This window comes from Zingiber officinale, chromosome 8A, assembly GCF_018446385.1.
Source record: "Zingiber officinale cultivar Zhangliang chromosome 8A, Zo_v1.1, whole genome shotgun sequence".
NCBI classification, from domain to species: Eukaryota; Viridiplantae; Streptophyta; class Magnoliopsida; order Zingiberales; family Zingiberaceae; genus Zingiber; species Zingiber officinale.
The window spans coordinates 128,118,985-128,179,932 of NC_056000.1; the positions used below are offsets into that span (position 1 = coordinate 128,118,985).

The 60,948-nt window shown below is 38.2% G+C and overlaps 1 protein-coding gene across 3 annotated transcripts; it reads right to left on the bottom strand.

Moving 5' to 3' along the window:
• Positions 1 to 13,577: 13,577 nt before the first annotated feature.
• On the bottom strand, positions 13,578 to 60,067 carry LOC122010201 (insulin-degrading enzyme-like 1, peroxisomal). Of its 3 annotated transcripts, none has more exons than XM_042566654.1 (25): positions 59,677 to 60,067; positions 58,891 to 58,958; positions 56,405 to 56,496; positions 54,051 to 54,124; positions 53,921 to 53,964; positions 48,200 to 48,251; positions 44,573 to 44,695; positions 44,395 to 44,507; positions 44,099 to 44,261; positions 41,805 to 41,897; positions 41,580 to 41,665; positions 40,790 to 40,876; positions 39,781 to 39,884; positions 38,621 to 38,723; positions 38,415 to 38,510; positions 38,148 to 38,337; positions 36,551 to 36,612; positions 35,325 to 35,429; positions 21,015 to 21,216; positions 20,726 to 20,934; positions 16,380 to 16,504; positions 16,252 to 16,303; positions 16,087 to 16,173; positions 14,142 to 14,264; positions 13,578 to 14,064 (listed from the first exon to the last, which is right to left on the bottom strand). In XM_042566654.1, exons 1-25 carry the CDS (start codon positions 59,873 to 59,875, stop codon positions 13,813 to 13,815), a joined length of 2,904 nt encoding a protein of 967 aa, XP_042422588.1. In that variant the 5' UTR covers positions 59,876 to 60,067; the 3' UTR covers positions 13,578 to 13,812. The 3 variants fall into 3 exon arrangements, with proteins under 3 accessions (XP_042422588.1, XP_042422587.1, XP_042422589.1); XM_042566653.1 differs by having other exon boundaries at positions 38,148 to 38,340; XM_042566655.1 differs by lacking the exons at positions 58,891 to 58,958; positions 59,677 to 60,067 and having other exon boundaries at positions 38,148 to 38,340; positions 54,051 to 55,031.
• Positions 60,068 to 60,948: the final 881 nt, after the last annotated feature.

Below are 60,948 nucleotides of genomic sequence, written 5' to 3' on the forward strand. Positions count from 1 at the left end.
TGTAGATAACATAGTGTGTGGTGTCACACACAGAAGATCGTGTTATCGGTTCTTTATAAATTAAAAACAGTAGCTCACGACCAAGATGGAAAGGAACAAACCATTGGAAGGTCGTAGTGTAATTAGGTATTAGTTTATCTTAATTATATAATTACACTAGTACACTTAGAGTGTATTGAGCAGGACCATTTAGGGGTCGTTTCTTTTATACTGACTTTATAAATGAATAAAGACCTCAGTTATTATGGAAGTGTATGCTCTTAATCCTAATATAATAACAAGCACATATATTTGATATTTATTTCTTTAATTTATCAATGGGTGAGATTTAGTTCGATAAATCAAAAAGCCCGATAAGTTGGGAAATGATATCACTTATAGTGTGTGTTGTTGATTATAGAAGGAAACTGTGTCCTAGTGATCTAGGTTGATAATGCCCCCAAGAGGAGCTCATAAGGATTGTCATGTTAAATCCTGCAGGTGGACTTAGTCCGACATGATGATAAGGTTGAGTGGTACTACTCTTGGACTAAGATATTAATTAAATGAGTTGTCAGTAACTCACTTAATTAGTGGACATTCGACATCTTAAACACAGGGAGACTAACACACTCATAATAAGAAGGAGCCCAAAAATGTAATTTGGGATTGGTGCGGTAGTTCAATAATAGTTCTTTAGTGGAATGAATTATTATTGATGGAATTAAGTTGTGTGTTCGGGGCGAACACGAGAAGCTTAATTTCATCGAGAGACCAAAACCAATTCCTCCTCTCGGTCCCTATCGTAGCCTCTTGTATATAGAGATTTATACCCACCACATACCCACCTTCTTACCCATCCTAATGGGGCCGGCCAAGCTAGCTTGGAACCCAAGCTAGGGCCGGCCAAGACCCAAAGGTTGAGCCAAGTTAATTAGTCGGCCATAGCTTGGAGCCCAAGCTTGATTGGCCGGTCATATTAAAAGAGAATTTATTTTTTAATTAAAATTATTTCTTATGTGGATATCATGGTTTTAAAAAAGAGTTTAAAATTTAAATCTTTCCTTTTATACCTTTCTACAAAAGATTAAGAAAAGATTTGAAATCTTTCCTTATTTGTAGATTGAAAGGAGATTTTAATTTTGAGAAAACTTTCCTTTTTTAACCATGTTCATAATTTAAAAGAGAGTTTAAAAATTAAATATTCTCTTTTATTAGTTTCTACAAAAGATTAAGAAAAGATTTGATATCTTTCCTTATTTGTAGATTGAAAAGAGAATTTAATTTTTAGAGATAACTTTCCTTTTTGGAAATTATCCACATGTTTAAAAGAAAGATTTTAATTTATAAAATTTCCTTTTTACTAACCAATCATGAAGGGATTAAAATTATTGGAGAAATTTTTATTTTTCCGGAAACAAATTAGGAAGTTTTAATTAAAACTCTCCTTGTTTTGGGGAGAAGTGTGGCCGGCCAAATAATTTGGAGAAGAGAAAATTATTTTTAATTAAATAAATTTTCCTTTTCATGGCAAAAGAATTAAGGAAGTTTTTATTAAAATTTCCTTATTTGCCAAGACCAAGGATTATAAAAGAGGGGGTAGAGGTGCCTTCATGGTGAACAACTCTATTCTTTTCTTCCTCTCTTTTTCTCCTTGGTGTGGCCGGCCCTTAGAGGTTCTCCCTCTTCTCTTCTCTTCTTCTCTAGTGGCCAGTTTTATCCCCTCTTGGAGCTCTTGATGGTGGCCGGTTCAAGCTAGGAGAAGAAGAAGAGAAATGAGGTTTTGTTTCTTGCATCCCTTGGAGCTTGGTGGTGGTGGCCGGACCTCTACTTCTCAAGGAGAATTCTTGGTGGTCGAATCTAGCTTGGAGAAGAAGGAGCTTGGTGGTTCTCGTCTTGGAAGATCGTTGCCCACTCAACGTCCGAGATAAGAAGAGAAATACGGTAGAAGATCAAGAGGTTATTTTGCTTACAAAGAAAGGTATAACTAGTAATTATTTTCCGCATCATACTAGTTTTCTTTGTATAGTTATTTATGGAAATATCAAACACAAGAGGCATATGATTCTAGAGTTTTCGAAATAGTTTTTTTTTTGAGTTTGTGTTTTCTTCTTTTTCAAATTTGTAATTCAATTGTTCTTTTTGGTTAACCTAGAGTTATTTAAGGAAATAAATATTAGCTTTCCTTAAAAGGCTTTGCCTAGGCAGTGGTGGTTGCTCCCATATCCAAGAAGGTCATGTGCCTCGCCATGTAGTTCTGGAAGCCAATTTTGAAAATTAATATTTATGAAATTAATAACTTAGGTAGATTTGAATCAATAGTGTTAAGTTCCGCTTGCGATTCAAATCTAAACCATTAAGAACAAATAAGTTAAATTTGGAATCAATGATTTTAAGTTCCATCTGCGATTCCTAATTTAACTTCTAAAGAACACAATAGGTTATTTAAGGAAAGGTTCGACACTTGTACAAAAAAATTTTGTACAGTGGAACCGGTACGATTTTCTTAGGACTAACCAACACTCTTACTATAGGCTTGGACAAAATGGATAGGTTTGTCAAGTACGCCGTGAGATTAGTGAAAACTTGTTCGCACTTCTCCTCCCACAAGAATCGGGATACCTTGGGTAGTATTTTGAAAAATGTATGGCTATTTGCGGCTGATTGAGAGATGAACAATGATGATGCAGTAATTTGTCGGACTAGCCTCTAGATCTCTTTAGTGCTTCTCGAGGGTGCCATATTCAATAGGGCTTCAACTTTGACAGGTTTAACATCTATTCCTCGCTCGGTGACAACGTAGCCAAGGAAATGGACACTCTTGACGCCGATCAAGCATTTGGCCAAGTTTAACTTAAGGTCATGCCTTCATAAGGTATTGCATGCCTCCTCACTAATCAAGTTCTTAGCCCGAGCCAACTTGATCAATATGTCATCCATGTAGACCTTGATGTTGCGATCAATTTGGTGTTTGAAGAAGTCATTGGTAGGTAGTTCCTACATTCTTTAGTCCAAACGATATAACTGTATAACAGAAAGTTCCATCATAGGTGACAAAACTTGTTGGTACCCTAAGATTATTTTGATGTGATCAAACAAGTTAAGTTAAGTTAAGTCATGTTCTGTTTAACCCTGTGTTTAAGTGTGCAGGAACTTAGGAGCACAAGAAGTCGAGCAAAAGACGCAACTAACGAGAATGATAGCACGGGAAAGAGCCGATGGGCTTGGCATGTCTAAGGGACAAGGAGTTGCGGAAGAGTACACCAACGGATGAGAAGGAACGTGCGATGTTTCCGAGGGATGAGAAGCTGGAGAGAAAGATTGCTCTGGGAGTAAAAGATACAGCTAGCGAGAAGGTCGGCACGGGAGAGAGCTGACAGGCTCAGTGCGTCTAAGGGACGATGCTGTGAAAAAGTACGCTGACGGACGAGAAGGAAGCATGCGACCATTCTGAGGTACGAGAAGCCAGTGCGGAAGCTTGCTCGAGGAGAAGGTCGGAAGTTGGGTTCGGGTGAACCCTATTTCGGATTGCCGAAATCACCCAAGCGAGCGGAGCCGGAGCGGAAGACCCGGACTGAGGCGAGCAGAACCAGAGCAGAGGGCCCGGAGTCCGGGCGCCCGAAACCCAAAATTTATTATGTTCGACGTGGCCGTTGACCGACAAGTCGGGGATAGAATTCTATCCCACTCCAGGCGCCTGGAACCCTTCCAGACGCCCTTACCAAGGCTATAAATATAGTCTTGGTCCATAAACTAAAGAACAACAAGTAATTCTTGATACAACACTTGTGAGCTTTTCTGTTCTGTTTAGTTTCTTCCTTTTTGAGATTTCATTGCTGTAAAAAGGCTTCTCCGCTTGAAGGTAATCTTTAGTGCACGTTCACTTCCTTGGATTAACAACCTCCCTAGTGCTAACCAAGTAAATCCTCCGAGCCTCTGTCTTTCAATTTATTTCTTATTTTATTTAATGCAAGTGTTCCTTTAAAGTCCGAGAAAGGTTTTTTTTATTTTTATATTTGTGCAGGGCTATTCAACCCCCATTCTAGTCGGCCAATGGGTCATAATAAGTGGTATCAGAGTCAAGATGCCTCAGAAGGACTAACCGCCGACTGAAGTAACGAGATGACCGGAGCTAACATCTATCCACCAACGTTCGAGGAGGAGTTTGCGTTTTGGAAGTGGCTAATGGAGGTTTATTTTAAAATTGATTTTAATATTTATCTAACAATTAAGTATGGTTTTGACATGCCCAAAAGCAAAGAAGGAGAAGAACTTGAGGAGCATCAATGGACTGACGAGCAACGTAATGATTTTATGGCAAATGGTAAGGCTGAGTCCCGCCTTCTGAGCATACTACCTGCCTAGGATCTTGACAGAGTCGGAAAATACAAAAGTACAAAAGAACTTTGGGAAAAGTTCTTGAAGCTCTACGAAGAACCATTTAAAGCCGAATCCAACTCCTTGATGGACACCGAGCCGTCGTTAGAAGAATCCGAGACCGAGGAAATTGCTGGGACAACCCTAACAACTAAATTCCTTCCTGAGGATATAGAAAGCTCATCGCAGATGATCATCGATAAAAGGGGAGAGTCTTCAGAAGAAAACAGCTCAACAGGGGGAGCATCAACAGTCAACAAGGTAAGTCATGTACGTTCTCTACCTCCTGACCAATTGCTTAATTCGATCAAAATATTGTCGAAAGATTTTTACAAATTAGAAATTGAAAATAAAAATTTATTAACAAAGAATAGTGAGTTAAAAGAAACTTTAGCAACAACTTATCGATTAAAGAATTTCAACAAACTAAAAATAGAAAATGACATGTTAGAAAAACAAATACAAATTTTAAAATTTTCTGCATGTTCAAATTTCAATGCTTCAAATTTGAGAAATTATAATAGACTAAAATGAAATTTTAAATATCACAATGTAAAACTTAGAGAATTGACAATAACTTAAAATTTTCTTGTTAATCCGGTATAAAGGAATCTATTTTTTGATTTCAAGATTATGCTAGTATTATTCTTTTTGCAATTTTTTAAAAAACTACAAAAATTCTATTTGAGTTTAATTGTTTGAATTGAATCCCATTTTTTTTAGAAAGAGGAATTCAAAAAAAAAAAAAATCAATTATCTCGCAAGAGTTATCCATGCTAACTAAGAAAATCTTTCTAGAAAGTTAAAAAGAACATTTTGTTGAAAAAAAATATATATATATATATATATATATATATATATATTAAAGGACTTACTGATAAATCGGTTAATTGCGTTAAATATTTGTCATATATTCTACTTAGGTGAATATAATTGCTTTATACCATTGCTTTAAAGGTTTATCTAAATGCATAATTTTATAAATCTTGAAAAAATATTTTCTTCTGTCAAAATGCATACTCTATTTTTTAGAAAATATTTTACGATTTCAAAAATTGACTTAAAGCTTTTCACTTTCATTTTTTTTATTCTCTTAGACTTGTGTTTAAGATTGACAAATTTTCCAAGTCATTTTAACTTGATAAATTCAGAGTTTAAACTCTCTTATTTGTTTTGAAATTGTATCCTTAGATTTTTTTGGTACCCCATTTTTTATGTGATCAAAGGGGGAGAAGAGAGAATTAAGTCTACGGGGAGGTAGCTTAAATTTTATTTATTTTTTACTTTTTGCACTTTATTACAAAATTTATTGTTTATTGCAAAATTTATTATTTTAAATTTATAGTTGTTTACCCTAGCTTAACTTGGGTTGCTCACAGTAAAAAGGGAGAAATTATTGGTACCCCAAGGTTGTTTTGATGTGATCAAACAAGTTAAGTTAGGTCCTGTTCTGTTTAACCCTGTGTCTAAGTGTGCAAGAATTTAGGAGCACAGGAAGTCGAGCAAAAGACGCAACTAGCGAAAAGGACTGCACGGGAAAGAGCCGACGGGCTCGGTGAGTCTGAGGGACAAGGTGTTGCGGAAGAGTACGCCGGCGGACGAGAATGAACGTGCAATATTTCCGAGGGATGAGAAGTTGGAGCGAAAGATTGCTCGGGGAGCAAAAGACGCAACTAGAGAGAAAGTCGGCACAAGAGAGTGCTGACGGGCTCAGTGCGTTCGAGGGATGAAGCTGCGGAAAAGTACGTTGGCGGACAAGAAGGAAGCATGCGACGATTCCGAGGTACGAGAAGCCAGAGCAGAAGCTTGCTCGAGGAGAAGGCCGAAAGTTGGATTCGGGCGAGCCCTATTCCGGATGATCAAAATCACCCAAGCGAGTGGAACCGGAGCAGAAGACCCGGACCAAGGCGAGCAGAGGAGCAGAGGGTATGGACCGCAAAAGTCTAACTCTATTGACTTTTAGGGTTCGGCCGCCCGGACCCATTCCGGGTGCCCGGAACCCAAAATTTATCATGTTCGACGTCGTCGTTGACCGACGCATCGGGGATAGAATTATATCCCACTCCAGGCGCCTGGAACCCTTCCAGGTGCCCCGACCAAAGCTATAAATACAGCCTTGGTCCAGAAGCTAAAGAACAACAAGCAATTTTTGATACAACACTTGTGAGCTTTTCTGTTTTGTTTAGCTTCTTCCTTTCTGAGCTTTCATTGTTGTAAAGAGGCTTCTCCGTCTGAAGGAGATCTTTAGTACGCGTTCACTTCCATGAATTAACAACTTCCCCGGTTGTAACCAAGTAAATCCTCCGAGCCTCTGTCTTTCAATTTATTTCTTATTTTATTTAATGCAAGTGTTCCTTTAAAGTCTGAGAAAGGTTTGTTTTGTTTTTGTATTTGTGCAGGGGCTATTCAACCCCTCTTCTAGCCGGCCAACGGGTCCTAACAAAACTAATATTTTTGTGGTCCTCCGCGGTCAAAGGGATCTAATAATATTCCTAATATGCATCAAGCATGCAAATGAACTCGCAATCTGAGGTTGAGTCCACTAGTTGATCGATCCTAGGGAGTGGATAGCAGTCTTTGGGACAGGCTTTGTTGTGGTCACGAAAATCAATGCAAACTCGTTACTTATCTCCCAGCTTGGAGACCAGGACCATGTTCGCCATCCAAGATGGGAATTGAACCTCACGGATATGTCCTGCCTCCAAGAGCTTGGTAACTTCATTGTGAATCACTTTATCTTGTTCAAGTGTGAAGTATTGCTTCTTTTCCCGAATAGGCCGAAACTCCGAAAAGATGTTAAGGCGATGCTCCATTATAGCGGTTGTCATGCCGGTGACTTCGTGAGGTGAGCAAGCAAAAACATCATGTTGCAGATGAGACAGGTGATCAGTCTTTCCTTAACCTCAGTTGCCAAGTCGGCCACTATATGAGTGACATGGTCGGGCTAGCCCGGTATGACTTGAGCTTCCTCCTTTTCATGGGCCAATTGAGGATCGCTCTCTCGACCTCTACACTGTAATTCTCCAACCTTCATCCATGAGCCTTCTTGGCTTGGTTTGATTCCCCATCAATGGAGCCACATGAGTTCATGTTAATGTCACCTCGATGGGAAATGTTGTCTTGATGATCTCGGTGATTATCTCTGCAATTGTCTCGACAGTGGTTACGATGATCTGGGGAGTGGTACCATGGTGGTTCTGGCTCTCATCTAGGGATCGAATCAACTCTGTGCTGGTTCAATCGATCTCCCGAGTCATCGCGTATAGTGTACTCAACAGGTGTACGTTTTATAGTTGTGAGTGAAGTGCTCCCTCCTTGGTGTTGTTCCATTATGACCCGACTGACTACACTCTTGAGTGTCATGAGCGTACAATTGTTGATAAGTACAGAAGCAGACCAACTTCTCCTGGTGTGGTTGGCTCGGCTCCTCCGCGGATGGGGTGCCGAGTCTACAGCTTGCAACGCTCGTTCATCTCTACGAGTTGGGACATAGTTGAGGAGTTGATAAGGGATCTTGTTCCTTGGTGGAGGCTGAAGAGGCTTCTTGTCCGGCTAACGGGTTGTGATGGTGTCGCCCTTGAATGCAAGCTGGGCTTCTTCAAAGTGTAAGTACTTCTCAACCCATTCCAATAGCCTTTCGTAGTTCACCGGAGGCTTCTTCACAAGCGATCAAATCTCCATCTACTAGACCTTGGGAGAAGGCGTTGGTTAACATCTTTGAAGGTGTTGAAGAGACATTCCAAATAACAATATTGAATCGCTGAATGTACTCTCAAAGGGATTCTCGAGACTTCTGCTTTATGGTGAAAAGTTAAGAGGTGTCTTTGGATACCTTTTACTACTAACAAATTGATGCAGGAAAGCAGTCTTAAAGTCATCAAAGGAATTAATGGAAGAGGCTGGGAACTGATTGAACCACCATTGGGGAAATCCTAACAAGGTAGTCAGAAAGACTTGACACTTAATACCATCTGTGTATTGATGTAGCAAGGAAGCATTCTCCAAGTGAAACAAATGATCTTCTAGGTCTGATGACTCATGTATTCGCCCAGTTACGACTATCGAAAATGGTAGGCAATTCTTGTTTGAGGACTTCTCTAAAGAAGGGCATTCCTCAGACACCTCCATCATTGAAGGCTGACATCTTTCCTATACGGTCGTAAGGAGGCATCTCTCTTACTCATGACATATACGATTCTTCGCCCATAACGACTGCACCCTTGTTGATTTAAACGATAATCGGCGAAACCCCTATGTAGAGTGGTAACATCTTCCCCAGGGTGCTCCTGCTAAGGGAGTAAGGGCTCCCAGTAATGGCGATTGCAGGAATGGGTGTTGTCGCAGTATTTCTTGTACCGCCTTGGAGATCAGTTGATTGATGTCTTCTTGTGTCATGGTCATTGCTTCACTGCAGCTTCTTTCTCCGACGGAGTCACGATTGTTAATAGTTCTTCTAGTGTTAACCATTACAACGTTTTAGCTCAATGTTTTCCACAGACAGGGCCAATTTATCCCGACCAAATACCATGGATGTCACCAATTAGCGAATAGGCTGATGTGCACACTCTCCAAAAATTGTCAATGAGGATGAGAAGACCTGAAAAGCACTTCAACAGCGAATTAGACTGGCATTGGTAAAGACCTATCACATGATTTTCAATAAATTGTGGCTCCTATATTTTATATTTTATATGTCTCTCAGTTTATAGATGTGAAATTATAATAAATGTTCATATTAAATGAGAAAAAAATATCTATAAAGACTTGATTAGCAACAATAAAATTAGATAAAATTTATTTAAATATACATGATGATATAGTAGGAATAAAACTCAATGACGTAAAAGAATTCATATAGCCAACCATATCTAGTAGGACAAGGCTTGGTTGCTAGTGTTGCATGCCTCAATTCAGTATTTCACTAGTTTGATACATTCAAATCGCAGCAGACTTCAATCGAAACCTGCCTGCTCGATCGTTGCCATCAACATATTGATGTGCCTGAAGAAATTTCTGGATACTTTCGGAGCAAAAGATAAATTCATTAAACCCTTACCGAGAAAATGAGCCAAACCCTCGAGGCCATCAGGATCGCTAAAGGAACTAACTGAGAAATTCATGGAAGCGACTGTCTTATCAGTTTCGAGATCACTGATAATGAGTGCCTTCAAAAAATTTAGGAGAACAATCCTCCTGTACTCTCGTTTGTCGCAACGGGACTTCAAAATCTCTATTTCCCGATGCTCCTACTGCCATAATTGCATAATCTTCCAAGCATCCTCTATCTCTCTCCCTCCCTACGTTCCCCTTCTTCCTCTCTCCTGGGTGAACTAAACACGCCTTTTGCCGTTATATGAGAAGATGTCAAAACATTCGGCATTTCCTCTTAGGCTATTAAAAAAAATGTCAGAAACAATGAGGAAATAACTTTGATGTAATTGAAGGTCTACCAATGACTTTGTTCTTGGAAATTTTTTTATTGGCAGGTTTATGAGAGCATCTGCGAGTGTAACCATCTGGAGACCAAATCTCCTGGTCCATTAAATGTGGACCGAGAGATGGATCATATGAAATTATGATTGGATCATAACGACGATCCAGCCACAATTGATTGTAATTCCTCTCTAGATTTACTGTGCCCCTAGATTATAACTCAGGTAGGGGCGCATGATCGAAGGCCGTCTAAAGGCTGCCAATGATGGACAGATAACCAAGTTACTGGTTGCTCACTAGTGAGGGTGACCTTAGGACCTGGTCCACAAAACATGCGGACCAAGAGATCCCCCAACCATCTGTGTCATGTTATTTTATAAAATAATTGTTTCACATTATCTTTCATAAATTTAATTACAAAATCATATTGGGGCTTTTCCAATAGTCCTTTATTTTCAAAACAGTCATAATGATTCTGATATATAAGAAATGAAATTATTGCCCCTAGGCAATGGGCCGAGTGGGACTCTAATAGATAATCAAATGATATAAAATTTGAATCTTAGATCACGATGTACTGTAAGAGATTATTCCATAAGAAATAAACTTAAAAATGTTAGTCATCTATCTAGATGGATCTCCATGAAAATTTTCTGATTTAAATTACTATGTACACATTAAATTTGTTTTAGATATTATAATTTGATCAAATGGATGCGATCATTTGACCTAGAATTTTTTGAACCAAATAATCCTAAAAATAATATGTTTGGTCTTATGGAAAATTTCCATCGACTATTAAAATAAATTAGAAAGTACTCCCAAAAACTCATCCAAACGATCATCGTTCTTAGAATATCATTTCATTAGAGAAAAATCTTTACAGCGAGTAGCAGTTGGGATTCATCTAATTAATTATTTGAAGGACTTAACTACTGCACCATTGTCCAAAGGCATGGATGAGCTCATTTTTTTATATTATTTTTGTGTGTTCCAATTACTCAAATGATTTTAAACTCGTATAATGATTTAATCCTCATACACCATAAAAGTCTATATGGTATTTTAGATCATTTGGAATAATAGAATCCAAGAAAAAAAAATCATATAAATACTATAACTTCATTTCGTTTCATTTCATAATAGATCAACTATAATGCATATCTTTCAGATTTGATAAAAAGATCAATCATGTCGACAAGAAATATACTGCCAAAACGATTTAGGACCAAAGTGATATTAGTTCTTGAGGTGACGGCTATTTGAATTTCACCAATTTCGTATGAGAACTCTTATTTTGTAATTTATGTGTGCCTTTAAGGTTATTTGAACTTAAAGGGCAACACTTGATCTAAATTTTTTTAACGGGTAGCTGAGTAATTCCAAGATAACTGGTCTAACCTCACATTTTATTGATGAAGTAAATCCAAAAATATGGTGACTCATGCAGTAGCAACCTAGCATCACCAATAGTTCACAAAACCTTGATTTAACAAAACCATTTTGCCTTTTAGAAGTCCAAGCGTGTAACACGTCCCTTGTCTTGTTAAGATTAAAATTGCTACAGTGTACTTGATTTAAACATTACAAAAAGGCCACTAGTAAAGTCAACCTGAACAACGTAGATCTGAAGAGAGTTCTGTCGTGGACACTGCACGACCAAATCATGCAGGTGGTCATCCAACTCGTATTGTAACCCGTGCAATTTGATTTGCTAAGGAATCTGGTAGAACGGGGTAGGAAGGTTATTCGAAGTATAGGGAACATGAATTGTATCCTCGTATCTTCGGGGTAAGGTTAAGTTAATTAGTACGAAATAGATATTATTATAATGAGTAAGGAGTCGAATTTTGATATGAAAGTAGAAGACTATTACAATGAGGATAACTGTTCGAATTATATGGAACATGAATCGTGTCTACATGAATTGATGTAAAAGTGAAATTCGTCATCCTAGTGGTACCACAGGGTCGACCTCATGACCATATATGAGGAGGTAAATTATGAAATTATAATTGACCAGTACAAGAAAGATTTTTTTTCCTCAACTTTACCATCGAAATTTGAACTCTTACTCTATGATAATAACTCTGTCTCGTACTAACCAATTCAACTTTAACTCAACGGCACATATTGACATGATGACGAATCTTAAGATTAATTTTTAACAAAGATAAAATATCTCATTGGATATATGACTTTCTTATAAAAAATTATTGTGTTAGGATAAAATATTATCATCATAATTTATCTATCTATATTTTATCATAAAACCGATGATATTAGTCCACTAGATATATATATGATATTAACTTTTACTCTAATAAATCAACGATATTAACTTTTACTCCAATAAATTGTGTCAACTGTTTCTTATTAAAAACACTCAAATTATATCTTGTTTCATAGCTTAACCATATTTAGAGGGTGTTTGGCTGAGCTTATAAGCTCTCTAAAACAGCTTATAAGTTGTTTTGAAGCTTATAAGTTCTTCAAATTTATTTGGTAAATTTTTTTTCAAACAGCTTATAAGCTGTCAAAATAAATTGTTTTGGAGCTTATAAGCTGTTTTTAAAAAAGTAGGGAAGACCCTACTTTTTAAAAAAAGATCTTATTTTAATAATTTATTTCTCTAAAATATTCTTATATAATTTCATAAATCCCCATCTTATCCTCCATAAATTTTTATAAGCCTAATATCTTTTTATCTCCGCCGACTTTTCTTTCAACATTGTGTCATCTTCTCCGCCAACACCTCTTTCTAATTTTCTCTCCCCCGGTGCAGAAATTCACCCAAACCCCTCTATTAATAAAAATTTCAAAATCCTCTATTAATAGTATTATACCCTTTTTGATAATTTTATTAATAAAAAGATCTTATAATACCAAACACATCAATATCTTTAAGTTGATTATAATAAGTTCACCCAAACACTTTAACAACTTATTTTTAAAATAAGACCTAACAACTTATAAGCTCTTAAAACAACTTATAAGCTGTACGAGCTTATAAACTATTTTTAATAAGTTTAGCCAAACACCCTCTTAATAGAAAATAAATATTTTAAAATTTGAAATCATCTATATATATATATATATATATATATATATATATATATATATATAGTTGAAATCAACATTCATATTTCATAGGTCTTGATTTGGGGGTGGGGAGAGGGAGGAATAAAGCGAAACAAGTAACATTTATTAGTTTATATATTGCCAATTAAACATACTTAATAAAATGTTAATTACAATGAAAATTAGATAGGAAATAATTGTTGAGACCAATGCTACAAAAAGGGGAGTTACCAAGAAGCCTAATATTTATCCAAATGAATGGAGCAAGTTATATGAGCCAAATAAACCAGACGAACCATGCAAGCTAAATGGTTCGAGGTAAGTGTACTGTATATATCAAGTCGGTTTAGTGATATTCGAGAACCTGACAAAGCAACCAGCCTGAACAAAATGTTTTTTCTAAGAATGTTTTAGTTTTGTAGATCATTCATTGTTTAGCATCCACAATACCGTGATAAATCAAGCATAGAAATAAGAATGAATCATCTCAATTTATTCCACTAATCAACAACAAAAAAACAAACAATTAAATAAAACAATTCCATTATATTGCTTACATTCCTGGTCCGAGGCCAACCATAGGGTGTTCTATACTGTTCTCTCCTTTGCTAAGTTTCATTGTGATAGGAGCACATTGTTGTATTTTTCGAGAATTCGTGGTCTAGCAGGAAAACCCAGAACATATTACCACTTAGCAAGAGCTATTCTTATACGAGAAGTGGTGTAAATACCTTAATTGCATCCTGAAACAATCAGATAGAGTGGAAAGGAGTTTGTCATTGTATATTACATTCCTTGCGGCAATCTGAATGGAAAATTATATGGTAGACTGGTAGTCGGTATCGACTTGTTTATAAGATTATCACAAGAAAATGGATTAAGAAATGAGAACATGAGGTTCGAATGGGGAGGCTTTGTGGTTGCTGTTCATCTTAAAGGAGCTCACAGTTTCGTGAGGCTGAGGCCCCCCTTAAAGGAACCAAACAAGGGCCTTGACCTTCTGAAGGTAAATATATCTTTGATCCGATGAAGTTTGGGCGTATCTTCCTGTTGTATCACCTTCTTGTATTCAGCAGTCTGGGGGCCGCCGTAGACTTGGACACACAGTGTTTTTCTTTGTGGTGAATCGATTTTGATGAACTTGTTGAAATAATCTATCAATTCATCCTTGCCAAGTTCCTTTAATGCTGCAACCTGTAAGACATACATAGAACTTAGAGGTGCAATAGTAGTCAACAAACGATGCACAATGCAATTTCCAAAGCCCATACCTCAGAGTCTACCCTATCAAACTTGAGAGTTCCGTCAACAATTTCTCTCCAATAAAATGCAGACTCCTCCCACAAGTTCTTGAATTTCTCAAGTTTCATATCAATCAGGGCATGAACGTAGTTCTGAAAATTGAGCCATTAACATATTAAAACAATGGTGATATAAATATCGCTAATCAGAATTCCAAGAAATCTATCAGGCAATTCACAACATCAGGGAGTGTAAGAAATGGTCGAAAATTAAACCAAAAATTTCGTTAAGATCTAAAAACGTAAAAGCATTTGATGAAATTACTTTTAAAGCATTTGATGAAACCAACATGAGGTTCGAATGGTCGAAATTACATTTGATCTAAAAACGTAAAAGCATCTAGATCAGATTCATCAAAGAATAAGGCTTCATAGGATCTGCAGCCTCAGCCTGATGGAAACTTTTAAGTGCAACTAAAGGGGCTCTGCTCTCCAAATCTCAACTACATGAATATAATAAGGTCAATCAACCAGTCAATTCAGTTATCAACTTCTGGGTGCTTCACATTCATCAATTCCTTGTGATGAGACCTGGCACATCGAAGCAGGGGGACCTTTCACATTATTTAATTACAAGATTGATGAGCAAGTAAAGCAGGCAATTGTCAGTCCAGATGTCAAAGCAGGACAATGACCTGACACTTTATACACCAATGTGTTGTTTGATTCTTACCTTGGTGTCTAGTCCTCTATCTTATGCATTGTTCTCAGAGAAGTAATAGACGGGATCCAGAGCTACTATTCTCTAATTTGTCACAGGATCATATTTTCAATTACTTATAATAGTTGGCTAGATTGATGATCTCAAACCTCTATATTCAAATGCTAAACCATTCCTGAACCAAGCCGTTTGTTCCAACTAAAACAAATTCTTATCCGTATGTGCCTATATTAATAGGAATAATTCTTATGGAAGGATATGATCAATGTAATCAACCCTAAATACTTGGATGTCATGGCCTAGTATTATAGTACTCCCTGATTTACAAAGTACAAGTTTGCTGCTCTTTGGTTACAGTGAGAACATTTTCAAAGTACAAGTTTGCTGCTCGTTGGTTACACTGAGAACATTTTCAAGAGTGTTCTTCTATTTCACTTGAAATGATAATGATAATGATAATTACTCCCAGAAGGCAAAAAAAATTTTAAAAATTAAAATTAAAATGAAGCAACAAGATTTTCTGTAGTCATGAAGAGGTACATTGCTAATTTATAAATTTGACTACACACGAATTGTAAATAAAGATGCAATGATGTTTAGATTTAAGAGCATATTATATTAATAGGAATAATTCTCACGGAGGGATAATCGATGTAATTAACCGAAAATACTTGGGTGTCATGGCTTAGTATTATACCACTCCCTGATTTACAAAGTACAAGTTCGCTGTTCTGTCATTACAATGAGAAGATTTTCAAGAGTATTCCTCTATTTCACTTGCAAATGATAGTGATAATTAATCCCAGAAGGGCTAAAAAAGAAGAAGCAACAAGACTTTCCGTAGTCTCGACATGGACAGTTGGATTGCTAATTTATAAATTTGACTATACACAAACAGTAATAATGCTGCAATGCTGTTTAGCCTTAAGAGAGTAAAGTAACTACGTAATCTAATTAACCTTAAGAATCAAAACCAGTAAGCTTAATACATAATTTAATCAACTTCATTTATATAAATACTGTTCCAAGAATATGCAATGTGAAAACTAGCAAGCTTAAACTTCTTCAGTATGTCCATGTAGTTAATATCAAATTAGACCGGTAGTTTCCAATATGTTAACAGCAAATTCCCTATATCCTGACTAAAAGATTTGCAGTCCTAAGCACCAGTATTCGCATACATCTAATTATTCTAATTTCCTATGAAAAGACGAGGCAGTAAGAAATCTGTCGGAAAACATGTATGCCACCAACCTTGTATTCTTCGTTTGTCATTTCTTGAAGTTTACTTTCAAACATTTCTAGAAAAGCATCAACTCTAGCCTCAAGGTATGGTGGATCCTGAAAGTTGAAAAAAAGTTATCACTGACAGAAAAGGAAAACAAACATAACACTAAAAGAACATAAGTTCAGAATTACTTTTATTGAAGATTGAATTATAATTTGCACTCCTCTTGTGCCTGAATCATTCCTGAGTGTTCATTATCTATTATTAGTCATGAAAGAGTGAATTTACACAGAGCAAGTAAAAAACATAGTTTTCATACCTTTGCGTAAGCACAGTTATATAACCAAGTTGCTCAACTGTTCGAAGCTGATGGAATGCTGCTTGCTTCGCTATTAGGGCAAACAATTGAAGTCTAACATTAAGCTTGATCTCATCTTGATGTATCTGCACATGATATTCATGTGAACCATAATCCTCCAAATCACAATAAAAAAAATACAACATGATAGCATGATCAGTTTCATATTTTGCGTCTCATATCACTCTTGATGGTAAAGAAGACAAAATGAGCTTTCTGAACAAGGGCAGAAACATTTTGATTATGATTCAAACTACAACCAAAGCCAGAGGCATGACTATAAAATACCTTCCCTGAAGGAAAAAAAAGATTCTGACAGATATAATACATAAACTTTATATCAAGTTGACTTCACATTCATTACATCAAACATATTTTCATCAGAGTGAAAAAAGGTCATCTAAAATTCAATTAAATACAATTATTGGAGAACAGTGCCTATATAAAATATAAGTTGTTAATGCTAGGATGTGCAGTGATGAAACTAAAAATGAAGTATTATTTAACATGAACATTTCATCTGAATTCCAAGCATGGTTTGAAGTCTTGTACCATGCATGATTACGATACATTACCAAAACTCGATACTCAGCCCCAAGACAATGTCTTGATGTTGTTGTATCAATCATATCAACGAGTATCATTTCATGTCAACACTCGACATCCCTTAATATGCTAAAATTGGGACAATGTTATTATTTTTTTTATTTTGTAGCTTGTCTCCATACAACATTATGCCAAAATCATAACGTTCCAGATGGAAAAGAAACACTGAACTATGTAGTTGTTTATCTTTTTCTTTTTGCTTCATCTCTTTCCTCTTTCCATCTTCAATTTACTATCAACACCGAAATAGTATCGTCTTAGTTAAAGACCAAAATATCAATTGGCTTAAGATTTTGAACTTTGATTCCATGCCTAAGTAAATTTCCAAGCATTTGTTAGTTTTTTTAACTACAATACGCAGCGGATTGAAACCTTATATTTAGGAATTGAGCCACTAGTAACTCAAAACATTCATCAGAGCATATATAAAAAGGAAGAGGAAGTTTTGTTACATTTGGTAAAAACTAATTAAAAAGAAAGCACTTTGAAGCTTTGTAGTATATAATATAACCTTTTCTGCTTTAATTACATTGCATTTCAAAGTGAGGAGGTAAGATGCAAAGAAAATTGAATGGGCTTTCTTCTTCTTCCTAAAATTTCATCAGTCTCGATCTTGTGAATTTTCCATACACTAGGTTAAGTTTATGATTATGAATATGTCTCTTTTCCTTTTCCTTGTATTGATCATCTTATCACACAAATTGACAAATGAATTGTTTTTGTTCCACAAAGCCATACATTATTGATCTTATGATGCAAACAAATTAGAAAATTTTAAATAACTTCCTTTTCCTTTCTCTATTTTCAACTCATAATCTATTTTGTTTGAGTCTAACAAGATCAGATTGTTGTAAACTCCTGTACAAGATGCTATAATGCCATATTAGTTATTAAAGAAATAAAATAATTTTCATATTCTCATTTTTTTTTATTCTCTTATGGCATGGCTGTAGAATGAGGCACACTACTCGTGCACACTTGATATTAGAAGTAGGCTCGCTGAATATAGATCCAAAGCCAGATTCACATGTTCTTCACACCGCCTCACCTTGTTGGGATTCTTCTATTGTTGCAACTGACACATCTTGAGTGTTGCTCATCTGAAGCAACATAACACTTTACCACTAAAAGCCCATACTTACATCCCGAGTGTTTCGGTATTTATTAGATCTGAACATACAATTTCAGTATAGTATCGTGTCATGCCGATACAGTTTCGGTATTTTTTTTTATTTATATATAGTAATTATTAGATAAATATATTTATTATATATAATTTAAAAATAAATTGTATATTGATTTTACATAAGTTCTTTATTATGAAACAACTTAATATTGTTAAAAAAATAATTAAAGTTTTCTTTAAAGAAAATTGATCTATCAATAACTCCAATATCCAGATTAAATAATCATAATTATATAAATTAATATAAAATCTATTTTATATATAATAATTATATAAATTAACTATTTATTTATTTAATAATTTAAAAAATATATATTTAAAATAGTAAAAAAATTACAATATCAATTAAACATTAAAATAGTAAAAAATATATAAAATAATTAAAAATATATATATCAGAATATAAATTTGATTTATTATATTTTTTATAAATTTTTTAGAATTTTTTTTTAAAAAAATAGAATTTATAAATAAAATTAAAAATATTAAAAACAATTTCAGAATATTATTTAATAAAATTTATTAAAATTTTAAATATATTTTTTATATTTTATTGGGATAATTTAATTAGAATTTATGAAAGCCTCTTTAAAATATCACACTTAGGAATGAAAATTGTTTGATTTATTAAAGGAATATTAGATTTGCACAGTAACACTCCCAACACCCTCGCGCCCGCGCACTCGCGACGCCCGCGCACCTATTCGCTCGCGACACCCGCGTGCCTATTCGCTCGCAACGCCCGCGCGCTCGCGCGCCGACGATGCCCGTGCACCCACAACGGCGCCGGAGGCATCCGATGACACCGGAAATGTTCGACGCCGCCAAAAGTGTCCCGCACTCCGCCATCGCGTCTCGACGCCTCGCAGACGCCATCGCCCGCGATGCTGACTCCCAACGAACGCCTCCGATGACGCCGGAGGCATCTCCCTGCTGCTTGAGACACGCACGCATGACATGCCGATTTCAGTTCATCGGCGAAACAGTAAAAACCGTCCGTGCACCGTCCGTGCCGTGCGGCACGGAACGGTATTTCAATCTCTACTTAGTCCTTCAATGTAACCATAATTTGAGAATGACATAATTAAATAATATGTAAACCCAAAGTGGAATAACTATTGCATAATAAAGATTTAAAATTAACAATAGGTATAAATGACAAAAATAAATATTAAAAACTGAATCTCTTATCCTAGCCTTTTAACACAATACCTGACTGTGCATAAAGGCATGGTAGCGTGAGTCACCCACGATTAAGTATTTATATATGCGAGAGTGCTATATCGTCGTTTATCACAAGTAAGGGCTTTAGCCCATATGTCACATGACACTATCTACATAGATCGAGCTATGACTTATTTGCAAGTGAGAATATTTGGAATTCTGATGGAAGAATTTGGCATCAAATTTCAGAACCAACGTTTATGCATTGAGAATAAAGTTGCATGATATATACATTAATCATGTTTTACAATAAAGCAACATGATACATATACTAATCATGTTTCTCATGAGCACACCAAGCATACAAAGGCAGATTGTCACTTCATTCTTAATGCGACAATGTCAAGGATGATTGTAACTCTATGTCTCTATCCTCTAATGGAGCAATTTGCACTAAGCTTTGGGTAACTTCTTGCTTCAAGCCATGCGACAGGCTAAGCATTATTTATTTTCAAACTCCAAATTAAGAGATAGTTGAATAGTTTTTTTTTTACATTAATGAGTTCTAGCCACGTTAGCTATGTTATGTTTTTGGTACACTTTATCTAGCTTCAACCCCATATATTGAGGCAGTATATTCCATGAATGAACCAAGTTATTGTGTTATGTAAGAAGCAAGGAATGTAGACAAGTAGATTGTTGGACTTTTGACACGTGATGGAATGTTCATTCTTTATGATCTGATAAAACGTAATTTGCATGCTTGAGAACATGGTCAAGAAATAAGTGGAAACATGGCTCATTGACAAATTGGCAATCTCTCATCTAGTTTGCAATTAATCATAGTGATGATTTCTATGTTGGCCCCTATATCTCAAGTTCTCATTTTCCTAGTTATCTAGTATTCCTCCTATCTATCATATTGCAGTTTCTTACTGTGGGACTGTCCGATAGTGTATCAAATTGCAACTTTATGTTAAGGATGATAACTGGGAAAAAAAATTAGATAAGTTTTGATTGCTCAGCTGCTGAGAAGGTGAATTTTGTGGGATATCTATAGAACTACGGAAAAGCATCCTGTGCCATAGTATTCTAGAAAGAGGAATTCCCGTGTGTCTAAGCAAAACTAATTCTTGTTCATGGATATTGAGCAAAATTATTCACTACCACTGACATATCTGATGTTATATTTCTAGGATATTAAGAAAAATTATTCACTATGATTGACATATTTGATATTAATAATTACACTAAGAAAACAAACACTTTTTCCTTAAATGACATAATGTATGAAGAGAATGCATGAACTAACAACAGACTAAAACCTGACAAAAGGAATGAAGAAAGATACCTGAGTATAGTGGATCAGAGCAGAATTTTCATCTTTAATATTCAAGACTTCAGCAGGGTAGTAGACACGTAAACCTTCTTCAAGCTTTATAATTCGGTTTGCAAGATGCTGGGATGGGAAAAGAGGTTTGCACTTAGGATGAGTAGATTTAAACAATACGTCCTCAATACGCTGAACAATTGAATCTGCTTCCCTTGGTTCGATGTTTCCTACAATAAAATGATAAATAACATGATACATGAAAATTAATAGGAAGATTGATATTTTTACCTTCATGACTAATGCTTACCTGCAGTATAGAATTCTAAAAATGCCTTTTCCAATAAGATGTTTGAGAATTTAGAAAGATGATCTGGTTCTAGATGTAGGAGAGCTTCAAGTTTTTCATTCAAAGGCCAAGTGTTGGAATCCAGCAATAATGAAGAATAGTGCCATGCTTGCTGATATGGCTGTTGAAATTTGAAGTTCTCATACTCTTTGGTAATAGACTCCTAATTAATATGAAGCAAATACGATGTAAGTTTCGGTGAAGAACAGCCAAATAAATAAATGAGCATCATCATCAAAGAACCATAAAGGTACGAACTGTAATGCTCATAAACACGTAGAAAAATGAACTAATTGTCCGTTAATGAATCTGAACATTCAACAAAATAGGCAAAGCAAGAAAAAGTCATATATACTTTATCCTTTTTTAGAAAAAAAAAAAAATCAATGATCATACGCGTTAAATTAGTAAATTTTTTTCTGAGCACAGATGCCTCTTTTTTTTTTTGTTTGATACTACTTTCAACCAATCAACTAGCGGCCACATGTTTCCATATCTTTCAAACTTTCTCATGTTATAGAACTTTACCTTTGGAAATCTACATGACTCTACCTAGGGAAGATGGAAATGTCAAAGTGGATAGATAAGATGGAACGAATGAAGAACAAGCCTCCTACAAAAGGCGGACAATTTTTCTTATAGTTTATTAAACAACAACATTTTTGTTATAATTTTCCTGGTAAACTTGTGAATCAAATTCGACTTCATTAACCTTTTGCAAGAATATTTTTTGTACACCAACATTCTGTTCCATAAAGCATATTTCTTGTCAAAATTGTCTTTAAAGTACATTTTCCCATCTAAGGAACATATAATGTTGAAATCACAATCTCAACTTTCACAACCATATTTTAGTTCTGCGAAGTCTGGACACAGCCTATGTTTTATTCTTGTTGAATATTACCACTCAAGAAACCAACTTCTTTGGCGCAATCAGTCCATCTATTTATTACTAAAGTTTTCACAGATTGACTTACTAATCTCACAGGTATTTCTCCTCTCTCAACAATCAAAACAGGATTTTGTAAGCAACATATACCATGGACGTACAGCCTACATGTGGCTAGGTTCAAATATTATTATACCATGTACTACAGCGATCAACAAATTTTCTAATGAAAATTTTCATAGCATTCCTCCATTGGAGGAAAGGTGAAGTCATCACCTAAGCGGCCCCTCCAGTGTGGCCCCACACTCTTTGGAATGAGGTAAATCACGAGGTACATTTGCCCTAGCGAAACGGCCCTTTGCATGAGGAGGTCAGGACCAGCGAGGCATTTTGAACTCGCTTGGAATTGATGCCAAAACCTATTGGAACAACTACCCATGTAAATATCAACTGCGCCAACCTGTGGCGACAAGCATTCCTCCATGATTCATATGAAAATGGGAATTCCTTCATATTTATGATTGTACTTTCCTGTGCTGCAGGCGTTGTAGATATCAATTATTTTTCCAATTTCAAAAGGATACTATCCTAATAATTAACCATTGTTTATTTTCTTTAACATGATCACCAGGCAAAATGTGTCAGCTAGTAGGGGAAATCAGTATGTAAAACCAATCCTTTTCGGGTCTAAGAATTTATCTCACATGCTATCACTTTTCGAAAAGCTACACATTGTTGGAATCTGACTAATTCTCCATGCCTCTAGAATAAAATTCTTGAAGTATTATCCAGAAATATACCTATTTAATGTATATTTTAGGTATTAAATGCATCCAATTGAAGATTTCTCCATAATCCACTAGTTGCCAAGAAAAAAATTATACAAATTCTCCTAATCCCTCGGTTTACTATCCTACCCATTAGCTTCTAATGAAGTAAACTGTTAAATTCTCCTGATCAATTAATGTACTGTGTAATTCCCTTGTGGTAGAAGCTAATCTTGTTTGATGACTCATTCTATCATCCATATGAAACATCTGAGAAAACCAGTTTTTTTATTTCCCATTAAAATCACAATGTCATGAGTCATTTCAAGCATGGATTAAAATCTTGTACTGTGTAAATCCCTAGTGGTAGAAGCTAATCTTGTTTGATGACTCATTCTATCATCCATAGGAAACATCTGAGAAAATCAGTTTTTTATTTCCCATTAAAATCACAATGTCATGAGTCATTTCAAGCTTGGATTAAAATCTTGTGCCGTGGACGAAACATTACGTCCGGTGCTGGCATGCCCCGAGGCCCCATGGATGCATTGTGTTGGCCCGGCGATGCCTCCGGATGCTTCATCGAGCCCGCGCAACACCTCCGAACGCATCGCACTAGCCGAAACAGGGTGGGAGCCGGGGGAAGGTTTTAATATAACCAAAACCAAATAACCTTTGTTAATAATTTTAATCAACTCCTAACTATGATTGGGATAATTTAAATAGGCTTAACTATAGCCTAATATCATTAACCCATTAATTATATATATATATATATATTGATGCGGTGATAAGAGGGAGAGGCCCCACCCCGCTGCCATGGTGAAGGTCAGTGCCACGGTAGAGGTCAGAGTCAAGGTGGTCAAACGCCCCTATACCACTGGCCGATCGGGGAGCTCGCTCGCCCGATCAGGATAATGAAGACCCGATTCGACATCATAACAACTCGGCGGGCTTCCGAGCTTCCAATGCTCAAAAAGACTGCTAGGTATCTGCAAGGGCACACCGAGCATCTTCCCCGCTCAGCCTTATATAGAGCTATAAGAACGGAGCGGATTTACGACCGAGCTACACGGAAACAGAAGGGCGGCCGAGCGGCTTTCCCGCTCGTCCAGATAGTGGCTCATGGAGTATGGAGCAGGACAGTGGGAGCGCCGGTCGAGCGGCCTTCTCGCTCGGTCAGATAATACACTTATCCAAGCAGAAAGTAAGAACCCGAGCCGAGCGGCTATTCCGCTCGGTCCAGTAAACGACACTGCTAGCTGGATATTATGTTTTTAGGAGCATGCGCCGCTGACAGGCAGCATGGTCGGAGGCAGCATGGTTAGCGGCTAATTTAGACGGCTAATTCAGACAAAAGATCGTACGGCGGAAGCTTCCACTGTCACTTCAGAAATATGCTCGACTCATTAAGTTATTATGTCAGGGGCACTTTACTGATACATCTTTTCAGGGAAAGCTTCGAGAAGCGTACACATCTTGAGAGGCGTGCATGCGCGCTACAGAATCCCTATATAAAGGGAGGTACAAGCTTCAGCGGAGGTAGGCAAGAATCCATTGTTGCTGCTACTGTTCGTTACTTTGCTTCCATATATCGTCAGTGACTGACTTGAGCGTCAGAGGGCCAATGCCGAGACCCCTTCCTTGGCTCGGCACCGATGTAGTTGTGGTTGCAGGGTCGCGCGGAGTCAACACACAGTCAGCCTGAGCGCCACATCCCCAACTTCCGTCGCCTCGACTTTCAGACTGGATCATATTTGGCTCCGTCTGTGGGAACACAACCTGCATCCGAGCCAAGAGGATGAAAGACGCTGGACGACTTCACACAGTAACACTCACCCAAGAAGAGCTCGACTTGCTCGTGCAAACCCGAGCGCAAAAAATAGTCGAGCAACAACAACAGAAGGCACTAGCCGATCGACAAGCACAACAAGCAACGTCCGCAGCAGGAGACCGAGCAGCACAGGAGGATCGTCCGGAGCAACTCTCTATCTGGGGGCAGAATAGATTGCCAACCGGCACTTATAGAGAGGAACCACCCGCGCCTATACCTTTTCATCGGGCATTGTTCCAAACACCCTCGGAGATAGCCCAAGTTAACCATGAGCGGGGATCTTCTTCGGACGAAGCGCCCATTCGGGACGCATAGAAGGGCAAGGTGACTCGGGGTAATGCATCTCCCGAGCAGGTCAACCGCCAGTTCTCCAAGGACATATTGCGAGATCCTCTCCCTAAGCACTACACCCCACTGGCGATCGGATCCTACAACGGGTCGACTGATCTAGATGATCATCTGGATAGGTTCAATAATGAAGCCACACTCCACCAGTACACGGATGGAGTGAAATGTCGAGTCTTCCTAACCATATTTTCCGGCTCGGCGCAATGCTGGTTCAGAAGGCTTCCGGACGGCTCAATACGTAGCTTCAAGAACTTCCGAACGGCTTTCCTGCACCACTTTGCCAGCAGTCGGCGCTACCAAAAGACAAGCGTCAACCTTTTCTCCTTGAAGCAAGGATCCAAGGAGACACTCAGAGCCTATATCCAGCGTTTCAATCAGATAGTCATGGATATCCCTTCGGTCTCATCTGAGACCATGATGAATGCATTCACTCAAGGGCTCGTCGAGGGAGATTCCTTCCGATCGCTTATAAGGAAGCGCCCAGGGATTATGATCACATGCTTAAAAAGGTTAATGAGTAGATCAATGTGGAAGAAGCCTAAGCAGCTAGAAGGAAGGAGACGCTAGTCGAGCCCTCGACACTGACCGAACGTTGACCGGTGAGCAACCACCAGCCACCCAAGGGGCCAAGAGCCGAAGGAGGACGGCCACATCAGGAGACAAGGGCACATGTCGTGCAACATATCGCTTCCGGCCGGCCGAAAGCATTAAAGGGCAAGGTATGGACACCTATATTTTGCTCTTTCCACCAGTCTGCGTCGCACAACACATGCGACTGCAGAGGATTGGCGCCTATCATTAGTCGACCGGCTCAGCGAAGCTACCGCCGTCGGTCTCCCTCTCCCGATCGACGGCACGGGCGTTAATCCGCTGGGTAGCAGGATGCAGGAAGATCGCCCGAGTGACAGCACCAATGAAGAGAGCACGCTGAGCCTTCCCGGGGCCTAGACGACCGAAGCAGGCCCTCCGCTCGGAGGAAAAGAATTGAAGTAATGCCGCCCGGGGAGAGATAAGCATCATCACCGGCGGTCCGACCAGTGGCGACTCCAATCGAGCCCGGAAGTCGTACGTGCGGCGACTGGAGATCCATACAGTAGGATGCAGCCGGGAAGGGGCGAACAGGCTCGAGATCGGCTTTGAACCCTGAGACTTGGAAGGAGTCGAGATCCCTCACGACGACGCCTTGATCATCCGAGCGATGATCGCTAATTATACCATTCACCGTATCTTTGTTGACACAGGAAGCTCGGTGAACATAATTTTCAAGAAGGCGTTCGACCAGCTGTAGATCGACCGGGGCAAGCTGCTACCAATGATGACCAACTGTATGGGTTCACCGACAACGAGGTTTTGCCAATCGACCAGACCAAGTTGGCCATATCGCTCGGAGAAGAGCTGTTCAAGAGAACCAGAACCACGAACTTCATCGTGGTAGACACCTCCTCAACCTACAGCGTCATCCTGGGTCGACCGGCCCTCAATGAGTTCCGGGCAGTAGTCTCTACCTACTGCTAGAAGATCAAGTTCCCGGTGGACGACCGGGTAGGGGAGGTCAAGGGCGATCAACTGGCCGCTCGACGTTGCTACGTCGAGATGATCAAAACCGAAGCTAGGTCCGCCCGGAAGACTCCACAACTGGAGGTGAATACGATTGCTGAAAAACCTCCTGTCCTAGTCTATGAAGAGAAAGGGGAAGTCCAAATCCATCCTCGCCGAGCGGGGGGGCAACTACTTCCATAGTTGCGGATCTGAGAGCTGAGCAGAAGGCGGAGTTGGTCGCCTGTCTCCAACAAAACCATGATATGTTCGCGTGGTCAACACAGGAGCTTCCTGGGATCTCCCCAAGCGTAGCTCAGCATGAGCTACATGTCCGACCGGACGCTCGTCCGGTAAAGCAACGCAAAAGGGATTTCAACGTCGAGCAGAACCTGATCATATAGACGGAGGTAGCAAAGTTGTTGCAAGCCGGACACGTGAGGGAAGTGCAATTCCCAAGTTGGCTAGTCAACGTCGTCCTCGTCTCTAAATCAGGTAACAAATGACGAGTCTGCATCGACTTCCGTGATCTGAACAAGGCATGCCCGAAGGACTTCTACCCGCTGCCTCGGATCAACCAGATGGTGGACTCCACTAGGGAATGCGAGTTAATCTGCATGCTAGATGCCTACCAGGGTTAACATCAAGTGTCGCTCGCCCGCGAAGATCAAAAAAAGGTTAGCTTCATTACGGCCGATGGGACGTATTGCTACAATGTCATGCCGTTCGGACTCAACAATGTCGGAGCCACTTATCAGAGACTAATGAACAAAGTGTTCCGACGACAGATCGGCCGTAATATGGAAGTATATGTAGATGACATATTGATAAAATCCCTCCGAACGGCTGACCTATGTGCAGATGTTGAGGAGACCTGTCGGACACTCAGGACTTATGGGATAAAGCTAAACTCAAGCAAGTGTCTGTTCGACGAGAAAAGTGGGTGCTTCCTTGGCTACATCGTCACCGAGCGGGGCATCGAGGCAAACCCTAGCAAAGTACAAGCATTGCAAGACATGACATCGCCTCAAAATTTGAAGGAGGCACAACGTCTCAATGGTCGGATCACAGCACTATCCCGCTACATCTCAAAGTCATCCGATCGAAGTTTGTCATTCTTCAAGATACTACGCCAAGCGACCAAATTCATGTGGGATGAGGAGTGCGACCGACGTTTGAAGAGCTTAAGGAGTATCCCAACACCCTGCCTGTATTAGCTAAGCCCTGTGTAGGCGAACCGCTGCAGATCTACTTGTCGTCTACAGAGCATGCGGTCGGTTCGGCATTAGTTAGGCAGAGTGGCGAGGAACAACCAGTGTACTTTTTAAGCCACATATTAAAAGATGCTGAGTCCCGCTATACCAGTCTTGAGAAACTGGCTTATGCTTTAGTGCTCGCCACTCGGAGTCTTCGCCCGTACTTCTTCGCTCACTCGATAATCGTGATGACCAACAGTCCCTTGGGAAGAGTCCTTCTCAATCCCGAGGCATCTGGACGGCTAATCAAATGGACAACGGAGCTCAGCGAGTTCAACATCCAGTATCAACCCCAAACTGCCATCAAAGCACAGTCCTTGGCGGATTTCGTCACCGAGGTACAGGCCAGAGCCAGAAGCCGTTTGGAGGATATATGTGGATGGTTCCTCCACTCGATAGGGGAGCGGCATCAGCATACTACTCATCTCCCCGCAAGAAGATCGGATGCAATTGGTCGTTCGGCTGCACTACACCAACAACGAAACCGAGTACGAGGCGCTAATAGCCGGCTTACAAGCCGCTCGGCACGTCGGAGCAGTCAAAGTCTTGATCTATTCGGATTCTCAGTTAGCCGCTCAGCAGCTGTCCGGAACGTTCAAGATAAGCAGCGTCCGACTTAAGCTCTATGCAGAGGTCTTCGAAAAATTGAAGGTCAACTTTCAAGAGGTCGTTATACAGAAGATCCCCTGATCGGAAAATCAGACTGCAGATGAATTGGCTAAATTAGCCAGTTCGCTGTCGCCGATTGTCATGTCGCAGCCGATCGAGAAAACCTCTTTGGTGGCACACATCGATCAAATGGAAGGGCTCACTTTCCCGAACGACTGGAGGACAGCGGTAATAGAATTCTTACAATCGGGAGCTCCCCATCTAATCAGGAGGAGGCTCGGTTATTAAGAAAAAGGGTTAGGCGATTCACTCTGATCGGAGACCAGTTGTACAAGAAAGTCTTCTCACAACCTTTGCTCAACTGCGTCGGATCGGAAGACGTCGATTACATATTGCAAGAAGTGCATCAGGGATCTTGCGGAGAACATCCGAGCAGTCGATCATTGGCAAGGAAGATACTACTGGCCAAATATTTTTGGTCAACCCTCCAGCAGGATGCCGCTCGAACGGTGGCCACGTGTCTGTCCTATCAAAAGTATCACAACATCTCGCACCGACCCACCGAGGAGATGAAGGCGTGGACATCGTCGGACCTTTCCCTATGGCAACCGGTCGGCGAAAGTTCCTGCTCGTCGTGGTGGACTACTTCTCCAAATGGGTCGAAGCCGAGCCCCTAACCAAGATAACTGAGCAAATGGTCATGAAGTTCGTATGGCAGAACATTATCTGCCGGCTCGACATCCCTCGCCGGCTCGTCTCAAATAATGGAAGACAATTCGCCGGTCAGAGGCTTAGGGGGTGGTGCGAAGGATATGGTATCCAGCAGACTTTCACTTCCGTGGCCTATCCGTAGAGCAACGGGCAAGCAGAAGTCACCAATCAGGAAATCCTATGAGTCTTGCACGCTCGGCTCGACCATATGGGAGGCAGCTGGGTTGATGAGCTCCAAAGCATGTTGTGGGCCCTCCGCACGATGCCGAAAGTGGGGGCTGGCCTGACCCCATTCCACCTGGAGTATGGCGACGAAGCAGTCGTCCCCGTCGAGATCGGATTAGAGACCGATCGGGTGCAACATTATGATGAAGGCAACGTGCTTTTGGAGTTGGACTTGGTGGAAGAAGCGCGCGCCAAAGCAGCCGTTCAGCTGAGGGCGTATCGACAGCGGATGAAGCAAAGCTACAACCGGAGGGTGATCCCGAGGTCCTTCCAGGTCGGCGACCTCGTTTGGAAGAAAGTCAAGCTAATCGAGGACGTCACCAAGCTCGAAGCCCCTGGACAGGGCCTTTCAAGGTTGTGGAAAAGCTCCGCTCGGGTGTTTATTATCTGGAGGACGAGACGGGAAGGCGGCTCGAACAACCATGGAGCGCAAACCATCTCCAACCCTATCAGGCCGGATGAGAGGTGTGCAAGTGTAGAAGTGTATTTATACATTTTTATACGTCCTCTCTGAATGCAGGGTCAAAATAAAAGATTTATAAGCTATATGTCGAATGACACATCAAATCGTCAAGCGGCGACGTTAAACGCGTGTCTCCGCCAACGGTCGAGCGGCAACCTTAAACTCGAGTCTTCATCAAATCATCGAGCGGCGACGTTAAACGCGTGTCTCCGCCAACGGTCTAGCGGCGACCTTAAATTCGAGTCTTCATCAAATTGTCGAGCGACGACGTTAAACGCGTGTCTCCGCAAACGATCGAGCGGCGACCTTAAACCCTAGTCTCCACCAACAGTCGAGCGGCGACCTTAAACCCTAGTCTCCACCAACGATCGAGCGGCGACCTTAAACCCTAGTCTTCACCAAATCGTCGAGCGGCGACGTTAAATGCGGAACTGCAACGATCGAGCAGCGACCTTAAACACGAATCTTCCCCAAATCATCGAGCAACGACCTTAAACATGGGTCCCGACGAGCCATGAAACAGCGACGCTAAACCCAAGCCGGGAAAACACCGAACGATGATGCGAATAGGGGTAGCCCTGAAACCACCAGATCCCAGCCTGTAGGCCCGATCGGGGGACATGAACAGGGGGAGTCAAAACTACAAGGATAAATGATTCGCCGAAAGGATGGACGTTTGCATAAAAGTATTGCTAAAGAAAAGCCTTGCCGAGCGGCAAGAATTCATTACAACTTAAAAAAGGCTTACATTAGATGATTACAGAACAGGCGCTCAACCTCACTCGAGATAATCCAAAACGTCATCAGGCAGCGAGTCGTTCAGTTTGCTGTGACTGATGAAGTTGTCCTTCAGAGCGGCGGGGATGTGGCCGCCTTCCCGGAGTTGAGCGAGTGTCTCATCGATAGCCAGCTCGAAAAAATGAAGAAGTCGGTTGGCGACTTTATCATTAAAGGCGTCCGAGCGGAGGTAAGCTTGCTTCAGCGCTTCAAATCGGCTCGACTCGACCTCTTGGTATGTCTTCAAAGCTGCTCGAGAAGCTATCAGTTCATCCTCAGCAGCTTTTAGCTTTCCCCAGAGAGAGGCTTCTTCGGCCGAGCGGCTGTCTCGCTCAGTCACCAGAAAATCCTCGGCCTCCTTCAACTTCTGAGAGAGAGACCAAGCCTCTTGATTCTTCAATTCTAAGTCGGCGATGGCTCGGTTCTTTCTCGCAGTAGCCGACTCGATCTTCTTGTCGAAGGTGCTGACCTGCTTGTTGAGTCGCTCAAGCATCACCTCCTGGCCAGCGATTTTCGCCCGTTCGGCTTCAAGCAGCTTGGTTGCCTCCTCCAGGTAGGCCTTCAGCTAATTAACGTCGGCAGTCGATGGTCCCGGGAAGAGGATGGGTCGCTCGAGACTCGAAGTTTCTTGAATTCATCTTCCAAAAAAGCAAGCCTGTGGCACATGGCCAGGCTCTCCATCCAGTACTGAGGACAAGCGGAAACAGGTCAGTGCCGAGCAAAGGTAAACCAAGAATTTACGATTAAAATACTCACCCTGGTGGCCATTTGAGTGTGACTGTTGGCTAGCGCGCTCGGAGGCATCACCGCGGCGCGAGCTCTCGCCTCCTCCCAAACCTGGGCGAGCGGACCCCGGATGATGATCTGATGTTCGGGGGTCCTCAATTGAGCGCTCGGCTCGCTGTAATGCTCCGTGGGCAAATAAAGGACCGTTGTAATGGAGCGTCTGTTGCTCAGAGCAGAATGAGCCGAAGCCGCCCGACCGGAGGCACGAGATGCGGTCGCTGGGCGAATACCCGACCTCAGCACCCTCGATGGTTGGGAGGGCGGTGGCAAGAAAGTGGGGGCCGACGAAGGAGGGAGTCTGATCGAATGAGGGTGCCTCCTCAAGTTCTGGAATAGTGGGGGTCGATGTCTCGACCCTCTCAGCGGCCCCCACGGCAGAAGTAGCGGAGCGAGAGGGAGTCTTCGCTCGGCGCCTCTTGCGCCTTATGAGAGGCTCGCCAGACGAGCCGAAGCCTTCAGCCTGGGCAGGAGGGAGTTGCGCTGGTGGAGGGAGCACTCCGCCAACCACTTCAAAACTGGGCGTTCGGCTAGCGGTGGCCCCGCTCGTCACCGCGGGAGCTGCTGCGTCTGCAGCATGTGGGTCTTCTTGCGAGCCGACCGAAGGGAGGCCACGGCTCGCTAGTTCTTCAGCAGCCGTCGCGTTGATTTGCATCCTTAAGCTTGGTCGGGCCGGATAGACGAGCTCGCAACATGACTTCGGCTGCAAAAATCGGACTCAGGCCAAAGATATATAATACACCCTCCAACAGTAACTTGTGAATATGATACTTCTGATCAACTAGCATGGAAGCTACGTGGAGGTAGTCCGAACGGCTCTTGTATTTCTTCAGATCAGGTTGAAGTGGTAGGCTGACTTGCCAGCGGGTCCGGAAGCTCAGCCATTCAGGGAGGCGAATAAAAAAGAAGTATTCCTTCCAATGTTTATTGGAAGTCGGCATTTTGTCGAAAAACACCAGCCCGATCCGAAACTGAAACAGAAAGGTCCCCAGTTCGAACTGTTTGGGGTAATCGAAGTAGTCGAAAACTCGAGAAGTCAGAGGGAGGTCATGCAGCCGAAACAACACAATGACGTCGCACATAAGACGAAAGGAATTCAGCACAAGTTGCGAAAGGGGAACAAGGAAATAATTACAAACTTCAACAATGAAGGGATGGGTAGGGAAGAGGAGACCGGCCACAAATTGGTCCCTGAACGGACAGATGGTGTCAGTCGGCGGTTCATTTGGCCGATCGGATGAGGAAGCTAAAATGATCTCGTGATCAGGGGAAATCTCAAAAACGTTCTTGAGGCTCTCAGCGTCGCCCGCGTCAAACCTGGTCTCTATGGTGGTGTACCAGAGTCAAGGAGGGGGGTCCGACGGCTGTGAAGAGCTGGCCATTGCAAAAGAAGCAAAAACGGCGAAAGAAACGCGACCGCAAGAGTGAAAAGACCACTGGAAGGTCAACAGGAAGAAGCCGGAGATCGAAGGCAAGTGAGGAAGGAAGGAAGCTTACGAAGATGTAGATCGTCGGAAGAGAAATGGTCGAAGAAGACGCGCAGAAGGCCGCCGTAGGAGGAAAACGAGAGATCGCCGAAGAGCATGAAAGTTGGGGACGCGACAGCAGAAGTGGAGAAGGTGGCGAGGCAGCGAGCTCATATATCCCGGGCTCGATTGATCGGAGTCGTTCGATCTAGGTCGTGAAAACCTAGGCGACGATCCGACCGTTGAATTCAAACCGCCAAGCGTCACATCAGCGCATGTCGCTTCGAGCGTGCTGCGACAGCGACAACGACACATGGCGCATCCCCACATGTCAGCATTTAATAGACACCATTAATAGGCATGGGAATCTGCTCTGCCTTAATGAAAAAGGATTTGCACGCTTCCCAAGAAATCGGGATGGCGTTAGGCCCACCTGCGTTCGCCCAGGATAAACGGAGGAAGAAGTCTTCTAAGTGTAAGCCTTTGCTTTCCCGACCGGATCAAAGGAGCATGCTTCACGGAGCAACTACTTTTAGTAGGCTGATCGACGAGGATCGGGTACATCCTGACCGGAATCCATACAACGATGAAGGGCGATCGGGAGGAAATCGACGCACATTGGTCCAATCAGTCGGACTACAGCCTCCTTCGACTAGACTTGAAGGGGAGGCTTGTGATGCGGTGATAAGGGGGGAAGGCCCCACCCCGCTGCCATGGTGAAGGTCAGTGCCACGGTGGATGTCAGAGTCAAGGTGGTCAAACGCCCCTATACCACTGGCCGATCGGGGAGCTCGCTCGCCCGATCGGGATAATGAAGACCCGATCTGACATCATAACAGCTCGGGGGGGGGGGGGGGGGGTTGAGCTTCAGACGCTCAAAAAGACTGCTAGGTATCTGCAAGGACATGCCGAGCAGCTTCCCCGCTCAGCCTTATATAGAGCTATAAGAACGGAGCGGATTTACGACCGAGCTACACGGAAACAGAAAGGCGGCCGAGCGACTTTCCCGCTCGTCCAGATAGTGGCTCATGGACCAGGACAGTGGGAGCACCAGTCGAGCGGCTTTCTCGCTCGGCCAGATAATATACTCATCCGAGCAGAAAGTAAGAACCCGAGCTGAGTGGCTATCCCGCTCGGCCCAGTAAAAGACACTGCTAGCTGGATATTATCTTTTTGGGAGCATGCGTCGCTGACAGGCAGCATGGTCGGCGGAGATATGCTCGGTTCATTAAGGTATTGTGTTAGGGACACTTTACTAATACATCTTTTCAGGGAAAACTTTGAAAAGCATGCATGTCTTAGAGGCGTCCACGCGCGCAACAGGAGCCCTATATAAAGGGAGGTCCAAACTTCGGCGGAGGTATGCAAGAATCGACTGTTGCTGCTACTGTTTGTTACTTTGTTTCCATATATCACCGGTGACTGACTTGAGCATCAGAGGGCCAACGTCGGGGGCCCCTTCCTTGGCTCGGCACCGCTGTAGTTGTGGTTGCAGGGCCGCACGGAGTCAACACATGGTCAGCCTGAGCGCCACATCTCCAGCTTGCGTCGCCTCGATTTTCGGACAGGATTATATATATTATTTTTTATATAAAAATATTTAGATTAAATTTTTTATTTTTAATTAATATATTTTGTATTTAAAAAATACCAAAACTATGTTGCTACAACATGATACGGTATCAAAATCGTATCATTCCAGTCCGGAACCAAAACCTCGGCACGGCTCGAGATTTTAAACCATGATTTCTAGTGCTCCAATCCTGATCTTTTATTTAGCACAACTAGGTAGTGATATGTCTCACATTACTAACCAGAGACGCAACGGATATAGTGTCTGCAATTTTATCCTCCATTAGAACACACACCCATTAACTTTACAGATGCCCATCACATTAAAACCTGAGTAAAATTTGCCCATACCTCTTTAATTAGGGTACATGTTGGGTGCTAGAAATTGACATGAAATAGGTAAGGTAGGAAACAAGATTACCAAAACAAAAAGGTATCCCTGACACACCTAAACATATAAACTTTTGCTAAATATGTACTAAAGATAAACTTTGCAACACACATGTAAAACATCAATAAAATCAGTAGTTTTAATACTATAATCATGCTTAATTATTAAAATCATCTAAACAACAAAAACTAAAAAAATATTTTCAAAAAATAGATTAGATAATATAATATTCAAGTCTCCGTATTCCAATTAGCATAAACCTGAACCTGCATATTATCTGCAAATAATCAAATAGATCAAAACAGAATACGTTCAGATTAGCACAAAAGAGTACCCGGACTTGAACAGGTTGGGTATCAAGAGTAACAATATTCTTAACCAACTTATTGCTAACGTTACATCTGTCATCTATAACAGTAGACCACAATAAAATCATATTTGCAGCAAAACTTTCTATTTGCTATTGTACAATACTCAAGTCACACCATGATGTCTGATATTTAAACATATCTCAGAGCTCAATAGTTCAATGCAAGGATTTCTGGACCGAAGTAATATTTAAAGATCAAAAACCAATATTGTGATTAAAAAAATTAGTTATCTGTAGTGATAGATGAGTGAATTTTGAATGTATTAAAACTTACCTTGATCACAAAAAATCTGTCAGGCTTCACTTCGAATTGCTCAATTCTACCAACTATTGTTTCTAAGAGGATTTGCATCTTGTCATTATAACCCACCACAATCACCTAAACCATCAATCAGTATGTTAGTTCACATTTAGATAAGAAGGATGTCTATAAAATGCATGTCAAACTTTGGGTCTACCAAATGATAACCAAAATATTTTCTTGATTAAAGATGTCTGTACTTGGATGGAAGATATCAGGTTGGCAAAAAGAGACTGCGCTCGCCCCCAATGCCCCCGTCAACCCATCCCAACGACAACATGGAGGAGATAAATCACGGATGGCTACTAGCTCTTGGAATAGTGACTGGCGCATGAGGGAGGCATTTACCTCGGCTATGCCAAGATTCGAACCCCGGACCTCAAGTTGGCAGCACCTCATGTGCTAGCCACTGAACCGTCCCAAGGGGACCGGATGGAATATATCAAGGGGGCAAGGGAAAGTGACACAAAAACGTACATGAATGATGAAGCTCAAAAAGTAATTTTGTGAGCCTTTCTCCCTCCCCCTCCAGAGTTTCCATCCAAGCAAACAGAGCTTAAAGTATAATTGCTAAAGGTTGATTCTGGACTAGATATGACAAGACATATTAATATGCCTTGTTATGCAGATTCTGTAGATATCATGGCCAAGTCTTAGTATTGAAAATACAACACAAGGGTAAACATAAAGTAGAAGCCAAAAGTAGATATGACTCCGAACTGTACATCAAGAGTGATCGGTTCTAATTCTTAATTTCATATTAATATTAGCATTAGATAAACTTACCAATCATATTTAAGATGAACAACATAAAATCAAACATTTATACAAAAAAACAAAATAATAAAATGAAATTTCTATGAGTAGAGGTATAGAGATATATTGATTATATTGTTTATCAAGGAGATATTAATGAAGAAATAAAGTGATTGTTTCAAATGGACAAGAACTTCTAGGACTTGTGTTATCATTGAGTACCGAACAACTAAAGGGAATTTTATGACTATGGTGTGACCATAGTTTATTGACAGGGGTTGGGGAATGAGGAAATACGTACAAAAAGTTAATATCACATTCACGAGGATGCTAAGATAAAAAGTACTACTATCTGAGCATAATAAATATATCTTCAATAAGTGGCAATAAGAGAATATTATAAAACAGCATAGATAACTAAGAACAAATGTTGAATAAATTACCTCAAATCCCGTGCTAGTGTTGTATATGCCATAGTAAAGACCAGCAACTTCGGCATAGTATGCTGAAACCATCATATTAGAGATAGCATTGCAAGAAGACAGTTTATATTGGTAAAGCCATGAGGCCCATGACAGACCTACTATTGTATACCATGGAAGAAGTTGAAATATGTGGAATGCATTTTTGCAATTTGCAACAATTCAATGCAATCGCTAGAGTACATATTTTAGATACTAGAACTCTATGATACAAAATCTTCCAATACTCAATCAAGCCTTCAGATAATTGTCCACATAAGGCCCTGAATACCTATCTACTTATACATTAACGTTCAACATATACAATTCACTAGGTTGATTAGTCAAAATTCACTAATTGGGCCGTTTTATTCCTTCATGAATACAGAGGGTAAAGATTTGACTCCATAACAATTATGAATTAATTAACACTAATTCCTTGCTAGAAAAGCATTGAGAAACCATTAGGTGCTAGATTTTTCTCCACCAAAAGAAGGAATATTGGATAACTTAAACAAAAACTTTATGAGATTACTCGTTTACTTCCAATAGGATTCATTTATCTACTCTTGTTTATCTTATAGAACTCTGGAGAAGAGTTTCATATAAAACTCCTAATATCATGGAAACTATGTCATACCAAAATTTTGGGAATATATTAATTGAAATTATAATTTTAACAGAGAAAATGAGCTACAAGTGAAAGAAACCAAATACCATCCAAATTATCTGGTGCAGTATGCAAACAAATTTTAGTTAAAATGGTTACCTAAAAGAATCTTTTTAACTTTTGGTATCTGAATTTCTCAACAGAATTTGGCTAATGCAAAGTTGATTATCAAAATTCCATTTTTCTACAATAATGATATGTATCTTATGATTCTTACGAAAGGGAGCCTTGACGCAACGATAAAGTTGTTGCTTTGTGACCTAAAAGTCACAGGTTCGAATCCTGGAAATAGCCTTTTGCAAAAAGCAGGGTAAGGCTGCATATAATGGATCCTTCCCCGAGATCCCACATGGCACGAGCTTCATGCACCGGGCTACCCTTTTTTTTATCTTATGATTCTTACCTATTCCAACTTTAGACATGTGGCAAATTTTCTTGCAATCAGTTAGATTGATACATACGAGCTACAACCTTAACTAAACATTTGAAGGCATGTTAATCTTTAATTTTCAGTTTTTAATCATGGTCAAATTTGGTTTGAACCACCTCATCAAGAAGAAAATTAGTTACCCAGTACAAAAAAACTTAAAAAGTAAAAAAACCACGTAGAACGGTAAATAACCACAACCGTTAAACTTCATCTAAAATGAAATGCATACAAAGCAATAAACAGCCACAACCTTGTAAACATCAAAGCAAAAGTACATGTTAAATCATGGATGCATATAATGGTCCACAAGCTCCTAGTGTCAATTTTCTTGGTACTTTGCTAGAATGGCAATTCCTTCACCGGATAAAGAACACCAAAAATGCAACATCAAGCAAGATATATGGTGAATAATAATCGTAAAAGCCAATTTATTTTTGTGTACACATGTATACAGAATTACGTGTCAAATAGGTGCTTACCATACTCATTTAGATAATCAATTAGTAATTTTGTAAAGATATAAGTAAGAACTTCAGCTTCTGGAGAAACAATCGAGGGTGGGCAATTAAATTCAACTTTGATGTAAGCTTTAGGCATCGAGAACATGGTATCAGGTTTATACCACAATCTTGAGAAACTTGACGTCCTTAAGAGAATAGGGTACTTAACCTGCTAAGGAACATAATATGTTATTGCTAAACTGACAAATGATTTACTAAAAGGTTATTGAGGTTATGGTGCTGTACCTTCTCTTGAGCATTTTTTATTGTCAAATCTGATGGAATGAATACATTTTGTTTTGGAAGATGCAAATCAACTTCAGGAGCTTTTGCTATCCAATGCTAAGAAAATGTCTTAAATTGAATTAGCTCATATTTATAGTTCAATAAATGGAAAGAAAAAGAAAGGTACAAACAACGGAAAAGATGTGAAATTAGTCACTGGATTGAACCTTGATAATAGAAACTGTGACTTTTTCAACACTGTAAGAGGTGCCATACCAAGGCTCAACTGAGTCTGTACATCCTTCAAAGTTTTTAGACTCCCAGAACATTCTGAAATGAATACCGAGCTTTAGGTGAATGCTAATTATTCTAATTTTAGCATCACACATTTAAGCAACAAAATAACTTATAATCATAGTTCAACAACCATATTAGTCCCAATTATCAAGGTTGGCCATGTGAATCTTATCCCTCCATTGTTCTCTATGAAAGGCTATACCACTCAAATCTCTTAAATCATGTCACAGTATGTGAATTAGAGTTTCCTTTGGTCTTCCTCTACCATTGTAACTTGTCTAACTATAGAACATAACATGTGATGATCATTGAAATGTGCATACTATATCATCTAGCTTCTCTTTGGTACACTTAGTTGCTTCTGGATAGTAATAGTATTAATTTTGGCTTTTCTAGTATCTCAGCAAATTCATCATAGACTTTACTACATTATTATTTTAAATGCTGTTTCATGACAAACATTCTAATCTGTAAAATATAAAATATGACAGGTTATACCATAACCCTATTCCCTATAAATTTTTTCCTTTCGCCATCTAAATATGAATAAAAAACATGCTGATGCTCATAGGGTTTAGACACTTTTTACGACGACCATTAAGTTCTAATGCAGTTCTCAATTTATTTTCATCTGAACTTGGGGAGTGACATTAGCCAAAAAGCTTACATAGAATACATTGTCAAAACCTACTAACTAAAAGCTTACAAAAATTATTCTATTGATCAAATAGGTTCGTCCGCACAGCAATCACCGTCAAAGAAATAGTTTGTGAAATTTAGTGAAAGAACAAGCAGCAATTATACAAAACTAATATTTCTTCAAGAGTTTAGAAAATTTGTTGTACTACTTGTAGATTCTAAATTACAAACTTTTTGGCTAAATTAAATTATAAACTACATGGCATTAATCAGACTACAATTTTTTTCGGCTAAATGAGAAGTATAAAATAATTCCATAGCAAAAGATGACAGTTAAATTTAATCTACAAAATTTTAAGTGAGACATCTAACAAGAATGATGTAAGCCAAAAAAACTTCTAGCAGCATTGGAATCATGAAAAACTATTGGACTCATATGTTAAAAGTTCACCTGATATTTTCTGGAGTCAGTTCATCCAATATCTTCTGAATTGTATTTGGAACAAAATTTGAAGGCAATGACCATGTGACAAGCCAATCTTCAGGTGGAAAATTCTAAAGTGAACATAAAAAAACAAAAGAGAGAGAGAGAGAGAGAGGTCAGACTCTTTATCTATACTTTCACAAGATCAAAACAGATAGTTTAGGATTATTTTGACAATAGAAAGAGGAAGCAAACAAAAAAAAATACAAAATGCAAGTTATTGAATCTCTATTTTCAATCTCAATTATTGTTTCTTATTTACCATTTATTGTCTTATAGAGATGCAAGGGAGCAGCCACCTCTGATTGAAAAACAAGAAAGAGACTTCAAAATTAATTTTTAGTATCAGCAAGAATAAGCTGTGATGAGTTGCAAATCAATTAGGTTAACTGAAGTATACAAAATTTATGATGAACAATTTTGAGTCTGTCAATTCTAATTTCTGCATATTAAAGTTGAATAGAGCAAGTTGACCATCCTATTTACATTTTTTCAGAAACCAGACACGCTGAGGCGAGCCCATCAACTTGATTGATTTGGATCATAATCAATTGATCCTGAAAAGTTTGGCAGGCATATTGGAAGAGGACTGTGGTATGGTCTGTGGAACAGGGCACATGCTTCACCTAAAATTTTATATAGCCTTTCTTATGATGTCATTCAGTGGCGATCCAACAAATCACAAAGGGTGATACCTAACAAACCAAGGTTATGCATAGAATAGCAAGGTATTAAAATCATTTATATTGATTGTCACATGTAACACATAAGAACCATGTCAATTTGCTAGGACCAGATATATCAGGTGCAAGTCAAACATAAAACACAAGTATGTCTGGTTACCATAAAGGAGCAATTATATATAGACAACACCTTTGAATTTATAAAGCAAATATAAATGTTCCAGTTCCAAAGATTTTAAATTCAAAAAACTAATGAAGTGGCATAGCCTGGAAAGTTAATTTTGTCAGTTCACCTGCATGTTTGATGCGATATTCACAACATAACGGCCTGGGGAGATCTTGTCTTGATAGTGAAACTGTGTTTCACTGATTGCAACAAGCTTTCAGATAAAGGGGACAAATCAGAATTAATTACAAAAGGTCTAAAATAAAGATGTTAATATGTAAAACGATATTCAGTAATATATCACTTCTCTCTGCTTTATTATCTTTTTAGAAAATCGAAAAACAGGCATTTAAGATATTCAAATTAGAACAACTGGAGACTAACATAACGACGAGAAAGTTAATCTGTTTCCTGCCAAATTATTGTAGAATTTGAAAGAATGGTGAAACAATAAAGAACGCTGTACAACACATTCAAACTAATAAGAAAAGGACCTTTCTTCATTTGCACAGAGCTGTGAATTATAAGAAATGATTTATATTTAAGTTAGATCATATCGACTTAAACATATAAAAAAAATTGGCCATGCAATTATCAAACAGGATAATGAATCAATCAGATTCCCCAGAGGAACAGTATGAAGGCCTTTATGCCCACAATTTTCCATTCTCTTTTAGTGATTCAGTTGAAGATCAGAAATACAATTGTAGAATGACTAATCAATAGCTTTTAAGAGTTGGCCTCCATTGTCAATCTAGATGATAACTAAAGCATTTTTTAATGAAATTTTGCCTTCCCCATTCCACGTTTGTGAGCATATATGAGACAGATATGTCACAGTAATGTCAAGAAGTGACAACACAATTACAGAGATTTGAATCGTTTGATCATTTTATAATATCAAATCACCCAGTTACCTCATCAAAAATCCAATTATTAACTCCAGAATTCTGCAGAAGATCAATATATCTGAATAATATCCCAACAATATCTTCAATATGCTCTGAATAAACAAAATGAGAAAATGATAAACACAATATGCAGAGAATAATTAGTTCCACAGAAAATGGAAATATTAGAGTTAAATAGGAACCTAATGGAGTGTGTTTACAGGAAAATGAAGCATGAGAATCTAAACTAACCATGACCTTTATCAGTGAGTTCAATAGAAACACTGAAAAAGGAAAATTCTAAACTCCAATCCCCTTCCCCAGCTTCCAAACTTAATGCCCATCCTGCAGAGTCATAAGAAAGAAAAATTACATATGCAAAGAAACATGAAAAAGAAACTAAATTATACTGAAATGCGCACAATCTTCTCAGATGTTTTTTGTCTGCTGGTAAGATAAGGCCAGCTAGTACTTCCATCAATACTAATAATTCAAAATTTTAACAAGATTTTTTATGATTGGCAATTATGACCCATGTGGTTCACCTTTTAAATGTTTATAATTTTATATAATCACAATATATTTGTACTAGAAGTTGAAGAGTGACTTGGGTTTATTTTGCATGCGACCCATGGCCATCCCACGGATGGCTTTTTTATTCCCCACTCTTTCACAACTTCCTTTATGTCTGTCACTGCCCATCTCAGTCAGAGGGGAACCCAGCTCAGAGTTTCCCACCCCACCCTAGTTACTTCTACGTGATCACCGCCTTTGATTGCCTCAGTCAAAAGAGAGTCAAGGCCCTCCTCTCACCCAACCCCCTCAAGCTACTACATGGCTTCCTCTAACCACCTCAGTAAAAGAGTTCTCCGCTTTCATAGAGCTCTATCACAAGTTTGATCAATTGTTGGTCTTCATAAGCCCTTTAAGCTCCATAATGTTATGGTGGCCAGCAAGATGGTGCATGATCGTGATCGCTGAGGTCGTCTTGGCGAACAAGCTTCTCAGTGGCAATGGATTTGCAAGCTAACTACTGCCTAGTTTCACAGTGGGTGGGATGATTACGTAGGTGTCTCAAACTGGCCACACCTGAGCTCAGGCCCAAAGGTGTAAGTGGCATAGATGCCCTCCATGGATCAATGGAGGACACCCATATTCCTCAAACTTGCATACAAGTATCTAAAACGAATATGAATCCGAGTGTCTGGCACAGCTATTTCTAGAATGTTTTACAATAGAAATATTAAGTATCCATTTAAGTACACTATGTTCTCACTTGATGATTGTGATTGTTTAAATCCCCTTCTCACAATTTAAAATATCAGTTTCATAATAGTTTTGATCTCTGACAGGAAGAGCTCTGAATATAGCTCAACCTATGCCAACAGACAAAACAGGTTGCAATAGATCAGCCATGTCAAACTGCTATAGTGGTGTGGAGGAATGAAGGAAGAGGAAAATGTAAAGTCACACCGAAATGAGGCGAGTTCCTCCAAGAATTGCTCCTTGTTGAACAACAGGAATCAGCACTCCTGCAGAAACCACTCATCTATCAACAAGAACCAGAACCTCCATTTATAACATTAGGATTTGTTAACTTCATCATGTAAACATAACAAATCCATTAAGAATAAAGACATATGAGGGAGGCGCCTCATTCGGATCCAGAGGCAGCAAAGAGGTGCTCAAATCAATGTTGATCATGTCTGCTCTTCTGTGATCAAGACCTATAACTAGTTAACTTAACAAATCCATCAAGCACAAAGATATATACGAGGGAGGGATCTCATTCGGTTCCTAAAGGCAACAAAGAGGTGCTCAAATCAATGTTCATCATGACTTCTCTTTTGAGAGAGGAGGCATTTGGAAAGTGAAAACATCATTTACAGAAAGAGGTGACTAAGAAGCAGAGGAAGAGCTCAGAGTTGCCCTTGGAGATCATGCTACTTCTTACTTGCCTTTAATGACCCTCCTCGCCAATCTAGTCCAATAAAGACAACTAAATATCCATGTATCACACAAAATGAGTGATATGAAAGCAAACTGTTCAATCTCATTGCATGAGTGCAACACTGTTCATGCTTGTAAATCGAAACATACTTGTGTACATATCCTTGAGCTAAATCTACATATGTGTCAAATACTTGTACTCCAGATGGAGCAACGGACAAGAGGTCTACAGGGCATGACAAGAATGCAATTTCAATGACTTCCTCCAAAAGCAGCCAACCTCTCATCATTCTTTCTCGTTTCACTCAGTCTCTCATTTTTCCTACTAGAGTGCCCAATAAAAGCAAGTTTTGATGAGGTTAGATCTAGCTAATTTTGTACTAGGATAATTTTTACAACACTCATTATATTTGATTTTGATTTCCTACAACCTATTAATCAACTATTTCTGTCATCTTTGAGAATGATGACTAATTAAGGCTGGGCTTGAAAAGTCAATAGAAAAGACCATATGAAGAAAGTATATGAATAGGATGGATAGATTATATAACTCTAAAAATTACAAAATGGTTTACACAATCAAAAGTTAAAATTACCTAATTGCTTCAGAATGAAAAAGACAGATCCTTCTCCTTCATGTCCAATAAGATGACTTAAGTACCTGCAAGGACCTTCTTTATAGTTCTGTATGGTAGGTGCAATTGGCCAAACGATCCTCAGTATGTGTCCTTGCTTTATCCTAACTGCCTTTGCAAGAATCTGCATAATAAAGCAATTGAAGACCAAAGATAACAATTTAGAAATTCAGTATTATTTCTAAAATTACTGCAACAAGCATCATCTTTATGTAAAGTATTCATCCTGGCTGAGTTGCATGCTGACTTTAGTGTACCTGCAGATGTTCAGACGAGCAAGGCTGACCAGGGAAACAGGAGTTATTTCGTCCACTGTTTTGAATATCACAAAACTTTTGTTCAACCAGGCTTTGGATGGCATCAAGACCCTCTAACATACTTAAGTTGATTAGATAAAATGAAAAACAAATACAGAAACAAAATTGTAATTCCAACCTCTTGCATAAACAACAAGGTGCATCAGATTTGCAGAATAATTCTTCTCGTAAAATTTAATAAGTTCAAGCCTTGTATCCAAGCCATTCAATTTTGGTTGAACCTCCAACGTGTTCCAATTGCCTGTTACATTATTCCTCTTTGAGTAAGCACAACAAATCATTGCAGTTTCATGCTTTTGGCTAAATTACAAGTAATTGGAAACTTAAGAGGGAAATTTGATATAGTAATTGTTGTTAATTCGATAACTCTTCCTGCAATTCAAGTATAATTTCCTACATTCCATTTGCTAGAACAACTAAATTCATAATCAAGAAAGTTGTGATAACCTAATTGCACTAGTTACTAAATGTCAAAATGTAGCCATCAAGTATTACCCATTGACTTGGCATATCTTGTAGGATACTTTATTTTGTTATGTGCCCTAACTATAATCTTTTAAATGCTTGTAATCTATCCTTTATCCAGTAGGAAGTACCAAAGCCAGTAAGTAATCTGTGATAACTTTTTGACATTTATTTAGCAACATGTACAATTGGAACAAATTTTTTGATTTGACAAATAACTATAGTAATATATATGTATAACCAAAATCAATTAGGCATGCATATTAAGTAAACAATTAGAAGTGACAAAAAGTTGAATGTATTCAATGTCTGTTTAAGTTGATTGGCTAATCATTTATCCAAAAGATGCTAGTTATAGAGAAAGAGATCAATTTATATTTCTATATTCTTAACATTCCCCTTTCATTTGTGGGTGGTATACTTCACTTGGTTTGCCCAACCAAACACTGATGATTTTTTTACACAGGTTGATATGAACCCAGACCTTTTTCTGAAGCTATTAAGAAAGAAACTAATACAATATTAAAGCTTATTGACTAACCACTTATTTCAGAATCTAAAGGTATTAAGAAAGAAACAAACTTATATACTCATATTCTCAACAAAGACATTTTTTTTATTTCAAGGAGAGACAATATGGTGAAGCAATAAACAGAACAATTATAACTTGGTAGAGTACAAGTAGTTCAATTTAGGATACTATGTATAATCATCACATATTATCTTTTCAAATGTTACATATTATTCTTTATGTAAATCACACTACTATTCTTGAATTTCTGACAAACATCAAATGATCCTTAATTGTGTATCAATCAATCAACTGTTGGTGTAATTGTGTCCCAAGTAGTTGTGTTCCATCAAGATGTTTTGATTGCTTAGTATAGGATTTAAGTTAGATTTGTTTGTATAATTGATGTGTGCAGGTACTTGTTAAGATGCACATAAAGCTCATGGAGCTTATGACTCAAAGAGCATGAGTTTTACTTGGTGACTTGGCATAGCCAAGTTAGTTTGACTCAATGCTTCAATGACTATTGGAGATTGGTGACTAGAGATTGGTGAAGGATGGTATGGGGCATCCGAGGAACAACTGAACAAGAAGTATGAAATTGATTCAATAGCTTCGATGGCAGCCACAAAGCTAGGAGTTTTATTTTTTTAAAAAAAAAGTAAAATATATATTAAATTAATAGGATAGTTTTATTAGGGTTTAATTAAAGCTATTTAAATTATCCCCAACTATAGCTAAAAGTTGATTGAAATTATTAACTTAAGGTTTTTTAATTAAAGGCTAAGTTGATTGTTCTTCCGTCGTGTCCCGTGCCGCCAGCGAACACGAGGCCCCCGTGTGGCCTCCCCGGTGGCTGCAAGGCCATTGCAAAGCCTCCGCGATGGCCACGAGGCCTCCACAACAATAGCACCTCTGGCGTGCCTGTGCCAAATTCGGTCGGTGGGCAGAATGGTATATTTCGCCCATACCGGGCCACATGGCACGGTATTTTAAACCTTGCTGAGCACAATGAGTTATGAGATAGTATGTGGGAATTATAATCTCGGGTTTTGTATTTTTAGGTTAGTCAGCTTGATTGAGATCCTTCGACTAAAGAACAATAAGTTCTCAGTAGTTTATGACTAAGTTTAATCCCGAGGTTTTGCATAGGTTTACAAGGTGTACTGTGAGCAAGATCAAGGGTCCTTTAGTAAATCAGGTCAATTGAAGGCGGTTCCAAATGTCTAGAATGTCGAGTCAAATAAAGAGAAGGTTAGCTCTCTGTTTAATCGAGTCAATAATGAAATACCATTGAATTGACTCAAAAGTATTTGTTCATGGATAAGTTCACTAAAACAACCAATTTAGTTAGATGAAAATGTTTGAGTCTAAAGGTGACATCTATTGGTGGACAAGCTTGTGATCTTATTCTGAAATGATTTTTTTTTTGAAATAGATTCAAATCGAATAGATAAAAATTAAGTCGATTGAAGAGTAGATGTGGCTCCTTATCAAAATTTCAATTGACTAAACTCATGAGTAGACTTAATTAGCAAAAAGCTTCTGAACGAGCATCCTTATCCTTTGATGCAAAATGTGATAACACAATTGCCAAGCGCCCCCTCATCGCTGGCCCCACAGTGAGATGAAGGGAGGTAAATCAGGTATTGAGTGACCCCCTAAGTGGGAGGGTTATTTGTCGTAGCCACGACTCGAATCATTGCCCATTGATGCAAATCTACCACTTGGGTACCAATTCAGCTATGCCCTGAAGGCACGAGCATCCTTATCCTTGCTACTATAAATAGGGGTGCAAGGGAGCCTCAAACAGACAAATTAAAAAACAAGTATTCACCCTCAGTAAGCTTATCCTTAGGCTTCTAAGGCTATTTTGGTAATATCTTCTTTCTTTTTTTAATTTCCCATTTTTTTGTAGGGGTTTATCCACCTCTGATAAAGGAGTTTTCTATTAGTGGGATTTATTGGTTTAATCCATCTAATAAATCATTAGACCATGGAGTAGAATATGAGGTTCGAACCACGTGAATCCTTTTGTTAGCATTGTCTTCTTATGTTTGTTATTATCATTATTTAGTTCTGCTTATTGTAACTCAAATAAATACACAAGCACAGCACGAACTGATAACAAGTTATTTGCAAGAGAGTGAATTTCTAATTTCCATGTCAATGCGCTATTAAGCACCCCTCTATCACGGTCCACACCATTGATCCCCAACACCAACTATTATGACATCAACCAAAATATTAATCAATTTCTTTTTCTTATCAATGACTGTCTGTGACTGTTTACTGAAAGCTCACCTTTCTGAATAGCTCGACAGACTGCTACAATTAATATGTTGTTAAGAAACTTCAGCTAGCATTTCAACACTTGTTGAAAAACAATGACAAGTCAAGTTCAATCTGCTAATTTCTAGTTGTTAATTTGTTGTTGCAAATAATTTCTCTTGTTTAGTGCACCAAGCGGATCAAGGGCAATATTATTGATGATGAGAACCATATAAATTTAGTTTTTTTTTTTTACTGTCCTAAGAACTTATAAGATCACTATACAGAAATAAATTGGCAAAAAGAATACATAAACACAATAATTACCAGTTTAATTGCATTGAAACAAGGATAGAATGGACTTAATTGCAATTTAATTGCATTAAAATAATCATGTAAAACACAATCCTCTCATATCAATCAATAAACTAAACTTATCATTTTTTCTCCAGATGAAGTTAGAAGAAAAAAAGATCTCAAGACCATCAAATTACACACCTGTCCCAAATTTATGATATGGATGGTTTCTCGAAGATAAATGCTTCTGGAGCTGAGACACAAGTATGAAAATAGAAATCAAAACTGAGCACAATGAATTTCTGGTCTTAATTATTCAAGATATTCGTACAGATATGACACACAAATTCATGCGTTTATATAAGATGCATGTTGTGAGCACATTATTTTCAGAAAAAGAATTTAGCTATATTTCCAAGAGATCATAATAGTTAAAACTATCAGGGAAAATATGTAGAATTTGAAGAAAGGAAAATGTAGAAATACCAGTAGAGGGTAATCTCACTATCACCATAACCCTATTAACACCTAATCCTTCCAACACTCAACTCAAAGTAGAGCATAGGTTTTATGTATACCCAGTATACTGCAATAGAAACAAGACAGACTGGAAATGTAAACAAGGACATGAACATACAAATAAAAGAAAAAAAAAATATTGCATATAGGCAAGACAAAACTTGTAACAGAGCACACAGATAACAGCCCCTTAGATCAACACCAGCTAAAAATGCCTTTGACCTAAGATTAGCACATCAACAAAGAGAGAAGATAAATAGAAAAAAAAATTGAAGTGAAATGAGAATGAAGATGGATCTCAGGAACAAAAATTTCAAGTGTCCTTCACCCTAAAGCGGTGCATACAACAACACATAAGACTCAAGAAAGAGGAAAGTACTCGAGGAAAGACCGTTTCTAGATTTAGAAAAATTAGAACATGAGAAACTACAGGTCCATCATTTGCTAGAAATAGCAAATCAGAATTGTTGGACATTTTTTGTCTGGATGTTTGTGGCAGCGACATATATGTAAAACACATCAGAAAAAAAGGATATGTTAAAAGAAAAAAAAAATGACTGGAATTGGAGAAAGGAAAAGGAAAACAAATACTCAGACTCCCCCACAGGACACAACCTTAACAAGATGGGTGTAGAGAGAGAAAAAACTGAAAGCCAAGATCTGGCAGAGAACTAAGAGAATAAAAACTACCAGAAGAAGACTGCTCCATGAAACTTTGATGAGGAACAGAAATGTAATAAATCCAAAATGAGCTGAAGAATGACTGAGACACAAACATAAGTTATTTATTCTGATTTGAAGAATCTGAGACAGGAAAGATGCAAAAGGAAAAGTATAGAAAACATCTGATGTGATTTATCAGCTTCTGATCCACAACAGTGAGCTTTTGTATATCCCCATGTGACTGTATTAGCTCCTCTTTCAATTTCCTGAAGTTCCAATGCTAACAGCTTCATGGACTTTTTTTTAAAAAAAAACTTCCAAAACATAGGTCCTTATGTTTTTACATGGAGAAAAAGACATGAAACAGGTACTGAATTCATGTTGAGTAGTGTTGAGCTCCTACAAGAGGCAACGTGAGTGGTAGTGAGGTGCAAGTCCTTAATATCCTTGTTAGAGTAGGGATGATAATAGGGTGGGGCAAAGTTTTGACTTCCCATCCCAGACACATATATGAAGTGGGGTGAAGTGGGGCAGAGCAGGGCGGGTCATGAGAGGAATCATTCCTCCCCATCCCTCTTCTTGTGCGGGTTGGGTTCGAGGAGGGAAAACAAAAATTAAAGTAAAAGCGCACCTCACAAAGAATGAGCTCACTAGAAGAGATGTAGAATTACAATGGTTATAAAAGAAAGCCAATAAAACAATGGCATTGGCAGCAATTGGTCTTCACCTAAAAATCAAAAAGACTACGGTTAGGGATTGCACAAGCCTTTTCTTCCTGAATCAAAAACTAATAAAGAGGAGAGTGGCAGTTGACAACAACAATTTTAAATGAATCTAGTCACATAGAAGGATCACAAACAAAGGAAGTTGTTCATTGGATTTGACCGCATGGAAGAGTTGTGCCGGCCGAGTGCTCTAGCCTACTAGGAAGCTCGAGTGACATGCAGGATCATAATTCCAACAATTGAGAGAGCAAGGTTTAAATTTTAAATTTTGAGTCGTGCCGAAATTTCAGTTTATCACCATAAAGATACAATTTCGGTACCATATTGAATCATGCCGATACAGTTATGGCACTTTTTTAAATATAAAATATATAATTAAAAATATTTTTATTAATATTTGATTGTTATAGATGTTTACTATCGAGTTATATTTAAGATGTTGAGCTTAAGTTTTAGTATTATCTTGTTGATGCTTATTGAGTAAAAGTCAATTTGGGTTAGCTAAAGTCAATTTATGGTTAGTTGGCAGGATCAAGTAGCTTTAAATTGAATTTAATTTAGATTTATTTTGATCTATTTAAAATTAAACTAAATTTTAGTAGTATATTTTATAAAGTTAGAATTTATATTATATTTATTTTATTTTCTATTTTTCTAGTAATCTTGTTTTTTTTCTCTATTTACCTTGCGGACAAACGAAGGAGGGAAAAAATTAACCATCTTTTTTGAGGTTTTTTCCTCTCTTGAAGGAGGGAAAGAAATAATCATCCTTAAAGATAGGGATGGCAATGGGGTCAGATTTTACATCCTCCGTCCTCGTCCCCATTTATTATATTCATCCTCATCCCCATCCTCATAGGTTATTCAACTTTCATCTCCATCTTCATACCCGATCAGATATCCATACTGACCCAAAACTCTTATTACCGTCTACAATTGCATTTTTTTCAAATTTGAATTATTTCGATGAAGTTGTGGATATTTACCAACTTCTTAAGAAAATAATAAGAAAAAAGATTAAAGATAAAATTAACAAACTAAACATCATAGAAGAAATAATAAAGGGGTGGGTCGCCGGTGAAATGAAAAAAGGAAAAAATCTGTAAAATTCAAATGGAAGGTGTTAGTGGGTTTTGGATTTTGTTTGGGATTTGGAAAAAGAAATCTGTATATATATATATATATATATATATATATATATAATATCAAATATTCGGGTCGGGTATAGGTAGGACTACCTACCTCCATAACTGAACCCGAAAATCCCATTATCTGATTATTTAATCAGGTCCAAAAAAATCCCTCCATACCCTCCTACATTCGGATCGAGTACCAGATTCTCCAACGAGTTTGAAGGAAATTGTCATCCTTACTTAAAGAGATCAAGATAATTTTTTTTTCTCTTTGTTTACCCTATGGACGAATAAAGGAGGAAAAAAATTAATGTGTGGAGGGAAAAACGTTAACAGATGAAGGAAAGAAAAAAAAATTAACAGAAGGAAAGGAATTGAAATTAATTGTGTAAAAAAATAGAAAATGAACAACAACCAAGCCTTTTCCCACTAGGTAGGGTCGGCTGTATGAATCATTTTACGCCATTGAGCTCTATCTCCTATTATATCATCATCTATATTTAAATAAATTTTATCTTGTTTTATTGTTGCTAACCAAGTCTTTTTTGGTCTTCCTCGTTTGATATGCATATTTATCATAGTTTCACATCGCCTAACTGGAGCATTTATTGGTCGTCTAAGTACATGTCCATACCATCTTAAACGTGTCTCTCAGAGTTTGTCCTCAATAGATGCAACTCCGACTTTCTCTCTAATACTTTCATTTCTTATTTTATCCATCTTCGTATGTCCACACATCCACCTTAACATCCTCATCTCTACAACTTTTATCTTCTGCTCATGTGCTCGAGTCATAGCCCAACATTCAGCTCCATATAACATAGCAGGTCTAACTGCGGTTTTATAGAACTTACCTTTAAGTTTAAGAGGTACTTTACGGTCACATAAAACACCCGACGCTCCCCTCCATTTCACTCATCCTGCTTGTATTCTATGTAAGACATCTCTCTCAATCCCTCCATCATTTTGTAAAAATGATCCTAAATATTTAAATCTCTCGGTTCCGGGCAACTCATCCTCTCCTATCTTAACAATTGTTTCATTACTTCTAATATTGCTAAACTTAAATTCCATATATTCTGTCTTTAATCTACTAAGCTTAAAATCTTTCCCTTCGAGTGTTTCCCTCCAAGATTCTAGCTTAGCATTTACTCCTTCACGTGTCTCATCTGCAAACAACATGCACCATGGTACTATGTCTTGAATGTGCGCAGTGAGTTCATCCATAATTAGTGTAAAAAGATAGAGACTTAGAGCTGATCATTGATGTAACCCTATCTTTATTGGAAATGCTTCAGTTACTCCCCCTGAAGTCTTTACTCTGGTCATTACATCCTCATATATATCCTTAATTAGTTCAATATATGTTACGCTAACACCTCTCTTTTCTAAAATTCTCCATATAATTTCTCTTGGGACTCTATCATAAGCTTTTTCTAAGTCAATGAATACCATGTGTAGATCTTATTTTTGCTCCCGATATTTTTCAATTAATTGTCTAAGAAGATGTATAGCTTCTATTGTTGACCTTCCAGACATGAATCCAAATTGATTTTCTATCACTGTGATCTCCTTCCTTAATCTTTTTTCTATTACTTTTTCCCAAAGTTTCATAGTATGACTCATTAGTTTAATACCCCTATAGTTTGCATAATTTTGTACGTCTCCCTTATTCTTATATAAGGGAACTAGAGTACTTATCCTCCATTGATCAGGCAATTTTTTCGTCTTCAATATCATGTTAAATAATTTTGTAAGCCATCCCTAAAGAGGTTTAATGGCTTTTTTCCTCTCTATTTACCCACATGGACGGATGAAGGAGGAGAAAATAAATAATGAAGGAGGGGAAAAAATAACGAACAAGGGGAAAAATATTAACAGAGGAAACTAAATAGAAAAAGTAATTAGAATTAACTATGTAAAAAACAAAAACTAGAAATAGGGGAAATAGAAAAAAGAAACGAAGTCGCAACTATCTTTACATCCTCACGGTTATGACCCTGTGTCAGTACCAGTCAGAGAACAAATCAGTAAATCCCACCCGCTGACTGGCACGGCTAGACATTTTATGCATTGATTGAGACTAAGGAATCCTGCAACATTTAGAGGGAGCTTTCTTGGATATAAACAAGGAGGAAATATGTATCACAAATATAAAAGAAGAACACAAAAATATCATTGAGAGGAAATGTTGGAATTGAGGGGAGACGTTGACATCATCAGCCTTCCCCAATGGATTTTTCTTATTTGTAAAACTAACTCTAGCAAAATGGTTTTGATCCTATGTTAACCTCTAACAAAATAATAAAAAAATTTGATAAAAGAAAGGAAATGACTTGATACTGAAATGGCATGAATTAATAATCTTCTTGAATGTTCATTGATAGAGTATTATCTATGAAACTCAAGTGTCAAAATGAAGCTTTTGCATCTCAACTTTCCATGCCTAAACACATGCACATAGTTAGCCGGCTATAACTACATGGACCTCAACTTATAGTTAGTGGTGTTGATGGTTTATTGTGTCATACAAATATGGTTGTCAAAATTTGTACTTGCCCTTGATAATTAATTCCAATTTATTAAGCATTCTAAGAAAAAAAAATTGTTTTATCAGAATTTTTCACCCGAGTCTAGAAATTGTCATTTTGCATTTCGCATTTCCAAGGCAAAACTGAACCATGTCTATGGATGGAAAAGAATATTCTTGATCAGTGTTTGGTTGGATAAAATAATCATCTAACGAAAATCAAGAAAAACATCTGATGTCACAGAATTGTTCTATTATAAAAGTTGCAGCATGCAATAAATTCAATACAAATGTTTCCAACTCCTGAATAAGGCAGTGGGATATATGGAGAAATAAAAGAGAAAACCAGCACCTGTGACATTCGCCAACCATCAGAGAGTAGATTCTTCTGATTCTCTAAAGAAATGAGCATAGTCTTAAAATGGCAAGTCAATAAGATAGCCAAACACAAAAAAGCATGTCATTGGTTCAGAGTCACTTACCAGAATCAACAGCTTTTATTTCCCTAAGGGTAGCATCAGGAGACATCAAAGGACTGATAAAAAATTGAGCAAATCTGCAAAACACATAGCAGAGGAAAAGCACAGAAAATAAAAGGTTAGCATATCTTGTTAATCAAGAAATGGAGTAATAGTACTGAGTAACAGTGCTGATGTTGGACTGCAAACACGGATATAAAACGTAGAGGATCCCATTAGGCTCTAGCTGTCATCATGAAATTATGCCAACAGATTCATGACCATGAATCTTACCCACAGTGGTACCAATAGTTCAGGAAGTGGGAACCACCAATTATTTTTGTTGGCGAACTAATGGTGAAGATTTGAGGTACAGGAATGGCATCATTTGGTATTATATATGCATATGGGTAGAAGGGGACTATTAGGAGTTGATCTCCAATTCCCTGTTAACATGGAATCAGATCACCAGACGTCTTCCTGCACCTCTTTTTCCCTTTCATCACCCAGCGTGTGTTTCTCTGCCATCAGATGCTCCTTCTACCCAAAATACATCTCCTTCAAGCAAAATATCTGCAGATCTTTGGAAATGATCTCTGCAGTTGAAGAGTTCCTGCAATTTACAACTGTAGATCTCTGTCCTGATCTCTGCAGGTGAAGATTACCAGCTGTCTCCAGGATCTCATTGTTTCTGTCTCTCTTTCCAGGTGCTCTCCTGCTGTAGGTGTTGCCGTTGGGACTTGCAAATCATCCATCACCAGAAGTTTTGCAGTCTCAATCTTTTGGGTGACCTTCAACAGGCGAGTTTTTTCAATCACCATTGGGTTCCTTGCAACATCAGACAATCTAACATCGCAACTGTTCTCCACCAACTACAAGGATTAGAATTTCCCTCTCAATCCATCTCTTCACCAATCAGAATAATTAGGCTCTACATAATTCTTTATCAAATCTAAGTTCCTAATCAGATCGATCTGATCTGGTCAGATCTCACAGGCAAGATTCCTGAAAAAAAAACAACTACTTCACCCACTCTAATTGCATCATAGTCATCTCTACATCCTACAACACTAAATTCTCATACAGTTTACAAAAGCACCGTAATTAGAACCGCCATCAAATGATCTGCTTAGGAGTCCCTTGCCTCCTCTAGGACTTCCTCTCCTATAATAGACATTTGATTTGCACTGCTTCTCAGCACTTTGGATAACCCAAAAGAATCAAGTTAGGCAAAGTCCCCAGATGGTCATACACGTTTTAAGTTTCATCCCTCTCCAGGTTTTCAGTGTAATGTAGGAACAAGATGGTGTTGTGCAGACTTGTTGGCAGTTGGTGACACACGCCAATTAGGAGGAACTGAGAGGGAAGAAGAGGAGGGATACCAGAGAGGATAACTATTCAACAAACCCGTCTACTCCAAGATTTTCCTCTTCTCTAATATTAAATATACTTTTTCAAAAAAAAAAAAACATTCTGGTTATGTTGTAGAATATGAACCCCACACCATATACAGGTAAAATTTCAATGATGACAACCATGGCCATAATGCACATATTCAACTTGAAACTTAAATTGGCATTAGTTGCTAGTTGCATGGTTTCATTTGTTATATTTATTGAGAATGTAGATACATAAATTGATTCCTTTACTAACAACTTGAGCTTTTGGGCAAGTGGTTAGTCAATCATTTCTAACATAGTATCAAAGCAGAGCAGAGATGGATATCCAAAGTTTTGAATCCTACCTATGTCAAAAATAATTATCTCAACAATTCATGTGTTAGATTTGAGACAAATGAGTATATTCACTCACACGTAAAAGAAGTTAAGAAAATAAATATATAAATTGGTTTCTTACCTAAAAGCTTGACCTCTATAAATGGATAGACAATCATTTCTAATAATGTTCTGATTGTTGGTAATACTATTGTTATATTCCGAATAATCAGTACGGTGCGGTGCATCGTTGATATTTTAATGCAATTTTTGATAGACATGATTATATATGTGGTCAGATGCTGTGCTTATTCTCACTTATTATTTTTGAACTAATTCATTGCCTCCTAATTTCAGGAATTAGCTACACTTAAATTCTGTAATTGTTTCATTAAGACTAGTGCATCTATGCAATACCAATTGATTGGTAGATTGACCATATATGCCATGTAACATTACTGGAACTAATTATCTTATAAATTGAAAGTCAAGGACATTTGGAGAAGTTAGTATAACATTAGCACAAATTTCATGCACCATTATATCCTATTGTTCTTTAGAAAAGCCAGATAAGATGGAGATAGTTCAATTTAAAAATCTATTTCAGTAACGCATTTGATCATAATAGACTTCATTCAAAACAATGCCGGAGTATAAACTTACCTATCCAAGGCTTCTTCAAAGGAATCAACATTTACATCAAAATGGTAATTTGTGTGTTCAGAAGCTGTATATGCATTAGTGGAACCACCATGCTGCATGGACACAATAAATCTGTAGTTCAAACTTGGCCTAACAAATAACAATATGTACTACAGAAATGCCTCTAATGAGTTTCCATACAACATAATAAGAAATTTTATAATACCATAATAGTTTCTTACATAATAAGCATCAGGGTAACTAGAAGCATGAAATTTTGAACAAATTTCAGTACGTTTTCAAAAAGCTTTAGTACAGTAATGTGGTGCGCAAGCAGAAAAGATGAGAATGAATTGTACCAAAGCTCAGGAATATATATTCTTATCATTAATTAAAGTTGTGTTCCATGTCGATATGAGCATGCGGAATGGATAGAGACATTAAAGTCATAGGCAGAGGGTCTTCCTCCTCATGGATACTTCTTTGTCGCTTGAGGCTTCCATGACACGAGTAACTCCTCCAGCTTCATAGTTTGTGAAATGTGTGGTATTCCGCGATTGAGGGTTACACCATGAACAACTCAATCCATGGGCAAAAGCTCCTCTAGGATCTGACTCTATCAGTTCGAGATATCTTCTTCCCCACATAAGAGCCATAGGCTTGAAAAACTGGTACAAGATCCCTTCTCTTTTCTTTCTCTTGCGTTTCATTTCCCCTCCTTGTCCTCCTCTTGATCAGTGTCAGTGACACCTCAATATGCCATAGGCACCATCTCATTCCAGCCAGTAAAAAATGAGGCTTTAAACCTTGATTCTCGTGTGTTGGAATTATTATTTTATGAACCAAATACTCAATTTCTGTACCTATTCCATCATATTTATGAAGAACAACCATTATGTTCCATGTCAATTCCATTTGATGAAGCAAACAAAGTATCAGTGAATCAAGCTTGATGACATGTAAGCTTGGGCATATTTAAAGTTCATGAATAGAATAGATCGACTGATCCTAAACTCATGAATATGTTCGGATATAACTTACAAGCTGCATTATAAACTAAATGCCCATTCATAAGTTGGCTTGTAATTTTACTTGTTTACACATTTGTAAAAGAATGTGTTATATATCAATTTAGTTCATCTATACAGAGACTTCATAAGCTGTTTGGTTTGTACAAATAGCTATTCCAATCTAGATTATTCCAACAGAATAATTATTCCTATATTTGGTTGCAAAATGGGACTAGAATAGCAATTCCCACCGAATTGTTCTCCCTCTAAATCTTGTTAGCTATTCCTTTAAATCCAGGAATACTTACCATGATAAGTTGGAATAGTTATTCCAAGAACCAAACTTAGCAACACACTTGTTCCTATTCTATTCTAGCTCCTTTAATAATATCAATCCTATTACTTATCAATTTTATTCCATGCAAAGGTTTAAAATCTGAGCCATGCCAAAGTTTTAGATTTTAACTAGTATCGTGATAACGTTTCGATGCATGGTGCCGGTGATGGATTGGAGTTTCAGTAATTTACTAGAATGATACATTTTGACTATTTCGGCCGGCACAGTATAACATTTCAAACCATGATTCCATGAACCAAATTTTGACCAAACATAGTGTATTATTACATCTAACAACATTCTATACCTTTATCTGAGGTAAAAATATGTCAACTAAAATGAAATTTCCCCACTAGTGACTAATCCATTGTCAATAAGATTTCTTAGTGCATCTTTTCCAGCCTTTTGATAACAAGGTTAACAAATTATACATTCATTTACACATGTAAGGATTTAATTAAGTACACAATTTGTGCATCTAAGAGTATATTTGTACTCACAAAAGGATATAAATTTATTTCTTGCTGATGTATGTAATTTGTTTTAGAGAAATTCATTATCGTATATGGTTGAAACCTTCTATAGTTAAACTCCACCCATTAACCATCTTATATCTAAGAGGCAGTTGGAGTTGATGTGGAGATGGAGTTAAAATGAACAAGATGAGAAATTGTATTATGTTTCTTCCTAAAACACAATGAAATTGTATTGTATTTTGTTTCCCCAGTCAAAGTTTTCTATTTTCTCTTCCCAGACATTAGGAAGATCTTATTAAAAGATCTTTCTTCACTAAGTTCTCTCCAATTTTGTAGCTTGTTTCAGGTGCTTGCAAGACTTGTACCAAAATCTATAGACTTAGATCCTGAAGCATGCATTATTTATAATTCTAATCAGTATTTATAATTCTAATCAGTTTAGTGCTGGAATCTTTTTAACAAAATGACCAAAAAAGAAAAATAGAAATCTTTTAAGAAAACAAAGGACTACGGAAATAAAGAAACAAAGGTTAGTTATTAGTCAAAAGGAAAGAGAATGATTGAGTTCGCAATCTGAAAAAAAAATATTTAAATAAAACCTACTAAGAGAGTAGTAGAGAAAATATAAGCATAAAAAAAGTTATATTGAAGTAAATGACAAATAACAAAGGCAATATCAATTACCTCTGTGATAAATTTTGAATAACTATCTTCAACTGGATACTTCTTGCTAGCATAAAAAAGCATGTGCTCTATTAAAAAAAAAAAAAACTAAATCAGTGATGATTTTGGACTCCAAGGAAAAATTGTAATCAAAATAGAACGATTATAGTTCAAAAATGACAAACAAGAATACCTTAATAATCTTAACTGACTATTTAAGTCAAACACAATTCTCCAAATAGAGATAGTCAGGATACATGCCTACTACACTAAGTAATAAATGATCTCATATCCAATAAAATATTTTTTACAATAGCAAGAAGTCTTTTTCTTCTGACAGTTGACTTTTTTTTCTGAAGTAATTACTTACTAAATTTCATGCTCCAGAGCTTTGCAGTGAAGTCATGCACACAGCATGGCAATATAACAAATTCCAACAAAAACATTTTTCATTAAAGTTTGTCTAAAGCCCTAAGAAGATTTCCTAATTATTCTCATAAGTTTAGCGCAAAATACTCTTTTGGTCCAGCAGGATAATGATTCGTCATATATTGATCCTTGATGGAGGTTAGATAGACTTATAGTATATAAGACCTTTCACATGATTTTTGGGTAAATTGTGGCTCCTATATTTTATATTTTATATGCCTCTCAGTCTGAATCCAGTATTTCACTAGCTTGATAAATTCAAATCGCAGCAGACTTCAACCAAAACCTGCCTGCCGGATTGTTGCCATGACATATTGATGTGCCTGAAGAAATTTCAGGATACTTTCGAAGAGAAAGATAAATTCATCAAACCCTTACCGAGAAAATGAGCCAAACCCTCGAGGCCATCAGGATCGCTAAAGGAGCCAACTGAGACATTCATCGAAGCGGCCGCCTTATCGGTTTCGGGATCGCTGATTATGAGTGCCTCAAGAGAATTTGCGAGGACGATCCTCCTGTACTCTCGTTTGTCGCAACGGGGCTTCAAAATCTCTATTTCCGATGCTCCTACCGCCATAACTGCGCGATCTTCCGAGTGCCCTCTCTCTCCTTCCCGCGTTCGCCTTCTCCCTCTCTTTCTCCTGGGCGAAATAGACAGCCCTTCCGCCGGCCGTTGTATGAGAAGAGATCAAAACACCCGGCCTTTCCTCTTCTGCAAGTTACCAAAGGTCAGGAATTAACTTTGATGTAATTGAAGGACTACGACTACGAATGACTTTGACCTTAGCAAATTTTTATATTTGTAGGTTTATGAGCATTTGCTTTGCTGGTGTTTACCATCTGTGTCATATTATTTTGAAAGAAAAAAGTATATTATCTTTCATAAATTTAACGATAATTTATCAAAACACGTATTAGGTTTAATATATTTATCAAAAAGTGTATCACCGTTTGATATTTACCAAAAGGCACAGTTTACCAAAATATATTTCCAGATTACCCCTTTGACTAACCTGGCAACCGTCTTTTCAAACACATTTTTCCAAGCATCCAAGCCGAAAATAGAATTGAAAAATAATTTGTAGTTCGGATGCACGTCTTGTCACCGTCTCTCTCCCTCCATCCCTCTGCGTGGTGTTATAAACTTGAAAGAAATATGAACCCTGTGCTTTCCATTACTGCTCGTGCTGGTTGGCGGGATTGTAATAGACCAGTTAGGTTTATCGCATAATGGCGTAAGAGTTGCTAGAGGAGACCAAGGACAAATTAAGTTAAAAACGTCAGCCGAAAAGGACAAACTTCTTACCAGAGAGAAATTAGTAGAAGCACACATTTAAAGATTTAAACATGTATGGATTGATTTTTTTACTGTAAATTAGGATATTGATGGTAAATAAAAATGACAGTATTGGTGGGAAGAGTGGCGGCAAAAAATGTTGTTATGGTTTATTTTAGTTGTGTAGGGAATAATATTCAACAACACCTGAATTATGATGTAATAGAAGACTTAATCGATTTAAGTCGTGTTAGTTTCTGACGTTGATAGTTAAGTAGACTAAAAATTATTTATTTTTAGTTTAGGGTTTAGTCAGTGGTGGTCCTAGTTTACAAGAAGTATATGCTTCAAAAGGGGCCTGATATCGATAAAGT

Excerpts from the sequence above, each read along its gene's own strand:
- LOC122010201 (XM_042566653.1), bottom strand. The coding sequence starts at position 59,875 with ATGGCGGTAGGAGCATCGGAAATAGAGATTTTGAAGCCCCGTTGCGAC. Across the intron at positions 40,877-41,579 it reads ATAATTGGATTTTTGATGAG|CTTGTTGCAATCAGTGAAAC; the intron begins GTAACTGGGTGA and ends TTTATCTGAAAG. Across the intron at positions 14,265-16,086 it reads TGACAAACGAAGAATACAAG|AACTACGTTCATGCCCTGAT; the intron begins GTTGGTGGCATA and ends CTCAATTTTCAG.